The following is a 72,089-nucleotide window of genomic DNA, read 5'->3' as shown; positions in this document are numbered from 1 at the left end:
AAACCAGGGAGGCAAATTGCAGATTTCTCATATTAAAAAACAATAACAATTAAAAAAACGGCCTGCAAATATTGTCATTTAATGCACAGACTAATGTGCGAACACCGGAAACCGCACTCTTCCATAGTGAAAAAGGCTGGACTACATAGTGACAAAAGAATTGATAGAACTTAAACCCATTTATTTAATTTATACTAATAAAATAACATTAATTTATTTTGAAAATTTGTATATGAATTGAACCTCCTTAAAACAGACGACTTAGGTTGGGCATGGCCGCATGGGCGGATCTAGCACTTAAGATGCGGGTTCACGGGAACTCACTGAGTTTCGGATTTTTAATAGAACGCTTTTATAAAATATGAAAGTGAACCCACACATAAAATGCCAAGTGAACTCATACACAAATTCAATCTTGGTTTGGTGGCAAGGAATCCTCCTTCCTACAGTGGCAACCCGGGTTCAAATCTACCCTAATGCATGAAATTTTTTTAAAGTTCACACACACAACCATCACTTCACAAGAACTCCGTGTAATCTATGATTTCAATTTTCAAATGTTTTGGTTTTTATTTAAATACAATATCATGTATGCTTGAATGCATTCATTCTCTAAGCTCCAGCTACAACTTATTGTTGTTACAATATATAATCATTGGCATTTTTTAATTACACATAAGTATGTTGTTTGAGAATTGCTACAAAGGTTACATTTATGGAATACACTGGATGGGATGTTCATATAAGAACCATTAACCCTAAGCTTAATCTTCCTTTAGTTATGTTTCTTTACTTGTTCTTTTTAGATAAAAGGTTTTTAGAATTCTCGTCTTAGTCAATATGAAACTAAACAAATTTTGCATTTTGCTATAGGCCTTCAAAACGGTTGACCCAATAGTGACTAAAATGTAAGAATGATTATGTTGAAATTTTTTTTTAATGAAATTAGACAATTAGCTAATGACGACGTTTGTTTTTTATTATTATATCTTATTTTTATCATGTAATAACCTTATTTGATCCGAACCGTCGAACCGACCCGAAAATTTTTGTCTCTAAAAATATAAAATTAGAGCGTATAAAATCAGTGAACCCGCCGGAAAAAATTCCTAGATCCGCCACTGCATGGCCGTAACTTGCTGGTAAAACTTTCCTAAAGAAACGGGAAGCAGGGTAAAGATTTCACGCCCAAAGGTTGCCAAAAGATCACTTGCCACAAATCTAAGGATAGATAACCGAGGAATCATCATGACAATATCATCAATATGTTACGGGCAAACACTATGAATCTTGAATTTTTTTTTATTGTTTTAAATGCAATCACCGGGGATCTGTCGATAACTTTCTTCACAATAACTAAAGAACTTTATAAAAAATTGTTGTTGTTTCCTTTTAGTCGGTAATTATGCCAGTTAGAGCTTATTGACGGATCAACAAATGACCTTTTACATTATTCTGTCATATCTTGAACTATGCATCAGTAATATCATCTTCTATTATTTGTGAAAATACTCTAGTACTTAAGTGTACATTTACTCAAGATCTAATAATATAGTGTTACGGTGTTTATACTTTCAAAAATGAGGTGCTATGTTTAAATCTACAAATATAAGTAGTGAAAAAATTTGTTGCTAAGAATAAAAATAAAAAAATTAACTATACATTTTACTTGGTTGTTTTTATTTTCACGTCTTTCTTATCATGTTATAAGTGTGTCAAGCAAACCATATGATATTTGTAATTAAATAAAGTCGATCGAATGTAATAATCTTTTTTTAATTAAATATTTTGCTTGCATTTTCAAAGATCATTATAGTAAATATAAGAATATCTTTTATATGTTTATAAACATTATACAAACTTTGGGTGCTAAACGTGCAATCCGTACAAATGTTTGGTTTTCATTATTGAGGGCCAAACAATATGATCAAACCACAAGAGCCAATATGGCATATTGGCGTGACTGCTCATTTCATTTTGACGGTTTAACCGGTAACCAGCCAGTTCAAATTAAGACAATTGAATGATTGATGATCGATCCTACCAAAGCATTGGATTTAGACTATTTATTATCTACGGTTTACATTGAGGTTTAAAAGATTGTTATACACATGAGTCTACTTCACTTCATATTCTTTTGTAAACTCAGTTAATTATAACTTTACATTATATAAGTAATGATCATTTTAACTTTTACAATCGGTGGCAAATTATTTCCTGCTTGGTTAATACCAGATAACTGTAACTCTGGATTAATTAGATAACCCTAACTAAGCATGTTATTACATGTTTTTGCTTCCATGCTGTTTTTTTTTTATTATTTGCATTCAGATGTTTTAAACTTTAAATACATCTCTCCGAACCAAATATTATTGGAAAAATACAAAAATAAAATAAAATAAAATAAAAAGTAGAAGATAAAAATGCACACTGCTAATAAGTAATAACCTTGAGAGATTACAGTTAATTAAAAAGCCATATTATTAATTAATTAAAAAAAATTAGCTGAGCTTAACTAATTAGAATATAGTGACTCTTCTTCAATTTTGCACAACAAGCAATTTACAGCATCTGCAATCTCATCTACTGTACTCAGTTGGCATCGATCTTCAAGCTGTCAACACAAGAACATGAATTAATTAGAAAAACTAATTAACAACAAAAGTCAATATTTCCTTAAAAATTTTATTTTAATATCTTGAAACATATTTGTAAGGGAATATACAAAAGAGTATGAACTTGTAAAATTACTATCAACATTTGCTAATACGTTTTTATTCAACTTCTAACTACAGTTTTTAGTGAAATAAACGAGTAATAGAAAAAAAAAATAATTATACTTTAATCTTGTGAAAGTAAAAAATGTATAATATGTTTCTTTAACGGTTTATCATATAATGGGTGGGCATTGAAATTTATAAAGAGAAAATCAAAGATGTGTTTGTTTGCATTATGTTTTTTTTATTATTATGATAAAACCAGTTAGAGATATACATCATGAGAATCTTGATAATATCACTACAAGACGAATAACCATCGATGGACGGATCTGTGAAGGTAAATGCCGACAATAATTTGTCACAGTTTGTTCGCTTACATGTCTCTCTGTTGTAATTAAATCTGGCCTTTTGTTCAGTATATTTAAAGTTAATGTTATGAAATATGGCGCTAATTAGTGATGAAATAACCTAGTTTTTTTTCCGCCGATCTTTTGGACTAATGGTGCAGTTTGCTTGCTGTCCGCTTGTCTTCTATTTCGATGTCAAATTAATACAGTTAGCGTATATTTTTTTTGTTTCTTTTTTCTTGGATTTACTAAATTTAGTTGGTGATTATTGACGGATTTCATCCGCCAATAATAAGTTATAAGTCGTTGATAATGCAAATTTGTTTCCATGTATGGAATAAAAATATGAACACTAACCTTGACACTAATAGTGTATAGAACCATTTCCTCAATAGTGGTGACATTCAGATGAAGAACAGTGAGCCATAAACACTGTAAACCAGCCACCATGTTCAAGAGCTGATTATGCCGCTTCTTCGATAATATCTTTATGTTCGCTTGGCTTTCCACCAGTGTCACTTCGATCTCTGCCATAGCCGGAAGCCGGTTCTTGGCGGTTGGGGCTGAACCACCAGCATTGTCGCTAGTTCGACGACTAGAATATTGTGGGAATGCAAAGAAATAATCAAAGGGCTGTGTGGGTGGTGGTGGAGAGTAACCATTGATCATAGTGGCTCTTTTTTTAACCTCTAGGGTTTGTAGTTGTTGCTCCAGTTCTTTCACAAAATTTATTGCTCCTCCAACTATTGATGCTTGATCACCCTAAGAAGGTAACATATATAAAACATATTTATTTTAAGAAATTAAATGGATAAATTAAGTTATATAATTCTTTGATAAACATATTGAATAATAATTTATAGATATAAAAGAAATGGTACCTAGGTTGACAAATAATAAAAACAGGCCATTTTATTCACGGAGCACAATGTACATGATTCCCAGGACTTAATTTTATAATGTTCCTAGCGATCATACTAATAAAATTTATCAATTAGTGGTTAGCATTAAGCTTATTTTAAATCAATTTAAAGAATAAAGTAAATATGATTGATAATTTTAAAATTTAAGACTAATATACTGGTTCTGTGATTTGGAATGCAATTGATATGGAGAATTCAGTAATGAATTTTTGTATGTATGTAAATTGACAAGAACATTCTTATGGAGCAAAACAAATATGATAAAAATATATATTTGACGACTTTTATATTAGACTTAAAATGATAAATAGATATTTAACTTGCATATTATGATTCGAAAAGAAATATAAAAGATATATATATTCTTTTGAGTTTTTTATTCAATCAATGCCAATAATGTTTAAATAGTAAGTTTAAGAGAAGATGTTCACGGTGACATGACTCATTTGTCTTCTATTGAATTTAGAATATGTATAAAGTAGTATATTCATTATATTCATTTTATTTTGTTTTGTGGTAATAAAAAAAATTACTCTTTTAACATCGTTTAAAACTATCATTAATTTGAGTTCTTTTGAGACGGGATGTAAACCGTATTAGTTTAACTCTTACCCTTTGAGCATAAGAAGACGGCATGAGTGAACGGATAATGGCAAGGTATTCATTCATCTGTTTCCGGCGGTTGCGCTCCACCTTAATATGAGTCATCCGTTGATTCTCCAACTCCTCTTTGTTCTTACCACTCTTGGTCCGCCTTCTCTTTCTCCGACCACCAACTGAGACCGTGGCGGTTGCCACAGTTTCAGTTGGTGATCCCATCTTCGTGTCACCTCCTGTACAATATTCTGGCGAAGATTTAGGATCCCACGGGTCATTGACATGCATCACTGAAGAAGATGAAGAGTAATCCCCCAAATATGCATTTACACTTTCTGATACTTGATGATGATTAATAATATTATTGGTAGTCTCCAAAAGCCCACCAAAAATATGATCTTGATCATGCAACAAATAATCATATCCAAAGTTACCAATTTGGCACTGTGGATATATTATTGTCTCTAATGCCATTTGTCTAATCTCTAAACTGGCATATGCACTTAAGTAACTAGCTAGGGGCAAGATTTGTGTGTTTGTGTGTGTGTTTGTGTTGGGAGTTTCTTGGAGGGTAGGCTATTTTGGAAATAAAAAAACAAAGAAGAAGACGAAGACCAAAACAAAGGAGGCTTTTTGATCTTTCTTGAACAATGGCTTGAGAGTCGCATGTGCATTTATTTTTCCTTCTTATAAAAATGAACCCAAAATGATACAAAAGAATCTACAGTAAGTTTACACGTGACGTTGTAAGTAAACTCTAGAGAGAGAAAACAGGAAGAGAAGCAAGTAAATAAACTTTTAAGTTGATTAAAAATCATAATTAAAATAGGTTTTGTGGTATCAAGGTGTAAGGCAAAACATATTGGGCGAATTTGGGGCGAAATTATGAAGGAACCCCCCCCCCCCCCCCGGCGATATTGGGGCAAAAAGGGCTGGGTGCGGGATGTTTTTGTCGCCGGAAAGGAATAAGAAAATATTATTATTATTATATTAATATGAGTGTGTTATATATATATATATATATATATATATATATATATATATTATTGTAGCCCCTACACCATTACACCCCAAAAACAAATTCTCATCCCTTGCTGACTGGGCGCCACACGGCGCAAAACGCCCCAATTTGTAGTTCCTCCACTACGCATAGCCTAAGGATTTGAAAACTTGAACTAATTTATGAAAATATAAAATATTTGTATTGTATCTATGTTTTTTTATGAATGGCCCATTTTATTGAAAAAAGAAAACTAGACAGCAAGAAGCTAGACTAATACAACACACACTCAATTACATGCACAACCATCAATACTATTCTCAAAAAGAAAACAATAACCATTGTGAAAATGCAAGTCGAGTATTTTTTTTTAAAGAGTGTCTGAAACATCACATATTCATCAGATATATTGTAGTGATAAGTTTTAACGGATAGTGTTGAAAGAGATTTTAGAATAACTTAGGAGTTGTGTCATTACTAAAGTTTAAGGATGAGACATCATATATATAAACATGTAACCGCATCAAGATAAAATGCGGCGAGTGTGTTGAGATGAAATGCACAAGTAAAATGATACGCCATATATGTTGATTTTGTGGATAATTAGTCATATGAAACCAATATATGCTATTACAGTTGGCTGAATTAAATCTTGTGAGATTCACTACAAGTTACTTACATCAATGATGAAGGCACGTAAGGTCATTCATTTGAGCTATGTGGAGGATTTAACCTCTTACCTTCACGTTGGGAATGTATCATAAACATATAGAGCTTTAAAGAAACAAAAAGGGGAACCTCATATCACTAGAGGCAAACTAAGTGAATGTCATGCTGTTAAGTGTCGATCCAACACAACAATGATTGTACCCTAGTATTACTCATGATGTTGGTGATAGATATGTTCACTATGTGACTCAAAATAAATCTCATGATGATTGATGAAGTCCTTATGAGTCATTGGTGAAACTTTAAAGATTAATGTTAAAACACTGGAAGTTTGGAATGGTGTATAAAGTGCTTTCACTTTGTAAAAAGAAAAGATGATTGAATGTTGACAAGTGATACTAGATAAATTTTAAGGATGTGAAGAAATCATAATGATGCATATTTTTTCACATGCTAAAGTATTATAACTTATAGCATGTTAAACTAGTATTTGTTAATTATTAATACTTTATAAGAAGTATTAACTTTAAATTTTGATATATGTGAGGACGTACACCATAATGAATTTGTGTATAGAAAATAGTGCAAGTAGACCTTACTAGTCGAAGCAGAAAATTTGAGGACTTAATTTATAACTAGATCATTTTGTATGATGTTTTCTAGTTGTATAAGTTTAACGAGGAGAACTCATTTCTAGGATTTTTCTATGTCTCTACTTCAAATCTTTCTGAGCATGCAATGCTAGCAAACAAGCATATAACACCGTACACCATCGGTAGTATACAAAGCAATCCTTAAAAAAAGGTAAGCTCACAAGCAATGATGTGAGTACTGGAAATACAACATGTGTAATCAAAGTGTCACTTTTATGTACATAACACAAACATTTGTATGTCAAAAATAAAAAATCAGAACTTGACAATTTCTATTTATTCTTTTATTTTTGTCGCGGTATATAATATCTCTACACATAAATTTCGGTTATGAATTTTTTATGTGTTTTCAAATAATTTGGTGCTAAAGCACTTGTGTTCATCAGTGGAGATGTAAATGAGTTAAGATGAGGCCGAGCTTGCCTAAACTTCAACTTAACTTTTTTTGATTTCTACTTCCAAATCTTAGACTCGGCTCCAAGTAACTGAAGCCTAATTCATTTGCTTGCTTTTGAAAAAGTTCTTAGGTTTTAAATTGTGATTTTATTCTGTCACAATTATTGGTTATGACTTAAATTAACTCTACTTTTATTTTTATAACAACAGTACATAGAATTGTATAACAACTTTATTTTTGATGGCCGAATAGAAAAGGAAAATCTATTAATTAATTAATTACTAAAAGGTCTTAAGTTCAACCCGAAACAATAAAAGAAATTTGTCATAAAAAAGTTTTTTTTTTAACATATGGCATCCAAAAGGGAGATGTTACATAATAAAGAAAACAGAAAAAGAAATCCATGTCTCAGTAATTTGCGATGCGTGTATATTAGTCTTATGGTATTTTCTAAACTTGATCATTCGTTGATAAAGTATGTCACAATCTTGAGAGATTTGTCCAATCCGTTTTTTCAATACTTTAATTTCCCCAATCTCTATCAATGTACACACTAAACCAACTTGGTCACTTGGCAACTAAACATAACCCGTATTGTAATACGGATTAATGTTAACATGTCCTTAATATTCTTCATACGTGTAACTACCACCTTAATATATTATATGTAGTGTTAGTTGTCAGGAATTAAGGATATTGTTCACAAGAAATCGGGTCTATCCGTGTAGAAATCAATTTAAGAATAGGTTTATACGATGTCGCTAGTTGAAGCAAAGCCGCTCCTTGAGCCATTCAACAACATCAGGTGGGATATAGATTGATGGTTAAAAATTAGTACAAGGAGTTAATAGTGTAAATGAGCCAAGTTGTTAGTGAGTTACTATACATCACCTCGCTAAATGCTTAGAATTTCACTAAGCTTAGCTTATATGAACCTAAGCCTAAGTCTATGCTTCTCTAATCAAACTTCATTAGATTCACACGAGCTTAAACGATCCCCTTATTTATATATTTTTTATTTTACATATATATAATTATGTGTCGGGGTATGGTACTAAGAACCCTAATTTATTGTGTTTTGGACTTATTTTATTATATGGGCTAATACATTTGTTATTGGGCTGAGGGGGTTTTGTGGAGGTAACCCTAACTGGGCTAGGCCCATTAGGGTACCATGATGGTGGCCATGAGGCTCCCTATATAAGAAGGTCTCCACCTCCTTATCAAGGGTTGGCAAACAGCTCAATAAGAGCCACCACCATATTTTTGTGTCTGTGAACAAGAGATCCTCTGGATTTCTTAGCGGTCACCTCCACACCCCCAAAAGTCACAGCAGATCACAGCAGCGGTCGGAGCAGAAGCAAGCAAGTCGTGGTTCGTTCATCTCGAAGTCCGTGGAAACATCGTCATGGGTCAGGTCAGATTCATTTCACGTTTCTACATTTGGCGCCATCCGTGGGATACAGACCGAGGCTTAAAATCAAGATGTCATGAAGACAGCCAAAACCTATGCTCATGGCGCATAGCATGCTCAAACATCAAGCATGCTCAAGCATCAAGCATGCTCAAGCATCAAGCATGCTCACGCATCGATGCTCAAACATCAAGCATGCTCAAGCATCAAGCATGCTCAAGCATCAAGCATGCTCACGCATCGATGCTCAAACATCAAGCATGCTCAAACATGCGCGCAGGCACCGAGCGCGCGACAAGCATGCTCAAACATCAAGCATGCTCAAGCATCAAGCATGCTCAAGCATCAAGCATGCTCACGCATCGATGCTAAAACATCAAGCATGCTCAAGCATCAAGCATGCTCAAACATCTAAGTATGCTCACGCATCGATGCTCACGCATCAAGCATGCTCAAACATGCGCGCAGGCACCGAGCGCGCGACAAGCATGCTCAAGCATCAAGCATGCTCAAGCATCAAGCATGCTCACGCATCGATGCTCAAACATCAAGCATGCTCAAGCATCAAGCATGCTCAAACATCTAAGTATGCTCACGCATCAAGCATGCTCAAACATGCGCGCAGGCACCGAGCGCGCGACAAGCATGCTCAAACATCAAGCATGCTCAAGCATCAAGCAAGCTCACGCATCGATGCTCAAACATCAAGCATGCTCAAGCATCAAGCATGCTCACGCATCGATGCTCAAACATCAAGCATGCTCAAACATGCGCGCAGGCACCGAGCGCGCGACAAGCATGCTCACGCATCAAGCATGCTCAAGCATCAAGCATGCTCAAACATGCGCGCAGGCACCGAGCGCGCGACAAGCATGCTCAAGCATCAAGCATGCTCAAACATCAAGCATGCTCAAACATCAAGCATGCTCAAGCATCAAGCATGCTCACGCATCGATGCTCAAACATCAAGCATGCTCAAACATGCGCGCAGGCACCGAGCGCGCGACAAGCATGCTTACGCATCAAGAATGCTCAAACATCAAGCATGCTCAAGCATCAAGCATGCTCAAACATCAAGCATGCTCAAGCATCAAGCATGCTCAAACATCTAAGTATGCTCACGCATCACGCATGCTCACACATCACAGATGCTCACGCATTCAAAATCTCTAGATCATGCGCGCCACCGCGGATCAACTTCGGATTCCACATGTGCGCTCCCGGCGATCACTCTTCGCCACAGCGGTTTTGCATTCGCGCCACCGCTTACATGTTTTTGCATACATGTTTCACACTTCCTTTTATTAATTTGAGCAATATGACATTATATTGACATCAAACTAAAAATAAAACGAAGTAAAACATACATGCGCAAGCCTCAAGCTCAAACGCGTTGACGAGTCTTAACTCTAAAACGTCAGGGCCTTAGCCCAAAAATATGAGCCTTAGCTCAAACTTAAAAGTTGGGAATCCTCTTAAACCCACAGGCCTCGCGCCAAGGGTGGAATACATAGACCCACAGGCCTCGCGCCAAGGGTGGAATGCTCAGACCCACAGGCCTCGCGCCAAGGGTGGAATGCTCATAGACCCACAGGCCTAGCGCCAAGGGTGGAATGCTCATAGACCCACAGGCCTCGCGCCAAGGGTGGAATGCTCATAGACCCACAGGCCTCGCGCCAAGGGTGGAATGCTCATAGACCCACAGGCCTCTCGCCAAGGGTGGAATGCTCATAGACCCACAGGCCTCGCGCCAAGGGTGGAATGCTCATAGACCCACAGGCCTCGCGCCAAGGGTGGAATGCTCATAGACCCACAGGCCTCGCGCCAAGGGTGGAATGCTCAGACCCACAGGCCTCGCGCCAAGGGTGGAATGCTCATAGACCCACAGGCCTCGCGCCAAGGGTGGAATGCTCATAGACCCACAGGCCTCGCGCCAAGGGTGGAATGCTCAGACCCACAGGCCTCGCGCCAAGGGTGGAATGCTCATAGACCCACAGGCCTCGCGCGAAGGGTGGAATGCTCAGACCCACAGGCCTCGCGCCAAGGGTGGAATGCTCATAGACCCACAGGCCTCGCGCCAAGGGTGGAATGCTCATAGACCCACAGGCCTCGCGCCAAGGGTGGAATGCTCATAGACCCACAGGCCTCGCGCCAAGGGTTGAATGCTCATAGACCCACAGGCCTCGCGCCAAGGGTGGAATGCTCATAAACCCACAGGCCTCGCGCCAAGGGTGGAATACTCATAAACCCATTTGGCTACGCGCCATACTAAAAGGTTCGGCCACGAGCCGCGCAAGCACCTGTGACATCATTATTATTATCTGGCCGTTTGTGCCTCCATTATTATTTTGAAGACAAGCCGGGATAGTCATCCTTTGCAGAAGAGGCCCTTGGCCAGTCATTATCATCATATTACAGCTCGTAAGCCGCCTTGCGCGCTAGCTTAATTATTCTACAAGCTCGTAAGTCGCCTTGCGCGCCAGCTTCATTATTCTACAAGCTCGTAAGTCGCCTCGCGCGCCAGCTTCTTTATTATTACAACTCGTAAGTCGCAATGCGCGCATGCTCTCATTATTCTACAAGCTCGTAAGTCGCCTTGCGCGCCAGCTTCATTATTCTACAAGCTCGTAAGTCGCCTCGCGCGCCAGCTTCTTTATTATTACAGCTCGTAAGTCGCCATGCGCGCAGGCTCTCATTATTCTACAAGCTCGTAAGTCGCCTCACGCGCCAGCTTTATTATTCTACAGCTCGTAAGTCGCCGCGCGCGCCAAGCTTTATTATTCTTAGCTCGTAAGTCGCCGCACGCGACAACTTTATTACTCTCAGCTCGTAAGTCGCCTCGCACGCAGGCTTTTATTATTCTCAGCTCGTAAGTCGCTTCGCGCGCAGGCTTTTGTTATTATTATAGCTCGTAAGTCGCCTCGCGCGCAAGCTTTATTATCAGGCCCCGCGCCACTATTATTATGATGCGTGCTATATCTTATTCATACTAGTGCACCATCATCATCATAAGGATCACAACATGTCACCATCATGGAGAAAACCTCCCAAAACTCAAAGACATGGCCGAAGAAAAGGGAAGAAACCGCCTCACGATCTAGCACACCTTATAAAGTCCAGTGCTCCACCTAAACGCTTGCACGCCTAGGAGCAACACTGGACTTGGGGGGCTTGTCGGGGTATGGTACTAAGAACCCTAATTTATTGTGTTTTGGACTTATTTTATTATATGGGCTAATACATTTGTTATTGGGCTGAGGGGGTTTTGTGGAGGTAACCCTAACTGGGCTAGGCCCATTAGGGTACCATGATGGTGGCCATGAGGCTCCCTATATAAGGAGGTCTCCACCTCCTTATCAAGGGTTGGCAAACAGCTCAATAAGAGCCACCACCATATTTTTGTGTCTGTGAACAAGAGATCCTCTGGATTTCTTAGCGGTCACCTCCACACCCCCAAAAGTCACAGCAGATCACAGCAGCGGTCGGAGCAGAAGCAAGCAAGTCGTGGTTCGTTCATCTCGAAGTCCGTGGAAACATCGTCATGGGTCAGGTCAGATTCATTTCACGTTTCTACATTATGTTTGTATATAAAATTAGAGATATTTTTAAATATATAAAAACAAAATAACTAACAAATTATAAACCTAATCACAAGACAGGCTCGAGCTCTTCTTATTTATGGAGAATTTTTAACTTATTTTTTTTATTCAAACGTATAAATTGCAACAAGGATTTGAAAGTACGAAACTTTTAATACGATAATAATTGATATAGACACGAATAATATGATAATTATTGATTCTCTAGACTCTAGCTAGTTAGTTTGTCTTTTTAATAATTTTTGTTTTTAAAAGTTATAAAATAATGATTTGAAAAAAAATATGCAAAACTCGTCATCAGATTAGGGCTGTCCAAACCGCTTGCCGCTCGGCGATCGTTCATCGCTCACTCGAAAAATGCTCGTTCGATTTCCGCTCGATTTGGAAATGAGCCGATCGGATCGGTTCGATTTGAAAACAAGCCAAGCACGAGCAAAGCTTCGATCGGTTCGGTTCGGTTCGGTTTGGTTTGCTTGAATTATTTTTTTAATTTAAAATTTATATATAATATGTGTTTATATAAAAATATACAAAATTTTAAGGATCTTTAAATTTCCCACTTTTGTGTTGACTTCAAAGTTAATTTTAAACTCTAGCCACTTGCTCAATACTATCACAATTCCACTTTTCCATAAAGTTTCCTGTCATTCTGTCGTTCAGTACTTCGGTTATACATTTGAAAAACTAGCTACTAGTTCTCATCACACTTGATACATGAACTATTTTTTCTATTGTTAGGAAAAAATATAGAGCATGTATCTTCGTTGAACTTATTATGTATATTTTATTGCTAACTTTGAGTTTTAGACATTTTAGAGTTTGAACTTTATAGATTATTTTAGTTGAAAATTTTGAATTAATGACATTTTAGAGTTTTAGAATTTTAAAATTGAAAACTTTATACGAAACCAAGCATAACCTACACGTGACGGGCCTATTAAGTTTGAATTTTTAGGAATTCTTGAGAGATGAACGTGCCCCTTAAAGATTTGTATACTTTACCTATGTTGGAAGTAATTTCCAACTTAATAGGCCCGTCACGTGTAGGTGACCGGTTGGTCGACCTATAGTGTCCATGTGATTCATTATTATGTAATGGATATATATGAGGTTACAATTAGGGTTTATTATATTTCGTAATGTCTTGGTTAGCAAGTTGGGTTAGTCTATATAAACTAATGCATGGTTAGACATTAGAGATTGTGGTGTGAGGTGTAACTGTGTTAGTGTTCATCTAGAGACACACACGAGATATAACCGAGTTAGGGTTCATCTAGATGCAACCGAGTTAGGGTTCATCAAGATCAGTTAAACCGAGTTAGCGTTTGAGAGTTTGTAATCAGTTTTTTGAGTTATATTTTCTTATTAATGTAAACGAGAGTTATTCATTTAATTCGTGTTTGATTATCGATCTGAGACTTAAACATTGTTTATACAAATTACAAAAGAGCAGCATATTAAAAGCTTCAGGTGTATATAAAGTAAAAGCCGGCCAGTAGTGTAATTAAAGTATTAGACAGACATCACTGTTAGTTTTTAATTTATTTATAAAATCAAATTTTGGGTGTATAAGAAATGGAGAATGTATCATGACCCTGAATGACCGAGTGACCGGCAAACACCCCAAATATTTATAAACAACGGCTGGGAATGAAACCGGACGGTTTTATTCACATGCAAACCAGGGATCTATAATTCCACCGGTCATACCGTCCAACAGTGTGGGGTGGTTATTTTGTTTGTTATTTATAATATATGGTTCTAAGTAATCAGAACTTAATTATAGATAAGTTTTTGAATAAAAACATTAGTTATACAAAAAACTATATACAGACACTTTTACAAAACGTATTTTGTTTTCTTATATAAAACTAACATGCTTTCGTTAATAAGAATATGAATAAAATAATAAACGTAACTAATTAAATGTTACTAAGGGTGTAAATAGGTCGTGCTCGAGTTCATCAAAGCTAGAACTCGTCTCGTTTAACTTATGAGGGCTTAAGTTTGACTATTTCGAGTAAAGTTTGAGCTCGGATCATTTGCAGTTTTTCGAACTTAAGCTTAACATGGCCTAATTCTTTTATTATAAACAAAATAGTTTATATATATTTATGATTATGATATAACAATAGTATGTTTGTTTAGACTTATGAGCCTACCTGAGCTCAATAAATGAAGCTCGAGCTTAAATTAATTTATCAAACAAACTTATTTGTAGGTACACACTCATTTATTAATATTCTTAATTTTCGGTTAGAGCTCTTTTGAGCTCTGCACCATTTGAGCTTTTAGAAATCCAATGAGCACACAAGCGGTTTTGCTCCTCTACACCACAAATGCTATTATCCATTTAATTAACAATACTAGCAATTTTATAACTTGAGCATATAAACAAAAGTGGCAAAAACTAGGATTGAAAATAAGATTAAATCTCATATAAGAACACTATACTTATAATTTTTTATTAGATCATTCTCAAAAAAGTATTTTACAAACTCAACCACATCACAAGTTGTTACTATAACCAAAAAAGAAATGATAATTTTGTAAGATGAGTTGAAAAGTGTAAAAACAAACAATTGCTTCTAAAAGAGGGCAAACAAAAACTCCCAAATTTGTATCCCCACCTCCTCTCCTTTTCAGACCCGGTGATGCCCCCTTTACCCTCTTTATAACATCCTCGGCCCCATTCTTTAATTTTGATTTCTAATATGGTAATTTGTGTTTCATTTATATGGCATATCATTTTCAAACTTCGGTCGTGTGTTTTCACATGATGGTTTGCGTGTAACTCATGATGTCTTCTTGTGTAATCGACTGATAAAATGCTAGAATCCAACTCCAAGAAAGTGTTCAGAAAAATACCTGTAGCGTATGATGAACCATGCATGTGCATAACCCAAAACTAACTTTACAAAATCAAATCTTGACACAATTTACCTAGTTCCCTATATATAGTATTCACTAAGAAACAATTATGAGTTTAACTAACACATCATTATACTTATAGAGCTCAGGGAGTTGAGTTGAGAAAGACCCAAACTTACATCTGATGGTAAGATTAGACATGATTTATTAGAGTTACATCTCTCTGAGGACGTGGACCGGGATAGAACTTCGGTGTAGACGTAGGATTAGGATTGAGAAACTTTAGGGAAGGTTACATTTTTGGCGGCCTTTGATTGTCGTTGTCTACTAGTCTTTTTGTCTATATTTTGTTTTAATTATGATGTTATCGCTAGTATGTTGTTAGAGCCGATGGTTTCACTAGAAACAACATCTCTATTTCTTAGGGTGGAGATATGGTTTGCGTACATTCCACCCTCTTCGTACCCTACCAGTAGCTATTGGTAGGATTTTTACAGGGTATTATTGTAATTGTTGTTTTATCATTATGCTTATAATATAATCGGACTCGCAAATTTAAAATTTTTAAACCTTAGAATCTAAATGGCTTTCATGTACTAAACAGATAAACTGCTACCATTTATACTGGCACCTAATCACACAATACACATTTTTGGTCAAAATTGTTATGTATATACAGAGGACTTGTGTAATATTTCACACGTAGCATGTCATCTAACAAGCTAGTATGTTATGTCACCCAAAGAATTAAGAAATTGTTAAACTTGGTAACACGTGATCAAATCTGACATGTACACAAAGGATTATTTGGGTCACGTTTGATTATTTTCTAGTTGGTAATTTTAGTGTTATTAGCATATATTTTAGTGTATTGGGTTAACTTGTCGACCGAGATAATAACATCAGTGATTAATCGAGTTAGGTGACATGAGAGTGCCGCCTCGTTTAACAGTTAACACTAATGTTATTTGGGCCTTGTATTGGATATTTGTATTTGGTTTAACTGTTTAAGTGACTAGTTTACTTGAGCTTAATTATATTGCTAAGTGGGCTTCTAATTAATTCTGGGCTCATAGTGGTAATGTGTTAAGTATTTTAGATCGATGGAATATTCCAAAGTCGTCTCTCTATCTCAAAATGGTATGACACAAGAAAAAGAGCGACGATTACATATCGTCGTCGTCGTCGTCGTCATCATCATCATCGATATTCACATATTCATTAAATCTCAATTCCAAATTCAGTATTTCCGTCTAATACAATAATCATTTTATGTAACCCATAATTAGGTTGATCTTATAGTGATTCACGATTTAGATATTGATCCAGGTTTGCTTAATTTGGTGTCAAGACTGCAAATATATACAACATTATCTTGATTTCAGAATACTTATTGGGAATCTTCGAGTACTAAATACATTGCTAAAAAATGAAATAGTAAATACTTTCAGTCTTTACTTCACGCATCAAATAAATTATTTTAGAGTTGAATATTTTAATACCGCTTTGCTAGCCTGCATAAAAATTACAAAAATATAAGTATATTAGAAACAAATATGATGATTTTATAAATTTCATATAAATAGTACTAACAACTTAAAGATCGACCATTACCTCCTTCTCCCAATCGCAACGAATGGTCATGATCCCTAATATGACCGTCTGTAACGCAGTTCCACCAAAAATCATTCCACCCCATATTCCCTGTTGATCAATATTTCCACAACATTAAACTGATTTTAACATTTACATAAAAAAAATATATATAATTTTATAAAATGTTGCAAGCTGGTTTTATGATAAAACTGAATGAAATATTATAAAAAAAGATGTATAAGATCCATACCCCAACACCAAGATGTAAGACCAAGCCCAATACAACTCCAAGAGGTAGTCCGACCAAGTAGTACGAGCCCAAATTAATATATGCAACCCATGATTGCCATCCAGAACCTACTGCGACCCCTGTACAAGTAGGCACATATGTTGTTAATAAAAACGTTGAAAATTTAAAATTTGAGGGTCAAAAATAAAAAGAGGCAACATCATTAAATCCTTGTACTTCTAGGGTTGGTGACCAACCAGTGATAAAGACAAAGTCTCTTAAACACTCAAAAATCTTGGGTTCGAGTTTTATAAAAGAGAATAAAAAATATATATATTGTCTTTCAAAAAAAGAAATATATAATCCCAATTGATAGAAAGTTGGATTGCCATAGCTCAACAATCCATATTTTCTATTGTTACATCATGTTTTTGTTTTCGAATCTATGCTTATCATCTTTTTAACATACTAAAGTGTTTTAATATTAATAGGCACATATCTTAATAAAAACTTTGAAATTTGAGGGTCAAAACTGAAAAAGAAGCAACATCATTAAATATTGGAATATTGGATTTTAATAATCCCTATTGAATGGTACTGGCTGATAAAAAGATACGAGTCGATTAGTGTAAAACTTAGTTCGAAACAGTGCTTCTAAATGACGAAGCAATGCTTCAATTCGGGTGTTTGAACTTACAATTAACCAAAATCAAGTCGTTTAGATCATTGTTTGGAGCTAAGTTTTATATCATTCGGCTCGTATCTTCCTTCCGATTAATAGCCCTAAAAAGTTAGTTTGACAATTCGGAAAAAAGTATAACGTCGTTAAGTCCTTTTTAACGGGGGACCATTGGGGGCCAACTTTTTTGAATTTGGGACCGCCAGTGGCGATAAAATGAATAGGGATTATTATCGGCCAATACCATTCAATATGGATTATTAAAATCCAATATTCCTTAAATATTAAATCCCTGTTACTTCTAGGGAATAAAGTCTTTAAACACTCAAATATCCTGAATTTGAGTCATTAAAAGGGAAAAAAAGAAAAATAAATTTGTCTTTTGAAAAAGAAATATATAATCCCAACTAATAAAAAGTTGGATTGTCATAGGGTCAGCAATCCATATTTTCTAATTTCTATTGTCAAAATTGACACAAACTTCTAACTATAATGTATCATTACTTTGGTGGTGTGGTCAGGAGGTTTTCCTTAAGGTTTCTTTTTGGGGTCCCAAGTTCAAATTCTAGCTCACATGCATGATCAGAAATATGGGCAGCACCACTGTAAGATGTATTCAAACTTAGGTAATTAATGCGGCATGGCAAGTGTTTTGATCTTTTTGGAGAGACACCATTGTCACTACAGCATGCGACGTTTATAAACAAAAAGGTTGAAAAATACAATTTATTAAGGATGTTCCAATTCAACTTATGCTAAAAGTCTAAAATAGCATAAAGTTCCTTCACTTTCTTGTTAGGCTTAGAATGTTATATACTACGTTATTATAGAAAATATATTGTGTCACTCGAACATCCGATGCATATATATATATATATATATATATATATATATATATATAACACATTAAAAGCAATTAGCCAGTGTTATATATTATATACAAGGTGGTTTTTCAAGAGTTTACCAGAGAACCGGTTGAACACTGTTAAGAAGGATTGTAAAAGCTAACAGCCATGCCATGTTGTCAACCGCATCAAGAACAACTGAGCTCGACGAAAATATTAGGGCGAACTTGTCATGAAATGCAACTATTAATACACAGAATACAACCCCGATGATGGTCGAATGCAATACTGCCACAAATGTTGCATATTTCGCCCCATTACCATTACCAGCACCGAGCTCGTTGGATACTCTTACTCTGTAAAACACAAGAATAGCAAGTTCTAGTTTTGTTCATATCGTATTCTAAGTGCATACAATGTGTAGACATGAAGTAACATTGTTGCGAACAAAACCTTACCCAATGCCTGCGAAAAAGGCAAGAGGAATCATCATTTCCCAACCATTGATGTTCATACTGCATATGTTTCCAAAACAATGAAAAGGTATTTAGTCTCTTCAATTAATGGTCATATGTGACATATTTCAATTATTTGTTAATTAACTTCGTACAACTTTAACAAGACAAGGAACTAATACCAAATCGATACAGCATCCACAGCAATGGTTGCATTATTTAGAAACGCCGTCATTAGTATCAGTACTCGATAGTACCAGTTCTCCAAACTGCAAAAGGATACCGTGTTACTAAAGGAAGCATATCAATGCGTTATATATATAGATAATACGTTTAGCCTCCCCTTTTATTTATATGTTTATAACAATGAGATTAACTATTTATAACAATGGACAGAAAAAAAAAACAATCATACTTGACTGGTTTAACCCAAACTCATTTTGACTCAATCCGGCTATCTTGCCACAATGAATATGCATAATTTGAAAATTAGGAAAGAGTTATACCAAAGCATGACACCTGAAGCAGCCGAGAGTTTCACGAACTCCCACAATCCGGAAAACGCTTGCATAGAGAAGCCATTCCATGTCAAAGGACACCCTCCCAAAGCCGTATACGAAAACAAACAAACGAAATTCAACCACCACGAAATATCCAAAGCAACCACCGTCCCCACAATCCCGAACCCAAATACATTCATAAAGAGCCAAGTAAGCAAGACATGAATCCCGAGAATCACCAATGAAACCCATGCCAATATGGGAGTCTTGGTTTGGCTTTGCAAAAACCGTTGCACCGGGAACAAAAATGCAAATGAGAAGTGTTGCGGGATTAGCCAAATAGCGGCTAGTCCGGATAATTCAGCTACCTCGTCAGATTGACCTAATAACTTTAAGATCGGGGTGGCGTATATGTAGAATGGCAATGTGACTACAACATACTAATAGAACGATCCACGACCTTTGCATGTATATCCCAATCATGTTGTACCTTTTGGCCCCGAATGCTTGTCCGCACAACGTCTCCAGCGCGCTAGCCATTCCGAGCTACAAAAGCTTGCGAGGCTTTAATGTATAAACATCGTCTTAGTAGCAAACTATCACATGTGTTTTTTACCTTTTTATCAATAAAAAATAAGATACATAAAAGGGAAACTTCACCAGTCACCAGTAATCATGTTTAAATGTTTAGCTATAATTATTTGAAGTATTTTTTATACTTTAGAGTCACTAAAACTCACATGAGGTATTCGCATTATATTTAATTATTTTATAAATGTTAAAGTGGGACAAATGAAATATGTACAAATCTTGGTTATTAACAATTAAGTGATTATTGTTTTTTTTTTCAATTAACTTGAAGTAGAAGATAATAGTATATTAAAAATCAATAAACGATATCCTAAGTTTTATAATTGTTAAACTTTAATTAAACTAAAAAATCAATAAATAGTAAAACAATCCATATATATTTCATGTGTTTACTTAATTAATTTTAAATTAGTTTAATATTTTTAAAGAAGATCATATTGATTTGGGCTTCTAACAAAAGTTGATTGACTTTAGTTAAAGAAAAACTAAAAATATAAATAATGTAAACACCACATGTGAAGGCATTAAGTTCATAAATCCGTATTCGATTTGAATCAATAAGCAATCAAAGAAGGGCCAGCTAGTACCTACTCAATGCAATTAATTTGTAATAGATTATTAAAATCTAAAATAGTTAAAAAAATGTTATTGGAATTGATTGATTGATTGATATGCTCAGATTTAATGTTCAACGGCTTTGATCATGTCATGACCTACTTTAATCAAACACGTGAATGACATGAACAATTTTAAACATAATTTTCGCCCCGTAAATGAATCGTACTATACATAAACTGTCCGTATACCGTTTGATTGAAAGTTTGTTTATGTTCATCCGTTTAATAAATGAACGAACATGAACAAGGAATTTTGTTTGGTAAGCTTAACGGACGAACATGAACAAATGTCATGTTCTTCAATTGTGTTTGTGAGCGTTCGATAATGTGTTCCTATAGGTTCGTTCGTTAATGTTTGTTTATGTTCCTCCGGTTACGTTCGTTTATGTCTAGGATTGTCATAACATGTCAGATACGACACGATAAGACACCAGTGGCGAAGGTTCTCAAGGGCCCGGGGTGGCCCCGGCCTCCCTGTTTTTTTACGCAGCAGTGTAAATTTACCCGTTTTCGTCCTAAAATTTTTATACGTTGTGTAAATTTAGTCGTTTCGGCCGAAATTTTTATACGTAGTGTAAAATTTAGCCGTTTTCGGTCGAAATTTTTATATGTAGTGTAAAATTTATCTGTTTTCGGTCGAAAATTTTAATACGCAGTGTAAATTTTAGCCGTTTTCGGGCGAAATTTTTTATACGTAGTGTAAATTTAGCCGTTTTCGGTCGAAATTTTTATACGTAGTGTAAATTTTAGCCGTTTTCGGGCGAAATGTTTTATACGTAGAGTAAATTTAGCCATTTTTGGCCGAAAATTTGAGCCCGTCCGCCTTCATTTGTGAAATTTTTTATACATTTTGAGTCCGGCCCCCTCGGTGTCTTAGTCCAAGCTTCGCCACTGTAAGACACGATGATCTGTAACACTAAACACAAACACGACATGATAACTAATCGTGTCATTTTTCTAAACACGAACCTTTTTAGTAACAGGTTAAAATGTAAAGACTTTTTAAATGACCTGTTTAAAGACACAATAAATAATATATGTGTAATGAAATTAAAAGTTTCAAAGGGAAAACAAAAATGTTAATTAATACATAATACATAACATATTTGAACTAACAAACCACAAATCCATAACATATTTAAAACAAAAATCCATAGAAGAAATCATAAATTCATAACATCCATTAAAAAGATATCGGGTTTTGACGAATAGTAATGAAACGTCGTCTGTAAGTGTGACTTTTGGTTTAGGAATTTAGGAGTGTATATTACACTTTAAAAAAAAATAAAATTCTAAACAGGTTATTAATTATAGGTTAACGAAGATAAACATGTCTTAAATAGATTGACCTGTTTAAGACACAAAACTGTTAAGCATAAACTCAAACATATTAAAACTCATGCTCTGTAGTGTTAACAAGTCCATGTCTTAAAACAAGCATATTCTTAATCATTTATGTTTGTTTGGTAAGAGTATAAATAATCAGTCCAAAAACCTAAATGAATGAATATAATTAATGATGTAAACTTAAGTCATCTTGATTATGTAAATTCCACTATCAGTTCTGAAAGTAGTTATAACTAATCAAATTAAAAATACGTTCAAAAGAATTTAGTTGGTGAAAAACAGTTGAAACCGAAGTAATTATTTAAAATCAAAATTTTGAACAATTCTTATTATCATGAATATATGAGTATTATTATGGATAAGTTTTTAGTGGTGTAAAAACAATTAACCTCATATTAAGGAAACGAATAAAACATACAAGGAGTCCGAAGTTGAAGCCAACGATGACGCCGGTGGAGATGGTGATGGCGGCAAGCTCCACGTCACCGAGGTGGCCGGCGAAGGCTTGAGTAACAACGTTCATGGAGAAAGAGGCTACACGGCTGAAGATGGAGGGACCAACTATGTACCAAAGCTTCTTTGATTCAACCCAGAATCTTGATTTAGTGTTTCCGGCAGCCGGTGCATGTAATAATAATCCATGGTTCACTTCTTCGATGGTGTCCATCCTCACCAATATAATTAATAAAGTTTTACCAATATAAAATGAAGTTTAGTGGAATAGATGTTACGTATGAAAGGCTAAAGTTGCCCATTTTGTACACTGGTGGTTAACACCGATCTCATCTTCCAGCTTCTAGAAATGTTTTTTTGAGGTAAATATACAACCAGCAAATTAATTAATACACGTACCAACTGTTATTTCTTTTTCTTTTTTTTCTGATTTGTAGTATATTTTTGTTTTTCTATCTATATTTTTTTCCTTTTAAACTAACCCGTTATTTTCCTTTTTAATCAACTCAATATAATCGGTCAAGGGTGACGGCATGATAAAACTTTTTGCTGTTTTCTCTTTTCCTTTTTTTTTATATTGTAAGGGAAATATTTTTTTAATCTACATATTTGATGAATAAGTTTGCCAAAGAACTTGGCTACAAGACACCTCCGACGGCGTTAGTGATCCGACGGTGTTCGTGAAATGCATCGCTCAATGAATAAAAGTTGTTATAAAGGTAACTGATTGATCTTCTTCGAAAGCTCACATCTATGAGAAGGTTTGGTACCTTGATGCCAACTTTCGCCACCCGGGGTTGTGGAATGTTCCATTAGTTAGACTATTCGATATCCTTACCCATGATGCTTTAGTTCATAAGTTTAAGACATGGTGTTTTACTTGTGAATTATAGTTGAATAACGTGATGCAAGTGAAAGACGATTTTGTAAGGAAAGGAAATTTTGATTTAAAGATGACCAATGCAACGCTAAAATTAAATATACATAGTTTAGAGCATCTTCAAGGGTGGAGGTGTTTTTATTTTCAAACACCTCCACATCACCACCATCTCACCACCATCTCTCCTCTTTTCTTTTATTGCTCTCTCTTCTTTCTTAGTTTTATCTCACAAACACTATTTTAAAATTACTCTACTCCACACTCCACATAGATTACAAACACATTACAAACTTACAATTGGAGATGTTGTGTTTTTATCTAATATTAATTATATAGGGGAGGGTTATATGAGAAATTAAAAAAAAATAGAGAACTAGAGAACTATGCCTATATTAAAAAATAATATAATTCTTGAGTTTACATGTAAATAAATAGTTTTAGCATAAACTTTTTTTTGGAGTGTTTGCTTATAAATACATGTAGATGACTTCTAATAACAAATTTTAATTTTATAAAAAATATATTTTGTTTAATAGTTTTTAGCCGATTACTGAAAAAATGAAGTTATAAAACAGCTTTCACATGTAAAAATGATTTTTTTTATATGTAAAGACATGATCATCCAATTACACACTTATTTGTGGTTCCCTTTAAAACATGCCACTAAATATATAAACAATAAGGCCAAAGGGTGTGGTTTAGTGAAGAACCTTTACTGATCCCATGTGACGACACCTTTTCTCTAATGACCTTATTTTAACACCAATCCCCTCTTCCTAACTTTAATATAGAAATGAGAGGAATGACCATTGTCAAGCGTCTCATTTCAAAAGGGGAGGGGGTAAGAGCCAATCATAAGGTTTTTTCCTGTTTTTTTTCTTTTTTAATTATTTATATTATTAATTAATGGACAGATAGAGAATGAGTGGAATGGTCAATAACCGTGAGAAAGAATGAGGGAGGCAAAATTGACGTGGCGCATACGTGATGAATAAAAGGGAATGATTCAAATGAACAATAATTTGAACCATGCATACCCACCAGCCTAAATGTGTTTTAATTCATACTTGTATTGTATCACATGCTATATCTCATATGAAATAATAGTTATCTTGTTTTAATCTTCTAACTTATGTTTGTTCGGTTGTTACAAAATTTGTGATTTTTCTTTTCGTTTTTACTTTTTTTGTATTTTGACTATTTCAAATTGATAGTTTTAATTTTGAAGGAGATTCTTTTTTGAAAGTTTAAATTACACAATTACCCTTGATTAAGAAAATCCTTTATCTTATTAATATAGTTTTTTTTTAAAGAAAAAGAATAACCCTTGAATTAGATTAACAAGTTGTTAAAATGAAACTAATGTGACATTTAAAGGAAAAAAAAGCCATTAGTTTCATTTCAATGACAAAAGACTTCTTAGGTTATCTATAAACACTTAACGTTTTAGCCTACCTTCATCTTATATGTATTATTTATAAGTGATGAAAAAACTTATTTTCTAATAAAGCTTTGTTAGTAACTCGTTTTATGTGGTAACATGTTATAATGTCATGCAATGTTATATTCTAACCTTAACTTTAACAAAATAGCTCTATAAGAATTGTTTATAACATACTAGCTTTTATCCCCAGTATTAACAGGTTGTTTTACATTATTCGTTTATGATATTTATATATTTTTTAAATTTTAATTTTATTTATCAATAAGTTAATAATATACTTATGATTTAATAATTAAAGTGTTTCACAAATAAATGGAATGTTATAACCCGGTTTAAAAGCTATCTGGGTTTGGTGATACCCATGACCCATTTATTTTTTTTACAATAAAATAGTTTCTTTATTATAAATAATATTTTTTTAAAAAAATAAAAAGTTGGATATTAATTTTTAATATATCCCTATGTTATAAGATTCTCATATCAAGTATTCATGAGATTAATTTTTAATTGGGATTACTCTATAAAATAGTAACCAAGTTTTAAAAGTATTCCAATCAGATTACTCATAAAATATTTTGTTCCAATCAGGTCACTAAAGTTCCATTTTTGTTATAATCCTAGATATTGTATCTAAATAGAAGGTTATATATGTTTTTTTTTTCTAAATAGTTTGACATTGAAAAATAGTTTTTTAAAAATTGAAAAAAAAAATAATTTTTAAATTGCAAAAAAAAAGAACTGAAAACGTGCAAAAAAAAATTATGACTTTTTTTTTTCAATTTTACAATTCTATTTTTTCTCTCAATTTTTACTAATTTTGTCAATTTTTAAAAAACTATTTTGCAATATCAAACTATTTGTTTTTATTAAAAAACTACATATTCTGCTATCCAGATAAAATATCTAGGATTAGAACACTTTTACACACTTTAGTGACCTGATTGGAACAAAAAATTTTATAATTGACCTGATTTGAACAATTTCAAGACTTTGTTATTATTCTATAGAGTTATCTCTTTTTAATTTAATGAGATGTTATAAACCGTTTGAGGACTATCTGGGTTTGATGAGACCCATAGTCATACCCGTGAATTCGATCGGATCAAAAGCATGCAACATTCATTTGCAAATAAATAAATTTTGTGGCTTGGGATAATGTATAAAGCATCCAAAGAGCTTTTAAATGTTTTGTTTATATATATTTAAGATTATTGTTAGGAAAATTTCCAAAATGTCCCATTTTAGAGAGAGATTTTAAATATGTCACTCCAAAATTTAAATTTTTTTTTTTTGTCCCTTTATTAACTCGCCTTTGGCTCTACGTTAGGAAATCGAGACGATATGTTTCTTAACTTGCCGCCTCCCCTCCATGTTAGCTCATAACTCGTCGTCCCCCCGCCATGTTAGCTCAAAACTTGTCGTATCCACCCTATGTTAGCAAACAAAAAAAATCTACATTATCTTTACTAAAAGACAGAATTACAGAAATTGTCTTTTATGTTTACACCAAATTTCGCTGCTTGCCCTTTATCTTCAAAATTGATGTGTTTTATCCTTTATGTTTCTAAATCTAACACCATTCGTCCTTTAGCGCTAACCCAGTTAGTTTTTCTCATTAAGTCAGCTCACATGCTTTGCGCATGAGGGCAAATTGGACATTTCATATTGTTATTAAAAAAACTAATAAATAAAAACATTAATTAATACATATATATATATATATACACCCACACACACATCTATCCTCTCTTTCTCTCTCACCCCTCTCCCACTTACCACCATCTGCCGCCACCAGTGCCACCACCATACCACCATCTACCACCACCTCTGCCGCTGGTATTGCCACCTGCAACCACCCACCCCCTGCCAACAACATCACGCTAACCATCAACCCTACCCTAAATCCCCTAACTGCAGTTGAACATCAACATCGACCTCCACTATTAGATCAAACATCCAACAAACCTTAATTATCAAAAATCTCACAAATCAAACTCTAAATCTCTAATCTGATTCCTACCGGCAATGATACCACAGCAAATCAAAATTATAATTAATAAAAACTCAACATAATAATTAAACAACACAAATGAATACACAATCATTAGACATATGCAAGTGAAGACGAAGTGTGATCCGCGATAAGGAACTAGCGACTGTGACGGAGACGGAATTGATTTCTAACTCGACCGATTACTGAGGCAATGAACTAGCGGCTGCGATCAAACTGATTATTGAACTGGACTGATTATTGAGACGGAATTGATAAGTAACTAGCGGCTGCGCCATCTCGATCGGACACCGCCACTGCCTTTCAACACCACAGATCTGAAACAAACAGTGGGTGGTAGCTTTAGCCGGACACCATATAATTATGATTTGTGGGATTTTTTAGAGAGAGGGACTCATGAGAGAGAAAGGGGAGTCGCGACCGTGTCACCGGGGAAAAAGAGGCGTCGTTGTGGTGGTTTCGATGACAGCGGTGGAGGATGGTGACAAGTCATGGTGGCCAGCAAGTGGTGGCGTCGGTGGCTGGTTGTGCCCGTGGCTAGTTTGGCCAGCAGGTGGATGGGACGTGTTGTAGAGATAGAGAGAGGGGAAACGAATGGATGAGATGAGTTTGGAGCAGGTTTTAAAAAAGGAGAAGGGAAAAGACCTTTATGCTCTCACATGATGGTCACATGACCAAATATAACGAGAAAAATTAACTGGGTTAAAGCTAAAGGACGAACGATGTTAGATTTAGAAACATAAAGGATAAAACACATCAATTTTGAAGATAAAGGGCAAGCAGTGAAATTTGGTGTAAACATAAAGGACAATTTCTGTAATTATGTCTTACTAAAAACATAGAACCAAAACTTAATTAAAAAATATTTGAATATTTTAAAGTTTATTGGTTTTTAAGTTCTTGTATATTAAATTTTGGATAATAATATGATTTAGAAAAGTCATATATACCATCAAATTATTTTATGTGTACATTTCTTATATATGTTTTTCAAATAACAAGATATATTAGATTTAATTTTTTAGCTAACATAGGGTGAAGGTGATGAGTTTTGAGCTATCATGGAACGGAGGTGTCACAGCCCCCGACCCCTATATCTTGAGAGGGAAGTCGTGAACATTGATTGGTGGTATCGGTGTTTATTAAATTGTTTTGCAGCGAAATATTTTATCAGAACCGTAGTTAAAAAAAATGATCAAAGTTATAAAAACACCATGTTTATTATTATTATAAACTGGGAATTTAACCCATTTTGATACAAACATATACTTCATAGGGATAAACTCTGATTTACAAAACATGTTTCTTTATTCTGGTGACAAGCCACTTATTTAAACTGGAAGCCCGCAGGCATCATTCCTTTGTCTCTAACAAGTCACCTGAAACATGTTTAATAAATTTGATCAGCAAGAAATACTGGTGAGTACATTCATTTGTAAATGACATATTTTACAGTTACAGTATTAAAATGTTTTTATATCTTCCTTCTTACAAATTACCGAAAGGTACTTGTCACTCGACTGTATCTATGACTGTGGTCATATTACTTATTGGCTAACACTTGTCCAATAAGTAACGTGTAATAGCCCAGTAGGCAAGCCTTGTATACAAAACCCCACAATACCAGTAGTAATCATCCCGTAAGTCTAGAGAGACTTAATCACTGTAATGTATTTAAAATACTTTAAAAATATATTTGAAACCATTTAGACCATCTTCCATGAGTTTTATAGGTTTTGAAGTCATCATGATAGTGTCGTAAAAATAGTTGTCTCACATAAATGTGAGGTGCAAAAACTCGAATGTCTCACCTTACAAGTTTACAATTAAAGAACGCCTCTTGGTATTAAGCACTTAAGTTAAATACAATGTAGTATATCTAGATTAGTATAAAAGCAATAATCATAACGATAATCACGAGATTAGAAACTTTACACGATGGCACAATGTCTTACCTTAATAGGCAGAGCTTTTGGATTCGCGTATATAAGTTTCTTTCGATCGTATAGGATATCGCTACGATACTCGGGTATTATACCAAATACTTAGTATATATGTGTATGAAAATTCAGAGAGAAAGAAAAGTTTTGGATGAGAAATGAATGTCTCAATTCCAACCTATTTATAGGAATTTCTGGAGCCCATTGCGATACGCGATGGACATACACTTCGCGATACACGATGTGTTACCTTAATAGGTCATCGCGTATTGCTACGCCACAATATTTCTGGATAATATTTACACGTCGTTGCGTTACGCGATGAGGCTAATCTAAACCCGTCGTGTATCGCGATGGAAGGATTATTAAAAATCTTAATTTTCCCAGAAGTGCAAAGTGCGCCATCAAAGCGCCACATTGCACCCATCACACTTCGTCCGAGCCCGCATGTAAGGCCCCGTTACCGGTGCCTCACTTTTGACATTGGATTTACTCATAAACGTTGTTCTATATATCTAAGTTAATTAAAACCTTTTCGGAATAATATAAAACATCAACCATTCGTTACAAATATCCATAATTTTGTCTTTTATAACATAACATAAAATTTAACATTCAAAACATCATGACAATCTTCAGATGCCAGCATCTTCAATCCCGCCACGTGTCCATCTCAAACCAGCTGTCTCAATCTGTTAACCTGTGTTCATACTAAAAGTCAGCTACGCTGAGTGAGTTCTAGTTAATCACATAACTTACTTTACATACACATATACGTGCCCGAATGTATGCATACATACATATCATGTTCATCATTCGTCCATACACATTCATAGTTAAACAAACATTATAAAGGGCATTTCACCCTACTTACCTCGGATATTCGTAGGGTCCGGTACCCTCCATCCTCGGATATTATTAGGTTCTGGTCTCCCTTAATTCTCGGATATTATTAGGGTTCGGTCACCCTTTCTTCCATATCTCTATACCATACTTTTCTATATACATAATTGTAAGTTTCATATGTACATACATCAAACTATTACCTATCAGTATATGCAATATCCGAAGATCGTTCACGTACCGACAAGAATCACTCATACATTTCACATAATAAACATAAGGCATACACTTATCACTTAGGATAGGTGTATTAAATAATCACATAGAGTATGCACACAACCCCGAAAACATAACAAGGAATGAGGCTAGAAACTCACCTGAACTCGGTTACGTTCACCGTTAATAGTTATTCCCTTTTTGAGTTGTGCACGACTAACTGTATAACAATTACACGTATCAATTATCTATCGCTACCCATATCGTATTTCTAGTTTAATTATAACACTCAACGAACAGGGGTCCGGGGGCAGCGCCTCTGGCAGCGCCAAGGGGCAGAGCCCCTGGCTGGGGTTAAAGCTTGGAAAAAATTTATTTTCATTAACTGTCTTAACACATTTTTCATTATGATTTCATAATAATATTTCATGGTTAACCTCTTAATCATTTAAGGTATGTTCTATAAATTAATAAAGTTCAAAGGATATTTTATAATTAAATCATTCATTTTAAGTCCAGGGACTGTTCTGTCATTTTATCAAACATCTAGTTCGTTACTTGGTTCATAACGAATTGGGTTATCATAACGAACTGGTCCTTGTAACGAACTGGACCCTTATAACGAACTGGTCATTTGACGAATCAGTCCATATAACGAATCAGTCCAAGTGGCGAACTGGACCTTCTAATTCGTTATTGAATGATCATAGCGAATCGGGGGTAATTCGTTATTCTTTACCATAGCGAACTGGGACACGAACTAAGGCTAGTTCGTTAAGATTTCATTAACGAATCACATGACGAATCACCCCTAGTTCGTTAACTCCCCGTTAACGAATTAGGGTTAGGTCAGAGAATGTCAGAACATTCCCTGACATCTCTTAACCCCGTACCACTTTCCGGCGTCGTCGCTGGAAAAACGAGTTTTGACACGTTTTTCACCATGTTTTGGCCCGTTCGATCCAGATCTAAGCTAGGGTGATCCCTAAGCTCATCTTAGGTTTGGTTTATACCCGATTCTACCCAGATCTCGTCACTCAAACGGTTTAATGGTGTCGGTTCATCGTTTCGTGACCATATCTAACGGGTTTAAGCTCATAGAACGTCATACTATCATTACCTTGGGTCGGGATCGGTTCTTCTTATTTGTTTCGGCTAGAGAGAGAGAGAGAGAGTGAGTGAGCTTAAGTATGTGTTTTGGTGGTGTATGGAATATGTGTGAAATGAATGATTAAATGGGAAATAAATGCTTATATAATTATGGATTATGGGCTTAAGCCCACAGTCTTTCCTTCTTTCCTTCAGAACCCAAGTCCATAACCTATATCCATTTAACCCAACACTAACCCGACTCATAATAACTCGTATTTTCATTTATTAACCGAAACTATAAAACAGGATGTTACACCGCACCTGCGCGCGCGCGTTCGGGTGCCTCGCACCCTCCGCCAGGACCACTGGGTGTGATTTGTCTAATAAAAATATTAACATATGAGTTTTATTTCTTATAAAGAACTAATCAGTTTTATAATCTAGCGATGTGAGAAAAGGACTTACACTACTATTTATACCATGGTGGAAGCTTCTCTTTTTCTTTCCTCCATTAATGTGGGATGGAATTTTCTCCTTTCATTTCCTTACTTTATCCTTTATTTTTTTTTATGGTTTGTTATAGGAGGCGATAGTTTAGAGCTAACATGGCGAGGAGACAACGTGTTATGAGCTAATATGGAGGGGAGACAACGAGTTAAGAAACATATCGTCTCGATTTTCTAACGTAGAGCTGAAGATGAGTTAATAAAGGAACAGGAAGTTAGAGGGATATATTTGAAATCTTTCTTTAAAAGTGGGACATTTTAGATTGTTTCCTTATTATTAAAATCTAAACACTAAAAAATCAGATTTAATGTTCAACTGCCTTTGATCCTAACTTTAACTTTAATCGAACACATTCTTATACTAATATTTAAATATAAGCTCATGTAAATTACTTTAATCGAACACATATTAATAATATAAGCTCATGTGAATTATTGGAAAAGTAGTCTTCACAACAAATAATTAATAATATTAAGGTTACCATCTAACTATCTATATAATTGCCTACCATGAAATTTTACGTGTCACTCTCAGGTTGTTCCTCCCATTCTCTAGAGCCACCAGATTGCTTGATTTTTAATTGGAGGCTTCTCATGCATTTGACCCATATTTGCGGGTATGGGTCTCACCAACCCCGGATAGTCTTTAAATAGGTTATAACATCTCATTTATTTGTGAAACTCTTTCATATTCAAATAATAATTTTGCTGGTCATGGGTCTCACCAAACCCAGATAACTCTTAAAAGAGGTATATCATCTCATTTATTTGTGAAATAACACATTAATCATCAAATAATAATTTTCACGGGTTATGGGTCTTACCAAACCATAATAGCCCTCAAATGGGTTATAAGATTTCATTTATTGGTAAACACTTTCATCATTAAACCCTAATTTAATTTCTCCTTTACATGTTATCTGTTGTTGGGTTATCATCTCCATCGCCGGTTAACTTTCGATACTACCCACCATTGCCAACTACATCAACGCCCCCTTTTTCTTTAGACTAATATTTGTGTTCATGTTTGCTCATTTAAAAAAATCAACATGCTCGTGTTAGTTAATGTTTATTCGTTAAAAAAATACAAAAAACCTCCACATCTCAATTGAAAAACCAAAACGCCAAAAAATATAATAACAAACTAATATATATGTATTAAATTAAAACAAAACTACGTTAAATAATAAAATAAATCATCATAAAATAGCAGAACGATTAAAAACAAAAAATTTGAATAAACCCTCGTAACACGGGAGGATCAAACTAGTATGCTTATATAGTACTAACTAGGTTTTATCCCTCCGTATTACGGAGGGTTGGTTTACTTTTTTTTTTCTAATATTTATATATATTTTTGTATTTTAATTTTATTTATTATTAGAAAGTTAATAATATAATTATGATTTGATGATAAAAGAGTTTCGCAAATACATAAATGTTATAACCCGTTTAAAAGTTATCTGTGTTTAGCGAGACCCATGACCCGCTAATTTTTTACTATAAAATTGTTTTTTAATTATAAATAATATCTTTTTTTTAAACGAATATTAATTTCGAGTATATCCCTATTTTATAGGATTTTCATACCAAATATTTTGTAAGATTTATTTTTAATTTAGTGAATATTATAACTCTTTTAATGGCCATCTAGGTTTGGTGAGACCCATACTCATGAATTTGGGTCAAGTGCATGAGAAACCTCTATTTACAAATAAAACAATCTGACGGCTTGAGTGAAAGTAGAAAGCAACCAGAGAATTTTTAAATATTTTGTTTATATATATTTAATATATATATATCTTACATATGGTTGTTATTATTTTTGGTTGCATGGATGTTATTTTAACCATTGAAAAAATTTCTTCTTCTATTTTCTAATTACCTAGTTATATGGCTATGTTGGTAAATAGTTCAGGTTTTCTTTAACTAATACTAATTAATATAGTATCTACAAATGATTATATTTTTATAGGTTATGTTAAAATACAAAGTAAACAAATATTGAGAAATGCGAGAAGTAATAAAGTCCATTGATTTTAAATTTATATGGTTGTGATTAATTTGAAAAGAAAAAAGTGATGGAAATGACACATATAGAATTGTCCTCAGCGGGAAAAAAGGCGTACATGCCTTGTCGTGCTTGCACGACAAACGTATCGCTGGTTGCGAGCTATTGCCGCTCGCTTGATGAGTCCAAGGCAAGACGAAACCAACAGACCCTGATCATGAGCGGACCGATTAGTTGGCCTTCGGGCGCCACACAGAGTCAAAAGGATAGCTCCGTGACACTTAGCTCAAAACTTGGGTCTCCACTGAGAAGTACCCAAGCCTTCCTAACCATATACACATCTTGATTATGTAAAATTAATATTTATGTTTAATAAAAAATTTTCGAATAGCGTTTGGATTCACCATCAACACTCGAAAGAGCCTTTCTGAGACGGGATTCCAACGCTCTAAAATAACTCTCTCTCTCTCTCATATATATATATATATATATGTATGTATATATATATATATATCCGCATAGATTACAAACTTATCATTGTAGATGCCCTTTGAAGTATATATGTGTTTTTATCTAATATTAAATATATATGGGAGGTTTCAGTGGGAAAGTTAAAAAAAAATACAGAACAATGAATTATTTCTTATACATGTAAAAAATTAATATAAAACTCGATTTCATATGTAAATAATTAGTTTTAGCATAAACTTTTTTAAAACGTTTGCTATAAATACATGTAAAAAACATTTCAATAAAAAAATTAGTTTTGTAAAAAATATATATATTTTTTACTTTTTTTAGCCAATGTTTTTAAAATTTTTTAATATAAACGACTTCTATATGTGTTTATATGTAAAGCTCTAAAAACTTTTTTTTTTGTAAAAATGTGTTTTTTATATGTAAAAATAACTTTTTAAATTATTTTTTTACATGTAAAAAACATGACTCTCTAGTTCCTTATTTCTTTGTTGTTCACTTTTAAACCTTAAACTAAATATATAAACTATAAGCCAAAGGGTATGGTTGAGTGAAGAAACTTTACTGGTCCCTGAGGGCATCTCCAATGGTATGAAGAGGTTTGAAAGACAAACTCTTTATCTCTCTCTCTTAGAGAAATACCCTCTCACGGGTGCAACGTGAGAAGGGTTTTGGCGCCATGAGCCGTGAAACACCACCCCCTTCCTCCGTGAAGGGGGCGCGAGCCTCTCTCCGCCATATCTTTCACGGCCAAATTGAAGGGGGGCCACTTGATTTCAAACGGCTATATAGCCGATGGAGGCTATATAATTAAAAAAATAAAATTTACCTATAAATACTCCACTATTTTATACAAAAAAAACATACCAAATTCACACCTTTCTCTCTATTTTTTATAAACTTTCTCAACTTTTATAAAAAAAATATCATGGATCCCAACATACGTCGTCTAACTCCGGAGCAATACGCGTTGTGGCTCTCCAACTATTTCGGTCATATTCCCGCACCAAACGTCAACACACAACAACGAGGTGTTCCTCAACCACCTCTATTCCAAAACTTTCCAACCCAAACTCAAATCCCGCCGGTCAATTTGGGGGACCCGGATTCGGTTCTGGAAACCCAACCACATGCGGCGGATGATGAAATACCAGAAACCGCCCAACACAAGAAATCCGAATGCCGGAAAAGTCACAATAAGCAAACACCGATGACCGAGGCGGCTCGATCGATTCAAAAGTGGTCGGTGCAGGAAGAGCTTGCTTTGGGGCAGGCGTGGGTTGACGTCTCTGAGCATCCGATCATTGGTATTTATTTTAAATAGTTTTAAAATGTTTATATGTGTATTTTTTTTAAAATGTTTATTTTTGTTATTTACTTTCTTATTTATAGGTAACGAACAAACTATCGAGGATTTGTGGGATCGGGTCGACGTGAAGTTTTTTGAAGCTATGGGAAAGGGTCCCGACTACCGAAGGAGGGATCAAATCACGGGGAAATGGACTCACATCAACAAGAAGGTGAACAAGTACATCGGCGTGTACGAGGAGTGTGCCAGAAACACAAAAAGTGGCACGAACGATGTCGATCTTCATAAGGAAGTGGCTGCTCGCTACCAAGACGATGGCCACACCGGAAATATCCCTGTGGAGTTATGGGAGGTTTTGACCGCCTCTCCGAAGTGGCAGCAACTACGATTAGACGAGAGGACGTCGGGGTCAAACAAACGATCCTCGGCCGACGCCGACATTGACGCCAGTCCCGGCGCATCCGACGGAAGGTCTAGGACTCATGTAAACCTAGACGACTTGGCCGACGAGGACCCCATTCAGCGCCCGATTGGAAGGAAGAAAGCAAAATCCATTGCTTCGGGGTCTGCGTCGGGGTCCGCTTCAGGAGCCGAGGAAGTCGGTAAACTAATAGTTGAACAGATGCGACTGTTCAACCTTAGGGAGGAAGAGAGGGAGAGGCGGAGGATCGAGAAGGAGGAGATGGAGATCATGGCTGTCGACCTTGACACGTTAACGGGCTTCAAAAGGAGGTGGTACGAGAAAAAACAAAAGGAGATAGCCGAGAAAAACGAGTGGGTTTAGGAGTTTTTTTTAATAAGTAATGTAGGTTTTTTTTTTAATTTAATGTAGCTCTTTTATTTAATTTAATGTGTTATTTCAAAAAATTTAAATTTATTAAAATATTAAAAAAATTTAATATAATAATGGTTTCACCCCCCTGTTTCACACAACCCATTTCCAGTGAAAATGTGGATGTGAAATGAGTATGTGAAAGCTGATGTGGCGTAGGCGTGACAGAGATAAGGTTTCACTAACTTGTTTCACCCCACCCATTTCCATTGCTCTTACTCATCCACTATCCCACTCAAACTATTAATCTCTTTCCTCTCTCTTTACTTTTTCTTCACAAAATTTACTCAAATCGTATTGAATTTCCAACACATTTCTCCCTCTCTCTCTTTCACTTGGCCATTATCTCCTCCATCTAGACTTTCTCTCTCCTCCAACTAAGACATAATATGGTTAAGTACTCTCCCATTGGAGATGCTCTGATTTGAACATCAACTCCTCTTCACTATTAAAATTAGGGGAATGACTAATCAAACGTCTCATATATTTTTTTGTTTTCTTTTTACTTTTTTTTTAATTCTCTGGATTATTATATATAATAGAATGATGGAAAATAAGAAGAATGATTCATACCTCTAATTGAAAGATGAGAAAGAACGAGAAGACAAAACTAATGTGGTGCAAACGTGATTAATGAGAGGGAATGGTTCAAATGAACCATACTCCCCGCATAAATATGTTCTAAACTTCTAATTCATACTTGTATCACTTAGTTTATATCTCGTATGAAATAATATTTATCTTGTTTTAATTCTCTTAACTTATATTTGTTCAGTTGTGACAAAATTTGTGATTTTTCTTTCTTTCTTACTTTCTTTTTCTTTTCTTTTTTTTTATACTTTTTTGTATTTTGACTATTTTCCAAACATGACATATTTTAAATTGAGTGTTTTAGAAAGGAGATTCGTTTTTAAAAGTTTAAATTACACAACTACCCTTGATTAAACAAAATGTTTTAACTTTAAATTTAGTTTTAAAAAAAAGAAAAAGAAAAACCCTAGAATTAGATTAACAAGTCGTTATAATGAAACTAACGTGACATTTACAAAGAAAAGCCATTAGTTTCATTTAATGACAAAAGATTTCTTAGGTTATCTATAAACACTCATCGTTTTAGCCTACCTTCATTTTATATGTATTGTTTATAAGTGATGAAAAGAAGTTCTTTTATTGTAAAGTTTTGTTGTAACTTGTTTTATGTGGTAACATGTTATAATGTCATGCAATGTATATTTATGCATTGTATAATCTAACCTTAATTTTAACTAAAGAGCTCTATAAATCTTCAGTACAGATTTTTTTTTATTACACATGACTTTGATTCACTACTAGAAAAATATATGTTTTTCTATAACTGAATTCGTAGGAAATTTGTTGGAAAATCAAGTTTCTAACATTTTTCCAACAAAAAGGTTAAAAAAGTTACGTTGGAAAAACACATGCTTGAAAATCGTTTTCAACCATTTTCCAACAACGTTTTTTACAAAATTGCTACAAAAACATGTTGTTGTAAACTTCCTACAACTTTCATACAAAAACTATTTTGACTTAACGTAATGCTTATTAGATAATACTGTAGCAAAATTGGAGTTTAATTTTTTGTTGGAAATCTGTTGGAACTACTTGTCGTAGGAAATTTGTAGGAAATTTTTGTGAGAAAATGACTTGTTTTCTAGTAGTGATTTATAGAACTCGTAAATAAACAACTACACTTAGAGCATGGTTGGGATGAGTTTAAAAACAACTTATTATCTTTTTAAACTTTTGAAAAGCAAGGATTTAAGGCTATTAAAAAACTGTTTTTTAACTATTTAAAAAAGTTAAAATAAAAATGATTTTTGTAATAACCAAACAATATTTACTTAATAGGCTTTTTGAAAAAGCCATTGGCTCAAAAAGCTAATAGGTTAGTAATATGTTTTAAACTTAATCCCAAACATGCTCTTACTTACTCATTTAAAAGATATTTTTAAATTTTAAATGATATTTAATTCTTTTTGTATGTTGGCTTATTATATTTAGTCAATATAAATCGTAGATCTTTTTCTTACAATAATATACCTTTGTGTAATGATTCACATGTATGTATTGTTTTGAACGGCTTTTTATTTATTTATTTTTGTTACTCAGGCTGAGGGGTGTGGGGCTTCAACGGGGGCGCTAGAGCCCCTCCGCTCGCGCCCCAGGCGCTAACACCACACCACCGGGGCGCTAGCGGGGGCGCTAACGGGGCGCTAGCGCGAAAAAACATGCAGGCGTGATGGGGTTAGCGGCAGAAGAGAGAGTAAAGTGGCATAGGGGAGTGTGCAAAGAGCCGTTGGTTTATATAAAGAGCCGTTGGGCTCTTATTTAATTAAAAAAAACGTTTTTTTTTCCTATATAATACCCCATTTTACCTATATCAATCACCACAACTTCAAACATTCACCCAAAATCAACTCATTTTCCTAACTTTTTTTTAAAAAAATGGCTGGAAATTGGTACCCAAACCTTGATTCAGATTATATTGACGACGATTTATGGTCGTCACCGCACCAACCGATGTTTTATTCGGAGCCGCAAGAATCATCCGGCTTTCAACCATCCAACACACAACCGTCTCCTAACTTTGTTGTTCCGGAGAAACAAGAATCACACGGTGAAGCTACGGGACCAAAAAGACGCGTCCACCGGAAAAAACAACTTGCAACGGACGGGTCGGGACCGGCTACGACTCCGAGGACGAAACGGAAAGCCACTCCGTGGTCATCGGATGAGAAGGAAGCCTTGTGTCGGGCTTGGATAGTCATTTCTGAGAATCGGCGTTGCGGTAATTGTTTTAACGTTTTTAAAAATGATTTTTAATAAAAAAGTTAAATAAAAAAGTTAAATGGAAATCTAATTTATTTATTCATTTTGCAGCCGACTACCAAAAGAGCAAGATTTTTTGGACAAAGGTTAGGGAGACGTTCTATACGCTCGTTGGGAGTACAGAGCGGAACGCCGATATGATTTCAGGTCGGTGGTCCGAAATCAGAAAATTTGTCGGCTTGTTTATTAATCTTTTCAACAGAAACAGCGGTCGTATGAGACCAAGTGGCAGTGATGATTTGGCGGTTTACAATTTCACGGTCGAAGAGTGGAAGCACGAGTGTTTGCGAAGGTATGGGATGGTGAAGACGTGGGACGATTTAAAGTTGTGGGAGAGGTTGAAAAGGTGTTCCAAGTGGGTTGAGCTGGTGGCGCCTGACGTTGATGCGGAAGTAGGGCCGAAACGGACTAAAACTAGTTCGTCTGGAGCGTATAGCACTTCAACCGGGTCGGATTGCCGCGCTGGATTCGACCTAAACATTGTGGGGGAGGAAACGTCTTCACCGCCGAGGAGGCGGCCATTGGGAAGGGACGTCAAGGGGAAAAAACCGGCTGAGGGGGAAGCCGTAAACATCGCCAATCTTGTTGAATCCCTCAATAAATTTAACAAAACCATGGAGGTGGTCTCTAATGACAAAAAGGAAAAAAGTCGAATGAGAGATTTGGACTTTCTTACTAGAGACTTCAGTAACCTAAATCCGGTCGATCAAATGCTAATGGAAAAGCAAAAGGAACGTATCCGAAAGAGGTTGATCGAAGAAAACCAAGCCGAAGAATAAGAATAATGTTTTTTTTAGTACTTTAATTAATATTTTATTTTTAGATATTAATGTGTTTTTTTTATTAATGTGTGTTTTTTTAATTATTTATGAGTTTTTTTAATAATACGTTGTTTGAATATATTTATAAAAAAATAAAAAAAAAATTCGCTGGAGCCCCTGCTAGAGCCCCTCCACACCAGGGCCAGGGGCTCCAACGGGGGCTCCAACACCCCCCTTATCCAGTTTCTCTCTCTGTCACAAGTCATAATATTATTGGTTGGAGCCCCCATTAAAGCCCCCCACACCCCTCAGCTTCATGATAAACCCTTTTAGAGACATCATAATGGCATTTACTATTAAGAGTCAACGCTCTATTTTCACTTCCATGGGACCACCTCCGGCACAATGAGACAACACACTAAATTCTTCAAGGTTTTCATCGGCCGATGTCTGCCGTCTCGCGATTCTTGCGTTTATGGACCGAAGGAAAATCACTCCAATCCTTCTGCAGGACAACATGCTATATTATATCATATATCTTGGGAGTTGAAGGTCGCAGTCCCTTTCCCTCAGGCGAGTTCCTCACTTAACTTAAAAGAGCACTTAACTTAAAAGAGGAAGGAGTCTTTGCGAATTCAGTAGCTATGCTATTTAATACACACCTAACCCACCTACCCACTCATAGTTGTGGCCATGGCCTGAAGGAACCTTAAGCACTTGTACAATGCTTCAAGTCATGGCTCCTGTTGCCCAGAGATTTTACTTTCCATGTTTTTAGTCAAATGCGCGCTAGCGCGCTACGCCTAGCGTCTCCTGTAAGACTCTATCACCTTCATTCTTTTGTTGAGGTTCTGGCACTTCTTCCTCCGGCCCTCTATTTACATAGCGAAGAAAGGCAAAGGCTCTTGCTCGAATGCGTGACTTATGTCTCTTTTTCCATTTATAAAAAGTAAAATGAATCTACGCTCCTCTTTCAGGTAAGATGGTTGAATAGTAGATTAAATAAAGGCTCTTGCTACTTCCCACGAGGGGAGGAAAGTAAATAGCGTAGAAAAGGAAGTGGCTATTCTTGTTTGTTCATGGCTCCGCTGCGCTCAATTAACTCTATAGATGGGAATTTGACATTATATGATTAATTACAACAGTACTTCGAGGGCTCTATCGTCCTAAACACAGCGCAAGAGCTATATTGATGATGTGAGCGGTGGGTGGGGTATTGTTACAATCTTCACAATTTGTGGGCCCAAATTTAAAGAGATGGCTTTAAACTATAATAATAATAAGACTTCACAATAATGTGACATATTAACATAAGCTTTAAAGCACATTTATAACATATAGAAATACAATAATGCAGTGGACCAATTAGGTCACCCGTTAAAATAAAATGTTAAATCAAAAAGTAAATATATAATAACACGCCTCATGGGCGTTTAAGAGTTTCATATGATACATCTAATTTTTTTTATGGTGTAATAAAATATGATATGCTGATAGGATAACGTGAAAATAAATGATTGGATTATATATTATTTAATATCTATTTTTTTAAACCATTGCTTCAAGCTTGCTAGACCACCTGCGCCCCACCCTCCACATGCTTATTGACAGGTGGTGTTCGAGCCCTTAACTGTTACTTTGTTAGATCCCCCGCTATGGGGCGCGGAGGGGTGAACTCTTTGGGCGCCAAACACCGCCGTGGGGCGCGGTCCAACCCCGGGTGCGGTGGGTTCGGGCGTTCCAACGGCAGGCGCGGTGGGTGAGAATTGTGGGCCCCCCTCCCCTTCATACGGCTCTTTTGACCGTTGATATATATATATATATATATATATATATATATATGATTATATAGGATCATGATCATGAGAGAACCTTTTTGAAATTGAGAACTTTGAGAACCATTTTAGACCACAAAAAACACAAAAATAAAAAAAATCATAAAATAAAAAAAACACAAAAATGAAAAAAGTAAAAAAACTAAAATTCTTATTTTAACATCCCGGTTTCATTAAAAAAATCGGTTTAGCAAATTATATACACATATGTATAATATATACATATATGTACATTTACATGATTTTTTTATACACATGTGTATAATTTAAGATAAATGATACTGTACATATGTGTATATTACGTAACTAAAGATTAAATAAAATTATATATATGTGTATAATACAACGCTTTTTTTTATTTTTTTTAATGAAACCGGACAAAAATATAAGAATTTTGGTTTTTTTACTTTTTTAAAATTTTTGTTTTTTTTTGTTTTATGATTTTTTAAATATTTTTTTAAATGTATTTTTAATGGTCCAAAATGGTTCTCAAAGTTCTCAATTTGCAAAGGGTTCTCTTAGGATCCTTACCCTATATATATATATATATATATATATATATCACCCAAACTAAACCATTTTCAATCCTTTTTACATAATTCTCCCAAAAAAATGTTTTCCGATTCATTTTCGACACCCGACTTCTACCCTGACCCCGAAGTTATTTCAGACTCGGATTCTAGGGATGAGGTAATATGTAGTGCTATTCTAGATGTTGCCCGAGTCTTAGTCGAGCATAGCGAAAGCTCACAACCGCAAACAAGACGTCCTCATCGACAACGGGATCGTGTCGGTGCTCATGAACGGTTAATGCAAGATTATTTTTCGTCGGACGCGACTTTTGATTCGGAACAATTCCGGCGGCGTTTTCGGATGAGTCGCCAACTTTTGTTACGAATTGTTGGTGATTTAGAACGCGATTATGCTTTTCTCCAATAACGTGATGACGCGAGAGGTAAGTCGGGTTATTCTCCATTGCAAAAATGCACGGCGGCGATTCGTCAACTCGCGTATGGGACCGCGAGCGACGCCATAGAAGAGTATTTACAAATGTCGGAAACAGTGGCTCGTGAAGCCCTTCACACGTTCTGCGAATGTAAGTATTATCATTTTTAATATGTATTTATAAATCTTCTCATTTTAAATGCAATATCAATAAAATGACCTTAAAAAATTAATATTAGGTATTCCTCAACGATATCATAAAAAATATTTGAGGAAGTCGACTCAAACCGACATACAAAAAATATACGAGGTGCATGAACAGAGGCATGGTTTCCTTGGGATGTTTGGTAGTCTTGATTGCACACACTGGGCTTGGGAAGGTCAATATCATCGGGGTGATCATGATGGACCAACAATTATACTTGAGGCTGTTGCATCATTTGATCTTTGGATATGGCATGCGTTCTTTGGGATTCCAACGCAAACAATGATATAGCTGTGATAAATGCGTCTCCTCTTTTTGACCGTCTCGTGAACGGGGTTGGACCCGACACCTCATTTTCCACGAATGGTGTCAACTACGAATACGGATATTATTTAGTCGACGACATTTATCCGGATTGGGCCACGTTGGTTCATAGCTTTACGTACCCGACTGATGATAAACGAAAACATTACAAGAAAAAACACGAGTCGGCCAGAAAGGACATCGAAAGGGCATTCGGGGTATTAAAGAGACGTTGGTCTATAGTTAGACATCCGGCTCGTATTCAGCACATGGATAAGTTAAGAAATGTAATGTACACTTGAATTATCTTGCATAATATGATACCGGAGGACTCGGGTAGAGCAGTATGTCAAGGCGAGTACGACGATGCGCCGGATCCGATGACAACACTAAACGAAGATGAGAGATTTGCTATTTTATTAAGAACATGAAAAAAGGAAACGAACTTCAATCTTCGAGCGGATTTGGTTGAACATATTTGGAGAAACAAACAAGAAAACGGCGGCGGCGACGACGACGACGACTAAAATAGTTGACTTTTTTATGTTTATGTTTTTACTTTTTAATTTAGTTTGTATTTGATAATTATTTTATTTAATAAATTTGTTGGTTTATTAAATTAAAAAAAATTAAGGGGCTTCGAAGCCCCCCACACCATAAAGGGGCATATTTGGTGTGGGGCATTGAAGCCCCCAGTACCCACGTGACGCTGACGTAGCACTGGGGAGGGGCTTCGAAACCCCTCACCATAGAGGATGGCCTTAGGGCGTTGTGCCCTCTCGCATAAACCACAACTCAGAGCATTCTCATTCCATTCTTCATCTCTATCTCTACAATTACACTAATAACATCATTTTTTTCTCTTTCATTTTCAATAAAATTATACTTTTTTATACTTTTATCATTACCTTTTATCTCTCCCTCACTCACAACCACTTTTAAAAACATTAAAAAAATATAGAAGGGAACAGTGTGTTTCTCCAAATTTAACCATGAATAGTAACATTTTCTCTCTCCTTACCTCACAACAACTTTTAATCATCTCTAAAAATGGAGACTCCCCTCACATTATTTGAAGAATTGAATGGGAATGCTCTCACGATCTTATATTTGTTTTCCAACTCAAGCAATCGTATATTTGTGTTCCAAAATTTGTATGTCATATATCTAGGGGTGGAAAAAAAAACCAAATGGGTTATTTCGGGTCAATATGAATACTTTTAATTTGAAATGGGTAGGATGGATCAAAAGATTTTGCAAGAAGGTCAAGATGGGTTGAGAAAATGCTAGTGACGTTTGGTTATAGGTTATAATGGGTTTGTTTATGGGTTAGAATGAACTAAAACAAGTTCCATCCAATTTTATTCAAACAAAACCTACGAAACCGAATACAAACCGAGAAATCGAAACCAAAATCATTGAAACCAAACAGATACCGAAACCGACCGAAATGAAAAAATAAACGAAACAAACCGAAAAAATCGAACATGATATGATGAAGGAAACATTTTAGTTATTTTCCATTTTGCATATTTTATCTATATTTTGAGTTATTAATTTTTTTGAATTTTTATAGGGGTATTTAAAACCCTTTGTATTTTAACCTTTATTTTAATTAAGATGGGTTAACTTTACCCATTTTGACACATATTCATCATAACCTTCTATTTTAAAAATTCATCATGATCCAAACTCATTCTAACCCATCACCCAAATCCAACCCAGCCCAATCATATTGCCACCTCTATATATAACATATAAATATTTGGTGTATAATAAAAACAAGGGTAAAGTTAAAATACAAAGTACAATAAAAATTAGAATTGTGAGAAAGAATCTAATCCATTGATCTTAAATTTGGATGGTGGAGATTAATTTAGAAATAAAAATTGATGAGAATGACATGGAGGTAATAACCCACTTATAATGATTTTTTCTCTCAACATGCAAGACACATGTCAATTCCTCCATCATTTTAAAACATCTATAATTTTTTCATACGACATTTTTTTTGGAATTTTTTAACCATAATAACAAGCGTTTATTAATCTTTAATATGAATATCATATTGTTATATAAAAATAAAAAAAAATTTAGAGGTTTTTTTTATATTGTGTTATTTGGTTGTTCATTGTGTTTTTAAATTGAGTTTTTCTATGCATTGTGCTATAGATTTTGGTGATTGTGTTTTTTAATTGATACTCATATTAAAGATTAAAATTAAAACAAAAATTACGTCATTGTGTCTTTTTTGTTCGTCATCGTCTATTTGTGTTCAACATTTGTCTTTATACTTATCATTGTGTTTTAGTCATTCTGCTCAACATTCACTTAAGCTGAGAACAATAGTATGCTCATTGTGTATTACGTTCAAGTCATTGTGTAATATGTAGATTTCATTGTGTTTTACGTTTCAGGTCATTGTGTTATATGTATTTACCATTGTGTCTTACGTTTCAAACCATTGTATTATATGTATTTATTATTGTGTTTTACGTTTCAGGTTATTGTGTAATATGCAGTGTTGAAAAAATCCCGACTAGTCACTGATTAATCCCCGATTAATCGCTAGTCCCCACTTCACTGATTAATTTCGGGCTAGTCGGCAAATTAATTGGTCAATGGTAAAATCGGGCCAAAATCGGTAGTTTCCGGTCAAATCAGGCCAAAATTGGCAGCTTCCGGCAAGATTCTGACCAAAAACAACGGTTTCCGGTTTCCGGTCAAAATCGGCTGTTTTCCGTGGGTGATTTTAGCAATAACCCCGGTTTCAAGCGAGATTTCAACTAAAATATGTTTTTGTATGTATAAAACTGAAAACTACATATAAAAATGTGTGCATGTATATATAAAACTAAAAATTAAACATTAAAGTCCGATCCGATTAATCTCGACTAATCCTGATTAATCGCTTGTTCCCACCCCGCCGCCCGACTAGCGACTATTGATTTTTACAACACTGGTAATATGTATTCATCATTGTGGGTTATGTATTAAATAATTTGTTGTTATTTGTCATTATATTTACAAATTATTATACAACGGTGTTATTAGTATCTATAAAAACACAATGATAAGTTGAAAGACACAATGACGAAAAAAACACATTGACAAAAAGAAAGACACAATGACGAAAAAATACACAATGGTAAGCAAAAAAGACACAATGACGTAATTTTTTTTTTATTTTTATATAACAAAATCATACTCATATTAAAGATAAAAAAACGTTTATTATTATGGTGAATTTTATTTTTAAAAATAATATCACATGAAAAAGTTATAAACGTTTAAAACCGTGAAGGAATTAACATATGCCTTACATGTGGAGAGAGAAAATGTGAGTTATACCATTTTTAGTCCCAAACTGACACATGTCAATTAATTGTGATTTCTCAAACTCCTTATTTATATTGACATTTATAAAATAATTCAATCCTAAAAACAAAGTTAATACATAGACCATAATGGATTTGTTAACTTGATTTTATTTTAACTAAAGTCGGGTATAAATCTCATTTGGATGAGTCACAACAATATGGTTTGAACAATCAACTATGTACTTTGATAATTAGGAGCATTAGAAAAAAAGAATAAAAAAAAGCAAAAAGACCACAACCAATAACTAGGAGCATTCATAGCATTCCCAGCCTATCCTAATTCTTATCTCTATAATTATAATACAAAACATTACATTTTTTTTCTATGTTTAATTAAATAATATTTTTTATATTTTTATCATTACAGTTTTCTCTATCATCTATATTCACAATCAATTCAACAAATATTAAAAAATAATTAGTGGCAAACAAAATTTTCCTAAATTTACAAAAAAATCAATACTTTATTTCTCCACCCTATAATATACACTTACAATCACTCACCACCTCACCCTACAATTCTCCTCACATAATTTTAAAGGATAAAATGAAAATGCTCTCATATTTCATTAACTATCCTCATCTCTATATCTAAAATTTAAATTATTTAATTTATTTTTCCTCTCTATCCCAACCTTAGTGTCCATCGATCTCTAACTTCAAAATTTGAAGATTGAGGAAATAGAGATTCACTTGAATATACATGTTGGTTAGTAGCGAAGCATTATTAAAAAAATGGTTTTAAATAATTGCAACTATTCCTTATTAGCATATAATAGTCCTAATTTTACTTTTGGCTGGTAACGGTCCTAATTAAAGGTGTATTTTTTGTCAACGGTCCGCTACTAACGAGTTAACTATTTATTAGTCTGATGCTTACGCGGCACTCCTAATTGTCAATAAACATCTGTGTGGCAGCATTGCGTGCTAATAATTATCTGCTTAATTCATTTTAAGAAAAATTGTTTTGAATAATATCAATTATGCCCTATAAGCAAATAACAGTCTCAATTGAAGGTGTATTTTTACCAACGGTGCGCTAGGCATGCCACGTAAGTAACAAACTAACAGAGTTAACTATCCATTAGTCACAGACAGTTGAAGAAAAATACACCTTTAGTTGAGACTGCCACCAACTAAGTGTGAATTTGAGACAGTTATCTGTCAACATGACATAATTAAAACTATTTAAAGTCAATTTTTTTAAAAAAATAGTTAAAGAGAGATAAAGATGAAAGAATAAAATGTGAAATAAAGGTTTTTATAAAATGACGGACGTAAATGCTCTAAGATCCACATATGACAAAATGACAAACATAATAAGTTAATAAGATATAACATGCAGATAGAGGAGCAAATATATAGCAATTCATTGTTGCTAGAATGAAGAATGATACTACTGTGGAAAATCTGTCGCAAGCACAATGATACTGACTGACTTTTTTTATTTTTAATAATGAACCAGAAGCTTGTTCGTGTTTATTGTTTCACACTTTTACATAAATGAAAAAAGCGTGCTTTCTCATGGAATGATTTGCTAAATATCTGGTTTGATATGATACTAAAATCCAAATATATGAGGTGGCCTATTCTTGTAACTTTCGAATCCGATACAATATACACATGTGACATTTTGATAATATAAATATAATTTTACTATTGTTTAACAATATTTTATTTTATTATTTTTTGTTTAAAATATGTTTTTTAATTATGTTTATTTTTAGGAATTTAGATTTTATTAGATTTTGCCAACTTAACGAATCTACCAAATATCAACCGAATTCACATCGACTAGCCGTCGTAATGTATGGGTCTACCATTTTTCTCTGTGTGAGTGTATTTTAGATTTGTTCAATTTACGAAGTTACCCTTAGGGTTTAGTTCCGGTACCGAAATAAACATAATCGATACCGACTGAACTTGTGTCGACTAGCCGCTGCAATGCCCGGGTTTCACCGATTTTGTTTTAAACACGTTCATTTTTAGATTTATTTTTGGGTTTAGTTCCGATACCGAAACGAAGCTAATCGATACTAACTGGATTTGCGTCAACTAACCGCCACACTTGCCGAGTTTTACCAACTTTTGGGTATTATCATGTCGGGTTCTACCTAGTTATTATTATTAATTTAAGGAAATTAATAAAACGTACAAGCAGGGCCGGCCCATAGGGAGGGCGGGGAGGGCGACGGCCCAAGGCCCCGTCTCCCATGAGGCCCGAGATGTTTTAAAAAAAATGATACATTACTTATATATACATTGGCCACTGGCTCTTAAGCAAAACGTAGCCACAATATAAGAAGAAAGTGAAAAAGAAAAAGATTTCATCGGAAACAATATTTTTGGAGTTGTGTTAAATTTGTAGGTATGGAAATGATTGTGTGAGGAAGATGATGGGAAATAATGAGATGAATTCTTTTAAGTAAACCTATAGCCTATGTACAGGAGTCTACTACTGTAGTCAAATTAATAATATAAGGCTGAGGGGTGTGGGGGGCGCGAGAGGGGGCGTGAGTGGGGGCGCCAGCCAATAATATTGTGACGTGTGGCAGAGAGAGAAACTTGATAAGATGGGTGTTGGTAGTGGTGATAGCGGCCCGGGCCATGGTGTGGAGGGGCGCGAGAGGGGGCGCGAGCGGTTTATTTTTTTATTTTTTTATAAATGTATTAAAAAAACGTATTATTAAAAAAACAAGAAATTATTTAAAAAAACACACATTTTTTTGAAAATTCATATAATAAAAAAAACATACTAAAAATTAAACAAACAATAATATTTAATAATAAAACTAATCTAATACAAGATCCTCTGGTCGCGTCGCCCACAAATGTTCAACCAACTCATGTCGAAGATCCCCGTGTATCTCACGGCTCTTGATATTTGCTATGTTATGAAGTTTTTGTTGATCACTGATTGTGGACGGTTGTGGCGGAATGTCACCTTGGTAGTTTTGGCATATAGCTTTGCCCTCGTCTTCTAACGTCATGTTGTGTAGGATAAGACACGTGTAGACGACGTCCATTATCCTCTCCCGAGTCCAATAACGTATCGGGTTCGCCAGAACATAATATTGTTTTTTTATAGCTCCAAAAGCTCTTTCAATATCTTTTCTAGCAGACTCTTGCTTCTTCGTAAAATACTTCCGTTTGTCGGCGACTGGATCTGTAAAAGCTTGAACTAACACAGCCCATTCGTTGTAAATACCATCGACCAGATAGTACCCGTACTTGAAGAGTTCTTCATTTGCAACAAAAGATTGAGGTGGTTCAACCCCGTCGATAAGGTCGTTGATCAAATGTGACTGATCGATAACATTAAGGTCGTTATTTGACCCAGCAACACCAAAAAAAGCATGCCAAAACCAAAGATCATGTGACACCGCCGCCTCAAGTATGAGGGTCGGCCCTTCATGATCACCACGGTGGAACTGACCTCGCCAGGCCGTTGGACACATAGCCCATCCAACATGCGTACAATCGATGCTACCTAGCATCCCAGGAAAACCATGTTTTTCCTCGTGCACCTCATATATGCGTTGGATGTCATACGTTGTAGGTTTACGCAGATATCTCCGAGCGTAAGTCGATATGACTCCTACGTACAATATATATTAAAAAATTTAATAAATATTTAATAAAAAGTAAAATTAATGTTTTTTACCTTGGCAGAAAAAATGAAGGGATTCACGTGCAACCCTTTTCGACATCTGTAAATACTCGTCCAAAGCGTCCGACGAGATGCCGTACGCTAGTTGACGGATAGCAGCCGTGCATTTTTGAAGAGGGGTAAAATCGGGAAGACCCCTAGCATCCTCCCTTTGTTGGAAAAAGGGATACCGTGCCTCTAAATCACTCGCTATACGCGTGAACAATTGCCTGCTCATTCGAAAACGAGTTCGAAAATCCGACTCCGCGTATACCGGTTGAGGGCTAAAATAATGCCTCATCAAAGTATCGTTAGCACCCGATCGATCACGATCACGAGGTGGTGCTCTAACCCTCGGGAGTCGGGGTTGATGGGCTTGATTTTGCAAGAGATTTACCACGGCTGCGGTCAAAACTCCCCCTACATGAAGAAGCAAATCATCCTCTTCGGAGGAGTCGGAATCAGACGAGTACGACGACATTATTTTTAAAAAAAAAAATGGGACGATGGGTTGTTTGGAGATTGAAGTTGTGTTTGATATGGTAAAAATGGGTTGATTTAGGGGTATTATATAGGATTTTGTAAAGGTTTTTTTAAAAAAGTTTGAAAGAAATGGGTAATATATAGGAAGTGTTGTATAAAGAAATGGGTAAGTTTGGTGTTTTTTGAAGTTGTGTTAAAGTGTTGTATAAAATGGGTAATATATAGTAGTAGAAAATTTTTTTTTTTTTTAAAAATTAAGAGCCAACGGCTCATTTTATCTTTCAAACGGCTATTTTCACCACTCCCCATGCCCCTCACGCTCAACCTGTCCCGCGAACCCCCTGGCGCCTGCCTCTTTTTCCGCGCTCGCGCCCCTCTCGCGCCCCTCTCGCGCCCCGGGGCGCGAGTGGTTGTCCTCTTGCGCCCTTTCTCACGCTCCACACCCCTCAGCCTAATATTGAACTCTTTTATTTTACCAAAACCATTTTACTTTGGTCAAACTAATAATGGCTTTGGTTATTCATACACCCTTGGAACACATACGATCGTATGGGTCTTATACGATCGTATAGGACTTCAGCTTTTGTCAGATTCTAGCAGGCTTTGTCTGCTTTTCAGGAACATTCCATACGATAGTATGGATACTATACGATCGTATAATTTATTTTTTTATTAACAATTTGCAACTTTTTAAAAAGTTTTATATAAAGTTTCTAAAAACATATATATTGTATTTGTAACAAAGAATATTCGTTTATATATTGGGTATAACTTTTTTAAGAAATTATAAGTTTAAAAGGCTTACACTTTTATAATGTATAACTAGTTGTTTGTCATGTTCGTTCGGCGCGAGACACCGAGACCCGTATATTTAGAGGAAAAAACATGTAGCATTAACCCAATTTGCTAGATTAATAATTTAATTCTATACCAATTCATACACAACATTCTTGGTATAGCTTTCTTGATATGATAAATAAGTAGAATAATAAGATACAAAGAAGCAAAAGAAAATACTAAATAACATCATAACTAAACTTCAAACAAACATCCCTAATACATTACAAAGAAATATCCCAAAAGATAATACAAGTCTTAACACCATAATATTAAAAACATAGGTCTAAAATACATTACCAAAATATGACCAACCTATAGAAACGTCAAAACCCTAACCAAGTGGAGGCGGGTGGGGCTGACCCGAATCCTGTTGTGGCTGTGTCAACTCAGGAACAACAAAACCGTGTGACCGCGCCAACTCAGCCTGCCATCCATGATACCGCTCTTGCATGTCACCATAAGTTCGATGCGGTGTTTCAAGTGCTCAAAATCCTGAGTAAGTTGGCGGGGCACCCTTTCAACTCTAACAACATGCCTATGTTGACGCTGCTGAGGCTGCGGAGGCTGTTGAGCATGCTCATCCAAATGCTCTTCCTGCAAGGGTGATAAGTATATATTTTTTAGCTTCTATGAATATAACTAAAACAACCTTCACAATTATTTTATGAGGCATAATTAAATTAAAGTTAGCATATATAAAAAATAGTATCACGGTTTGACAAATATTCAAACTAGGGGTGTTCATGGTTCGGTTTCAAATATCAAACCGAACCAAACCGAACCGAACCGTTATTAACGGTTTGGTTCCGGTTTGGTTTCACGGTTTGAGCTTTTTTTAAGCCTCTATAAAATTAAAAAAAAAAAAAAAATACAAACAATATGCAGGATACTAATTAAAGCTAAAATTCATAAAAACTTAACAATTAATATAAAACTAAACATAACACAGTAGCTTATAAAACCAACAATCTTTGAAATATGAACATAACCAATAGTAATATATATTATGAACATAACAGTAGCTTATAAAACCAATGCCATCTTATGTGCAGTTTTTTTTATCAAACTTAATGTAATAAAAAACCAACCGAAAGTTAGAGAAAAAAACCAACCGTGAACCCAAATCGTGAAACCGAACTGAAACCAAACCGTTACTAACGGTTTGGTTCAGTTTCAAAATTTTACGGTTTGGGGTTATTCAACAATTTCTTTTTTTCTTATAACTATTCTTATATTTTTTTTTTCTTTTTTGAACACACGTACCTGTAAAGGGGGCGGATTATGAGGATCCCAAATGACCCCATCCTGAACAGAAAATCGAAGACCCTCCGGAAAAGTTCTAGTAATTCCCATATTTTTAACCGTTGCCTCACCTAACTTCCTTGCCGTATAAATCTTCATACGACGGGTAACATGTTTGGTCAAACCTCCTAAACGCTGTGCAATGATTGTAACAAAAGCCCCACAAACAATCTTACCCTTGATTTTTTTACTCAACAAGGTAGAAAAGTAGTTAGCCAAGCACCACGCAAGGTTACAGTTAACATGTCTCAACAGACTATGCATGTGAAACAAATCCGCCTGGGTGCACCACTCCTTACTAGCGTGACGTGCGGAAATAGAAGTAGCAATGATCTTGTGTAAGTAATGATGAAGGGGGTCTACAATACTAGAAGTCCTCACCTTCACATCAAACTCCCCTGAGCCGATCTGTCTCCAAAATTCCTTCAGCGTAACCTCATCCATGTTTATTCCACCCTGCAAAAACATATCAGTCTGAACCTCAGACTCGGTGTATAAACCACACAACACTGCAAATTGGGGTAATGTTGGTCAAGTAAACGAAACTGCACAGAATCAGCTTCATGAATATCCTCGATCGGAGAAGTAAAATGAAAGGTTGATAGAAACTCTAGAGTTAGCTCCCGATAACAAGGTCGGGACGCCTGATCTATAAGACGTCTCCAAGGAGTACCAACACCAATAATCCCCTCTGCCCTATCATACTCTCCAACTAACCGTAGCATATTCCAATCAATAGCACACGGTCTTTCCATATCCTTACTTGAAAAGCGAGACAGTCTTTTGCGTGCCTTGGTTGAATGTGGGAACTTGAGAAAAGCATGAGCCTCATTAATAAATTCACCGTCGTCAGATGATTCACTGTCCGACATAGTGATCTACACAAATTTATAATAACATAAGATAAAAGAACAAAAATTATTATTGACCCATTGGGCTCGAGATAACCGACCCATCGGGCTCGAGATTGGGGTCGGGCTCAGGCTCATGCCCGTTTATGCTCAAGATTAGGCCCAAACCCAACCAGCCAGCTAGTCCTGTCTCGTTTTAACCCGATAATCATATTGTGCAAGAACAATTATGCTCAAGATTAGGCCCAAACTTTCATTATTTTCATGTACAGTTCAAGAAGAAAAAGCTTATAGAACTAAAGTTTTAATGAAACCCCAAAATCAAAACGGAGGTTGAAGATGATAAAGAACTCGATTTAGATCTAAAGTTTGCAAACTAACAAATAGATTCACTTACCTGATGATGACAGCGAAGATGATGAAGAAACCCTAGAAAACCTTATACGATGGTTGGGTGTGTGAAAGGAAAGACTAAAAACTAATTTAGTATAAATTCATTAAACCCTTGGGTGTGTGAAAAGAAACCCTAGAAAACCTTATATGACGGTTGTTGATAGTTTGATGAACCTGGCTTTATGAATGATAGCGGCTTCGACAACAAACTTTTTTTCCACCTTTTGACTCCTTATTAAACTTTTCTTTGAATACTTCTACTGCTTCGTATACCCTTGACTCAATGTCTTCATCTGACTCAACATATAACGGATCGAAATCTAGCTTCTTCCAAAAGATATCTATCGACTCCACTGGAATGGCTTGCCCCGAATTCAGATACTTTGAAAGTATGCATACGCATGGCAAACCACAACTTGTGTGAATACGACACCCGCATTCTGATCCGTACTGTTGTAGCCTGTCTATCCGCACAAGCTCTTCGCACAATAATTCTAGAGCGTCATGTGAAACATGACGGCGTAATTCATTAAACAGGGGTACGTTGTGATGGTTTATTGTCTTCTTAGAGCTTTGTTCAAAGGTTTCTTTTATGGCGCCTTGCTGGCGTGTTACGATCCGAACGACAACATCTACGAATTTATCAATTGGAGAATTGTGTGTCAGCAAGTGTTTCTTCAGGAGTGCATGTGCGCCCTCGACTCTGTTGGTTGTAGTATTACCAAAATGAAGATTTTGATCTATCCATACAGACACAAACTTTTCTTTGTAGTTGTCAAGCCAGTTTCTGTGCAAGTATTGTAAAACTCCTGAAAAAGGTAAAATATATAGTAAATTTGAAATAAAATTTCAGAACTTGATCAAACGTAACAATATATAAGATACTAGAATAATTACTTTGATGACTGTGAACTAAAGTATCATAAAGTTTTGTGTATCTCTTCTTATATTTAGTGGGTGTGGCAGAGTGAATTAACGAATTCCATAGTTGTTCAAACAATTCCCATTCTTCAATCAAAGCGAAGCTTTGCCTGCAGTTCTTCAAAATGTTTCGAGATATGTGAAATCTACACAGTAATTTGGTTGCGTCTGGGAATACAATTTGGCACGTTTTCATCAATGCAAGATCCCTATCTATTACTATCACACGTGGCAACATGCACGTGTCTAACGTCGTCTTAAGCATGGTTAACAACCATGTGAAGTTATCCTCCTTCTCATGGGATATAAAGGCTAACGCTATCGTAAACGTCTTTCCAGTTGAGGTTACACCAACAATTTGTACAAGCGGCAACTTGTATACATTTGTATTGTATTTGGTGTCTATGATCAACACGTGCGGAAATGCACGATATATCATATACGACGTAGGATGAATGAAGAATAAATCCTCCAAGGCATTAGTGGCTGGATTTGTGCGATCGTGGTGTATAAATTTTTTCCCGATCAACTGATTGAAAAGGACGTTCATTGGGCTTTCTCCTCCGCACTCCTTCTCAAGCAGCTTCTTCCTTTCATTGTACACGGTTCTTAGCGACGATGAATTTTTATTGTCCTTCGCCTTTAAATTACTAAGAGTGTCACGTGATGTCGATCTATTTTGATACATATCTGCCACCACAACATTTTCATCAGAGGTAAATCTCATTGCATATGGGTGGCCCTCCATGTGTGCAGCGAGTTCATGGTTGTGTGTATCACGTGACACGACTAATGACCAACGATTATAATTTTTGAGATACTTTCCTATTAATTGAAAACGACAACCGGTTTTATTTGTACCAGTAGAGTACACTTGTACTCCCCACCGTGATCACACCTTAGGTATATTTTGACCACCTCGTCAGCAACGTTACTTTTTGATTGTTCTGTGACTATGAAGACACCATTCTCACAACCAGTAGTTTGCGCCCATGTCTTCAGTTCATCGACGGACCCAAACAACTGAAACAAAATAAATATTTAGTGATGCTCGTGCTTAAATAATACAAACATAATTTTTAAAAAATAGACCTGATCAGTTGTAAACACTAATATGTTGTTATAGAATTCGCTATCGTTATCGTCATCGCCAGAAATCGACATCACGCACGTTGCTTTGGTAGTGAATGAATGAGAAAGAAACAAGTCTCCTTCGTGTTTATATATTAAAACCATTAGAATATTATATCACGTCCGGAATATTGTGTCGTATCAAATAATAAACTGAATATTATATCACGTCGGAATATTGTATCGTGTCGTTGCGTAAAACGAGGGTAAATACGTACGAAATATTTTATATATATATATATCATGCATTATTCTCATCCATGTATATCACGTTCGGTTTTAACATGCACGGTTAAGTCATTCAACTTTTGTTTTTGTTTTTTTTTGTTTCCATACGATCGTATGGGAGTCATACTCGTATGACTCCCAGTTATGACTCCCAGTCAAACTCCGTACACTGCGCTAGCAGGTGTACTTTTTTTGTTTTTTATTCCATACGATCGTATAAGAGCTATACGATCGTATAACGGGTGTGTGAGTTTCTAGAAGGGGTGTACCAATAACATGTCTCTTAATAATTGATATAATATTTGAAGTATTTTAATTTACCAAAACTATTTCACAGTGGTTAAAAAGCTTTATTTACTTTAGTACAAAAATTATTTTATTATATTATAGCATCAAATATTGTTTCTTATATTTAATTATTCTCTTTTAATTACGTGGTATAAACCGCGCACAACTTAGTTTGTATGTGTTTCACACTCTTTTTTATCAAAATTTATTCAAATTGATAAAGTAGGTAAATAAATTTCATCTCTTAAATTTTTTTAGTAATTTATTATTATTATTATTTAAGTCTTTATTGTTACTTTTTTTAAAGATACGTTATTGATACTGAATAATTTATGCGGAGTTGAAGCTGTTTTGAGATTATTAACCTAGTGGTTTAATAAACTTTAGATACTTTAAACAATCTTAAACACATTCAAATGCATTATTGTTTATTGTTACCATAATTATCTAAATTACATGAGTTATTAGGGTTATATTTTAGGGTCCTTTTTTCTACATGCCCCAGGCCCCAGGTTTTTTTTTGTATTTTCAGGACGGCCCTGCATACAAGTAGGCTGAAATTGAAGCCAACGATGACGCCGGTGGAGAGGGTGATGGCAACGAGTTCGACGTCGCCCAGGTGACCCGCGAAGGCTTGAGTGACGACGTTCAAGCTGAAGGAGGCTACACGGCTGAAGATAGAACGACCAACTATGTACCAAAGCTTCTTTGATTCAATCCATGCAGGCAGCCCGTGCAACCGCACAGGGCCAAAAAAATTTTTGGGCCCAAAATTAAAGAATTCAGGATATGTAATAGATAAATTAGATACAAACAAAAATTCACTAAAAATGTTTTGTAGCTCACATGGTATGCTCCATTGTTTACATGATGATGTTGGGCTCAGGTTCAATACCCGGTAACTGCACTCTTTTTTTCAATTTTTTCAAAACTTGTATTGCATAGTTTATGGGCTACATCATTATTTTCTTATCTTTTTATTGCTTGGGTCAATTTTTTTGTTTGTATTAAGATCTTTTATCTTATATGTATATCTAATATATTAAAATATATAGTTTTTTAAAGCAAAGCCCATAACTAAAGTTATAAAATTCCAATTTCGTGTAATTCAAAGAACAAAAAGTGTTAGTCTTTTTGTCCAATAGACTAATCCGAACATTTTTTGGTTTCTCTTCAAAAATAATTTCAATATACAGGGGGCAATATTTTTTCCTTGCACGGGGCCCTTGAGGTGCCCCTCATCCTCAGAGACGGCCCTGAATCCATGCATGCAAAAATAATCCATGCTTCACTTTTTCGTCGGCGTTCATCACGAAATATAATAAAGTTTCACGAATATGATAATAGTTTTAGAGGAAAAGATGTTATCTATGAAACTATATATGAATAGCAAAAAATGCACATTTTATACATATATTGGTGACGAATACCGATCGATCTCATATTCCGGCTTCTGGAAATGTTTATTTGAGGTAAACTACAACCGAAGTTCATAGCTCTCACCAACTCTTGAAATTGAAATCGTATCTAACTAGTGTTCTATCTGGATCGTTGCATAATATGAAAACGCAAAAACTGTTCATGTGAGATTGACAATTAAGCCAATGAGCAAATAATGAGTGTCGGTAAAACTGTTGCCTTGCGAAGTGGGCATTGGCTACTATGACGGTCGTATGATCATACTATTACTATGATTATGATGGACCTCTCGAAATACGGACAATTAAGCAAATAAACAAATAGTAAGTCAGGAAAATAATTGATATGCAAACAAGGTTAACAGTTTGCCAACATGAATAGTAAGTATATAATAGATTAATATAATACGATATGCATATGTCCCCAAAAATATTAAAAATAAGTAAAATGAGAGTGAATGCTCACCTTATCAATAAGCGGAGATTTGAATATGATAAGTAAATGAATGCTATGAGTCATGCTCGCTGAGAATAAGCAAGAACAAATCCTAAGTAAGAGTGATAGTCGGAGAAATACTACGAGTTAATAGATAGATTAAAATAGAATTGAAATATGAACGGGTATTGGAGAGTTAAATTATTTTATTTAAAGTTTGTTTTATAACGATTATTAAAATTATATTAGTGTTAATATATAAATACTTTTACTTAATAAGTATTAAAGTTGTAATAAATAATATATATAAATAATGATTTGAGATCGATCGGTATTTGTGAAACAATAAATTATTACATTTTATTATTGTTAATAAATATATATTTTTAATTAATATTATAAATAATAATTAGTAATATTAATATAAAATACAATCTTTTATAAAATACTTGAACTTATAACTATATTTTGTTAATTAGCGTGATAAATTTTGAATATATATTTTAAATTAATACTTTTTTTAAATATTAAAACCTTTATCAATTATATATATATACATATATACCTATATAGAAGTTTTTTTACAACGAGAAGTACGAGAAGTGAATGTGTAATTCCATTAATCCCTAATTTCACTCCATTTCTTATGTGTAGGTGTGTTGTGTAGGTGCGTATGTACGTGTGTAGGTACGTATGGTTGTATATGTTTATGTATGTTTGTATGTGTGTAGGTACGTAGGTTTCAATGTGGCTCGGTACATTTGTATGTGTATAGGTAGGTTTGAATGTGTATTAAGACATAAATACAGCCAACCTACATACATGTAGGTAACATCATAAGCAATGGAGTGAAAAATTAGAGATTAATGGAGTTACACATTCACTTCTCGTACTTCTCGTTGTAATATCACTTCTCGCAAGATCTATCCCCTATATATATATATATATATATATATATATATAGAGGAGGGTTCAAATGAAAACCATGGTTTTTTTTGAAAACCAATTAATTCAATCCTAGTCATTGATCATAACTAATCAATAGTTAGTATTAAACTGGGCAATTTTGTAATTAGTGTGAAATGAAAGGATAATTTTTAAAGCATAAAGGGTATTCTCGATAGACAATATATTTTAATCTTGGAAACGGATATTGATTATTAATCAAATATCGTGACTGTCACAATTTTTAATTCATCTATCCCTCACTTCGTCTCCTTTCTTCGTAGCAGATCATAAGACGACTTAAACCCTAAATTCGCATAAATAGGAAGAAGTGAAGAGGAATAGCAAAATCGAGTGTCAACAATTCGGTTTATTTAGTATTCTATATATTTCACGTTAGCAATCATTGTTTACTACATCATTCTCGATATTCTTGAAGATATACATATATATATCACTGACTGCATCTGATAGTAATTAGTATTGTTATGTAAAAGCTTGATTGATTGTATTTTTTTTTATGTTTACCTAATTCGTTTTATTGTTGGGGTAGGTTAGTGTGTTGATCAGCATATATGGTGTCAATTGATGTTTGTTTGGTACATGTCTTTTTTCGTTGTTTGATTCCATGAAACTGTGTTAGTGAGTAGTACATATATGAACCGATAAGGTTTGTATTGATATAGGATTGTCAAGCATTGTTTTTTAATTGATAAGCAATAATGTTGTTAGTTGCGTACATATATGTATTTGGTGTTTGAAACAATTAAACTTTGTATTACACATGTGCACATGTTCAAGTTTGTTTTGGTACATGTTTGCTATTAAAAGTATATTCAACAAAAAAGAAGTTAGTTTTGTTTTTTTATATTAAGAATAATATTTACACATGTGTATTTAATATTCGGTTGTGTTTATTGGATATTATCAATATTATTAAGTGTCTGTAATATTTCGCTTATTACATTTATGGAATTTTAGATAGCTTTGCAAGATATATGGAATTATTTTGATAAGTACATATATGTACTTTGGAGGTGGATTATATTGAACATTTGGATGATTTGATACATATTTGCTAGTGATATGTTGACTGAATATTACATGGAGGTGTCTTACATGTGTGTATGTGTGCTTATGGAGTTGTTGGGTTACACTAGTAATTTGCTTTCATGTATGTATTGGTAACTTGTATATACTAATTTACAGTTTGATTTTTATCTTATTGATTATGGGCTTTTAGGGGAGAAGAAGATTACAACTGGTAAGCCTTTTATGTTCATCGAACCGGTTTTTTTCATTTTATTTTTATAAGTGTGATGAATTTAAACTTTCATGTTACAGATACTAAGAAAGATGATGAAGAAGAATATGTGAATGTAGGTAAAGAAATCAGGGAAAAGGAAGACACTTACAAATTAAAATTTATGGCGTGTGCCCGCTTTAACGTTATTTGGTGATTTCCAAATTCAGTAAGATGGCGTCAACGTACACTAATGTCTGATACATATGTATGCTACGTATGTGTTAGCTTGTTAATTTTACATAAATGTAAATTATAGGCTTAACAATAAAATTATGTTAGTCACGATGCCCTATTATTTTGATGTTGTATATATGTTACCTGTTTAGTTACATATGTGTAAGTTATCTAAAAAATGGATGTCATGTACCTTATCACATATACTTATGTTTAATGTTATGTGTGATGTAAGTTGATTCTACATATGTTTTAACGTCATGTGTGATGTAAGTTTATTCTACATATGTTTTACACATATGCAGCTTATTTATTAGTGATAGTTATACACACATACAGTTTACATCTAAATTTCTAATATAAAACATGGAAAATTCATAGGCAATAAAGACTACAATTAGCCTAAATAGTGCAAATGAGCTATTTATTATAACCAAACTAGTTCATGGTGTTGAGGAAATAAGTTAAAAATAAAAATAAAAAATCAAACTAGTATACTTGTACGTTCCAGCTACACCAAAAAAAATTGTTATAAGCAAAAATTTCAAATCGTCATATTTGTTTAAAGTGGAAATTTATGGTAATGGTGATTTAGTTGTAAAATTGTAATCGGTTGCTTTAGTATAGAGATACAATTTTTTTATGCCCATTTTTTCAGGGAAAGAGTGAGAACCAAAATTGACTACCAAATAAATTCCATAAATAGTGAAATACACAATTATCAAAACACCCTTATAAGAAAAATAAAAATAAAAATAAAAAATTAGAAAAACTTAGTGATTGACCAAGATGAGTTTTCATAGTTTTCACAAAATTAAGTGGTTTTCATTTAACCCTCCCATATACATATGGGGGAGAGATATTTTGAGAACCTTGATGAGTTGTAAGAATTTTAAGAACTCAATATTGACCACATATTTAATTAAATGAGTATGAAATATGTGGCTGAGAATAAATCTGATTAAAAAATGAATCAGGAGAGAAAATAAAGATTTTTAATGATTACACAAATTTAAATATTAGTTACACATGTGTAATAAGTCGATTCGGTGTGTAAAAAATACTGTAATTTTTTTTACGTTACTTACACTTACTTATTACATACGTGTAAAAACAAATTGTTACGGTGAGTTCTAAAAACTCAAAGTGGTTCTCAAAAGAAATCAAACATATATCTATACTATATTAAAATACATATATGAAGGGCAAGAAAGTAATTTCACAAAAAAACTCTTAAAATTAAGAGTTTACATGATGTTCGTAAGCACAAAGTCCATCTCTTTAAAGCAAAAACAGAATTCAAATTTCAAACCCGTCTCACTTTCCTCTCTACAGGCGATCTGCATTGAAACCCTAAAATCTTCCAGGTCTTCTCTCATTCACTCGATGCAATCAAAACTTCAAACCCATTGCTCTCTCTGAACAACACCATCGACGACCACCTCTCCCCTCCATTCTGTAAAGTGCCACTTGCTTGGACCACCACCACCGATATGAAGAAACCGCCGACGAAGGAGGTCAAGGATTATAACAAACCATAAAGTCCTGCGAGTGTGTTCTTCCTCTTCACGTACGTCGCGTTTAACCTACATTTTTGTTATAATGTCTAAATCGATTAATATATCGTGTTACAAATTCTTCAGTGTGAGTTTTTATTTGTTTCATTGTTTAATTTCACAATTTTATTTGATTTTTTGTTAACTTTAAAGAACATTAAATTGAAGATTTAAAACTTGAAGTTGTGAAATGACAAAATATTTTTTTTATGTTTGTTATTTTGCTATTAGGTTTGATTTAGGGGTTTAAATTGACTGTTAAATACATCAAGAAACATCTATTGACAGACATAAGCCAACTATTGCTGAATTACCCTCCAAAACTATGGTTGGGTGAGTAGTTTACTAACCAGAGACTACATGTGATGCTGCAAGGGCTGTTCTAATATACGATAAATTGTTTTATTTATATTAAATTTGATCTTTATTGTGTGTATTGATTATGATTGTATGCGATGCTGCACGGATATGTGAATTTGAAAAAAGAAAGACGAGTTAAACAAAACATTTCACGTGATGACGGTCGATTCTGAGGTATCAGACATATTATTAGGTTTTTGGTCTCAAAACACAATTTGCTAATGTTCGTAACTTTTTTTTTTTATTTTATTTAGCAGCTGACAGAGCAGAAATTATCAAAGAGGGAGGAAAGTATTCATGAAATTCTTCTAATTATTTTTGTCATTGAAATTATTTTAGACTATTGATTACACAGATATTTATATATCACAGAAATGCTATGCTTATTATATGTGTTTATTTGGACAATAAGGGAATTAGGAGAGCCAATGCTTTGGCAAAAGCTGGTATGGGATGTTTAAGGTCTGAATTGAGCTTTTGCTAGAAAATAATTAGAGTCTTACTATGATTTCAAAGAATGTTAATACAAAATAATAATTGTCTATAATAATCTCATTTATTGAAAATAGCAGTAGGGGTGTGCATGGTTCAGTTATTAGCATTAACCGAACCAAACCGATCGGTTATCGGTTCGGTTTGATTAATTTCGATTAATAACCAATATCAAACTTGAGTTAAAATTTTGTAACATCTCGAAATTTCTAAGAATAAATAATTAATATATTATTTATTTAAGGTGGAAAAGTTTACTTGAGTTAACAGAGAAATAATAAAAATAATAAAGATGGAAAAATAAGTAGGCTAATTAGATGTGATTAATTATGAACCAAAAAAGAAATATGGGCCTAAGGTCCATGGGCTTAAGGGAGTATAAATACCCCTTAAAACCCTAATCATTTCCATTTTCATACATCTCTACACTATAGCCTACACCATCAAAAACACACACTTCTGCAATTCCCGTTTTTGAGAAAACCACCTACAAAGACACAAAGATTCCCGGAGATCTAACCGTCGGATCGGTCTCAAATTTTAACTTAGTGTTCACAGAATATAAATGAAGATTCCCACCGATTAGATCTTCGATCAGAGGTCTGGAAGTCCGGTTTTTATCAGAAAAACCATAGCAGCTCAAAAGTGAAGATTCCGGCGACTATTCGGCTATTACGGCGATTGTAGCAGCGGTATACGGCGAATGCGAGCTGATGGGTTTGTAGATCAGGACAAGATGATTCCTTGGCCGCTTGAATCACTCAAATCGGAGTTTGTTTGATATAGTTTTGGGCCTCTCAAGTGATTTCAGACAAAAACCTCAAAGGTACGTTTTTGTTAAAAATGCTTACTTTTCATGAACGGATTTACATGAAACTTGGTAGGATGATATATCGGGGCATGATTATTGATAGATTAATGAACTTGATAGTAAACGGATTAGTTGATTCATTTCGGGTAAAACGAGTAGTGTTCGGTTTGTGAAAAAACGAGTAAACGAAGTCGGTTTTGCATGAAACTTAGTAGGATAGTAGATCGGACCTTATTATGTGATAAAGTTGCAAATTTGATGTTTGAAATGGACTTAACAAACTTATGGACATATAAGGCTCGTATAAAGAAACCCTAGATCTAGCCTTGGACGTCTTGGACCATAAAGGTCCAAGCTTTATGGTCTCTTGGGTCAAGTTTTCGCCGAACATGGTTAAGGAAATGTTTATTGGTTAATACCAAACCTTAATAAAGTATTAAAGTCAAGAAATGTAGTAATAAAGGTGATAAACGGACCAAGTGGCTATAGCTCGTTCGATTACATGCCTTATGGTCGATTACATTTGGATGGTTCGATTACACTATCTATACTCGATTACAATGTGGGATTCGGTTACATTATGTCACTCGATTACATGGTCAGAACTCGATTACATGGCCATTACTCGATTATATATGCTTAACTCGAATACAATATACCATTCGATCACATGCTTGAAACTCGCAAACATTACATATACTCGATTACATGAAGGCTTGATTTCATTGAGGGACCCGAATACCTCCTTTAGGATCGGATACATGAATATACACTTGAATACACCAATGTATTCAAGTGTAGAGTATGTTGAGTGCAATGAATGGAATACGGATTCTAAGTACAATGTAATCTAATACAAACCATGCTTGTAAATGCAAAAGGAAAGAAAGAAAGGATACTAAGGTAATTGAATACCTTGTATTCAAATACATTCGGGTTAAGGATGAAAATATTCTAAGTAGATTGTAATCTAAAACAAGACAATTTGAATAGAACAGACTTAGCCATTTTGGCTGAAATATGAATAATATGAATATGACACGTATTGATACATGTAATTATTATACAGTCGGCAGAGCTCAATTAAAGAAAGGGATAACAATTAACAGAGAGCGAAACAGGATCCAGGTGAGTTTCTAGCCCCACTTCCTTGTTATGTTTTCGGGGCTGTGTGCATACTCGATGTGATAGTTAATACATTTACCTTAAGTGATAAGTGTATGCCTTTTATGATTTATGTATGATGATTGCTTGACGGTGCGTGAACGATCTTCGGATATTGCATGTACCTCCAGGTGGTAGTTAAAGATATGATTGATATATATGATGTATGAATGATGTATGTATGTTATGTGGATAGTACGTGAACGATCTTCGGATATTGCAAGTATTGTTAAGGGAAGTATGCAAAGACAGGTATGGTACAGTTGCACGAAACAAAGGGACCAGACCCTACTTATATCTGTGAGGTTAGAGACCAGACCCTAATAATATCTGTGAGGATAGGACTAGACCCTAAAAATATATGTGAGGATAGGGACCAGACCCTAATAATATCTGTGAGGGTAGGGACCAGACCCTAATAATATCTGTAAGGATAGGGACCAGACTCTAATAATATCTGTGAGGGTAGGGACCAGACCCTAATAATATCTGTGAGGATAGGACAAGACCCTAATAATATATATGAGGGTAGGGGACCAGACTCTTATAATATCTGTGATGTCGGGGACCAGACCCTTATAATATCTGTGAGGTTATAGGGCGGAAGGCTCTTTAAGTAGTATGGATAGTTATGCATGTAAAGTATGAATGATGTACACACCTTCGGGCATGTGAGCAAGTATGTGAACTGATTGTATGTTGTATGATTAACTATAACTTACTCAGCGTAGCTGACTTTTATTATGCACGCAGGTGAGTAGAATGAGGCAGCTCGCTTGAGGGGAAACACATGGCATGGAATTGAAGATACTGGCATCTCAAGGAAATGTTATGTTTTTTAAAATACAATGTTTTATGTTTAAACTATTTGAATGCTCATTAAGACAAGAATTGATGGTTATGTAATACATTGGTTTGAAGTTTTTATATTCCGCGTAAAGTATTTATTAACTCTGATATTTAGAACTATGTTAATGAGTAAATCCAACGTCCAACGTAGGGCACCAATAACGGGGCATTACAAATTTTGCTTAATATTACATTAAATGAATGCTTAAATACATGAAATGAAGATATAACTACATTAAAAAGAATTTATAAATATATAAAATTGGGATATTAGTACATGAAATAAAGATATAAATACATGAAAATGATTATTAAATATTAATACATATAATACATGAAATAGAGGAAAAAAAAGGCTTGAAAATATGAAAAAAAAGTGATGAGTTTGGTGCGGTTCAGTTAATTTTGGTTAATTCAGTTTTCTGTTATTTCGGTTCGATTCGTCGGTTTTTGGTTCGGTTCGATAGCAGTATTACTTGGTAATATATCAAGCTGCAGTTCAAAGCCAAAATTAGTGGATTGTCATTTTTATCATTTCAAACTACTGCTGGTATTGCTCAATGAAGGGTGTTTTAGACATTTAAATATTATCGTATAGCACTTTGGTATTTATCCAAGCATATTGTTTTTTGTGAATGCAAACATGTTAATATTAAGTTCATGATTAGGTTTTGAAACCCAGTCCCTTTGTCTTACTACAAAAAATAAGCCTTGCAAGCTAGGCGGGCCGGGAAAGATTGGGTATCGGGTCTGAATGGGTTTGGATGAAAAAATGATTCTGCCAAGAATTTGTTCGGGTATAAATGTTGATTTTAAAAAGTGTCAGCTTCGTTCCTTTGTAACATTTTGGTTTAAAATGGGCCGTCTTTTAAAAAGTGTCAACTTGTTTCGGGTCAAAACGTGTTCCGACAAAACGGAGGCGGGTCAAAACAAGTCCCTTTGTACTTTTCTGATTTTTTATAATATTTTACATGAGTTAAATTTATGTTGCCTTCATTTAACAGATTAAAGAAATTTATGGTTCTTGGGGTTAAAGATTTTCATTTTGTCTACAAATAATTTGGCAGGTTAACTTAGCTGGGATCATGTTTCCTCTCCTACTTGGAACTCTGGTTCTTTATTATCCTATTGATCAGTACCGGTAAGTTTCTTGTGCATAATTCATCATAACTAGGTAGCATATGAGGTAACCGAGTTCTTTTACTCTACATGTGTTTATTATAAACATGAAGCTATTTTTTTTCATCATATATTTGTGTGTTGCAGAACGCAGAAGAATATGGTGGCTTTTATTTTGTGCGGTGGTTTAAGGTGGTGCCTGATGAGGCGCATACCATCAAATGTTCTAAAAACCAGGTAGCAGCCAACTTTGTTTCTGACTAGCGATGGTGTCTTTCCGGTAACACTATTCAAATATGAAACTTTTTGTTGTTTTTGATAATATCAATTTTGATGTTCATGTCTTTAAATGTGGCAAAATGGGCTGGTCGAGTTGGTTGTGTAATCGGCCAAAATGAGTCCTTTAGGACAAGTCAAAGAGGGTTGGGTCAGGTTGAGTCTCATAAATATTTTTTATTGGCAAAAAAAGTATTATTGTCTTTTCAAAAGAACGTAAGGGTATTTTGGTCATTTGGCATGTTTTGAATGGTTTTGGAAAAAATGATAGTATATGTGTTTCTGACACACGTTTCCCTTTAAAATTATATATTTAACTTTACATATATAGTCCTTAGAGATATAACATAACCAATTTACTTGTTTTTGTAGTAGTTTATATAACTATCATAATTTGTTGAATCGTGTGTTGTTATAATTTGTATATAAACCTTAAATTATTTTTTTGTTTTTAAAATACGTTTTTCTAGAATAGTATATACTATGCGTAGCTTCTGTGAAAAAAAAAACACTCTAAAAATACATTGCCTTATTTTAAGAATAACAGGTAAGTAAACGGGTCAAAAGTGACTTTTTTATGGTTTTTTCTTTTAAGTTGGCAAGTGACGTAAATGATTGAAACATGTTTATGTTAAACAGTTGTGACACGTTACTATGTAAGCCATATTTATCACTAACAGACGATACGGACTTTGTTTACAGTAATAAAAACTTCACAGACTTGCATGGACGAGAGACCAATGCTCTTCCTTTTGTAAGTAATGGTATTTTATATTCAATATACAATGGTGTAATTTAAAGCTGACAAACTACACAATTTTGCAACTGAATATATGAATTTGTTTGAATCAACTGAAATAAAACCTTTAACTGAAATCGAACCGAAACTAAAAAAACCTAATTAACTGAAACCAAACCAAAACAACAAAAAATGAAACCAACAACAAAAGGAACATGTACCATTGTATCGAAACGAAACAAAAAAAATGAACAAAAAACAGAAAAAATTGATACCGAAATGGAAAACTAAAGCAAAAATATCAAACCGAATCGAAACAAAAATATAAAAGACTGAAATCAGAAAGAAACCAAAAACCGTAAAACTAAAAACAAACACAAACCAAAAACTATAAAATTGCATCCCGATACAAAGAAAAACAAATCCGAAACGAAACCAAAAATCGAAAAAACCTAAACCAAATCGGAGTTGAAAACAAACTGAGTTGTTTCTAAAAGCCAAAAAGCAGCCATTTCGATTATTGTTTCGGTTTGAGCTCAAAACCAATCCAAATAACTAATGTCCAAATTCTTCGTTTAATAATTACTACCAGAATCCGCTAGCTTCTGTCTGTTCATGTCCTAATCAAATCAAGCATATGTACAAGTGGCGGTGGACTAGCGAGTTGCATTATGCTAACACTCTTGATTTCAGGTGTAAATATGATTACTGTAGTTAGTTATACCTTTCCCACAATTTTTGTTCTGCAACCCTGATTCCCTTAATAAAGCAGATCAATATTGTTACTAATTTATTATAATAATCATGTTACAGGGGACTATAATCTGGAGTCAACGATTGATGTATTATTGCCTACTACAACCATTTCAACTACATAGAGCAAGTTGTTACTAAATATAATGTCACAAATTCAGTTGTGAAGTGTAAGTATCAATTGTCATTAGTTTATCTTTATTACATTCATACATAAGAAACCATCTCTTTTAAAGTGCCTTATTGAAAAATATTACTTTCACTTAATTCATGTGTATTCCAACTCTAAATGTCAAATGTTTATGAATTTACTATGTACCCAATCAATCACAACAGTTAGTCTCTTAGTTCACATATAAACCAATTATAGCGCAGTCGAGAAAAACCGAATTATTACTCGGTAATCTGTTTATTCGGTTTGGGTTTCGTTTATTTGGTTCAGTTAATTTAATTCATAATTTGAACCAAAATAAAAATGAATAAGCCTGTTGAATAAATCGAATAAAATGATAAGTTGATTAAACCGAAACCGGAAAATTGGAAACCATAAAAACATAACTGAAATTTTATTCGGTTATTCGATTCGGGTTTTGTAACAGTAACCAAGTTTTATTTGGTTATTCGATTCGGTTGTTGGTTATACAGTTTGATTAATTTGATTTAAACAATTTTTTTCTCGGTTTGGGTTTCGGTTATGACAAAAAAAATTTGACCTAATTTTGTATATGAATATAATAAAATCAATATTTTATTATTATAAATCCAGTGCTTACCATGTTGCTAATGCATATTTGGTTCTTTTGATGGCAAGGCCCACGCCCAACAATACGTATGGATGAGCTAAAGTTGGATATCCGAAAAGAGAGCGCGTGACCCATTTGCTCTCTGATCAATGCGCGCTTCGTTGGTTGATGTCATCGCATTGACAAAAAAGTGAAATGTAAGGACTAAGCCGTTCAGTAGATTATTTAGTAGAAATTTGGCTTTCATGGTCATATAAATGACTTTTAAATGTTGATTTGATACTGAATGCAAATAATTAATTTTAAGCATATGCAAAGTTATATAATCTCATTTATGTACATGCCCAACCTCTTCCCTTCCATGTTGGCTATATGTTAAGATTGGCGATTATGTAAATTGTAGTAGATAATTACATGTTGGATGGCGATTATGAACAATGCCATAATTTTTTCCCACTAATGCAACACAGTTAACCATGCACTAAACAAAATAACATTGTTGACTGTAGTAAGTAGTGGTTAAACTCAAAACTGAAGTTCAAAATCGAGAAACCCGAAACAAGATTATCCGGTTCAGTCTTAATTATGTACCATTAAGCTACAAAAACAACCTTACCTGTAGCCGCTACGTGTGGGTTGTTTTCTCTTTTTTATAACTCTACATATTCAAAATAACCCAATCGATATTGTAACAAACAAAACCGTTATCAACCAATAGAAAATAAGTACCGTGTTGTAAATTGACGTCTCCGCCGCATCGCACAGGCACCTACTAGTATATATATATATGTGTGTGTGTGTGTGTGGGATCTAAAGAGAACTCCTCTTAAAGAGAGAACTAGAGAACTAATAAAGAATTATTTTTAACTATTTAAAAAAAATATTTTGTGATTTTTTTATTCTTTCCTCCTTCTAATATGATGATATTGTAACTAAAAAAAACTTGTCGATGTAGTGCATATGTGCAGTAATGCGTATTGCATATATATGATGTTTGGGTAAAAGTATGATCATTAAGCGTCCAAATTCGTGTGTTGTAATTAGTTATATATTGTGAACAAAAGTACTTTGATTGCGTTCATTGTTATAGGTGTTCAGAGCTTAACGGAGCTTAAAGAAGCGAATTTGGAGCATTTATTATGGAGTGGAAATGAAAGTAATGATATATGATATGATAGATAATTGAAATACGAAGACGTGGCCGCTAACGAGGAGGAAAACTGTCACACCCCCATCTATGGCCTAGGAGTGCGACCAACAAGTTGGTATCGTGTTTGTAAATAATTCAGAGTTGCGTTATTTTGCGGAAGACTTATAAAACTTTAAGGATCGAAAGTGTAATTTATATATACATTCAAAAGACGGGAATTATAAAATACCCGTTTAAAGTTGTTAACAAAAGATTACTTGTTTATGTTTTACAAACCACCATATTAAACTTATACAAAAGAAATCCGAGCCATCGGATATTAGTACTTCGTCATTTCCAAGCTCTAACTTTGTTCACCTGCAAAATGTAAGAAAATACGTCAGCAACGAATGCTGGTGAACACGCTGACGCAAAAATATTTCTTTTACTGTATTAGCCCTCGAGACTACGCCTGCCTCGGCCCAACGTGGCTTAGGAATAACAAAGTCAAATAACACATTATAGATATGAGCCTCTACTCTAGGTCACCTCAGCAAACACCGCAGCGTTCGACTTAGTTAAGTACCCGTAAATATACACATAAGGTCGTACTCCCTGCAGGAGAGCGTCCTACGACCAAGGGTGGTGCGATCATGCCCATTCATCGCATAGTACCACCTATGTAAGGATCCAGACATACGTATACCACAGCCTGAGGGCTAGGTTTATACCCTTATTCATAACGATTTTAGGAACACATAGTTCCTTGTAAACAATTTCAAATAACAAGTTTGACTCATTTTAAATAAGTAAAAGTTTGGGGGCGTATTCACCTTGTCTCTTTAGGATCGGCTTCACTCACCGTCCAAGGGTCTTTCCCTTTCTTTATACCTATAGTACGAGTATAAATATTTGTTAGTCGGATACACGATCCAGCTTAAGACCTTTAGTCTTATATCTCAATCCTCGATTGAACCTTTAGTTCAGTTCTTATTTACTTGAAAACCTTTAGTTTAAAAGTAAGTTATAAACCTTTAGTTTATATAGAAACCCGACGTTTCTTCTTCTCCAAGAAACGTATTCTTTTTCTTTTATTATTTAAGAATACTCTTTATTCAATAAATAATATTTCATAACAAAGAATATTTACATATATACTTACACACATATATATGTTATCACAATATTCAATATCTATTCTTTCATTCATTTCTTTGTTATGTTTTCTTTTCTTTTCTTTTATCGAGGTATCGAGTACATCATCGACTTAAGGCTTAAGCCTTTAATATAATATTCGAATTATATTGAATTCATTATTACGCCTAACCTTAAATGGCGTATAGAAACTCTAGAGAATTGAGCAGCACTCCGATGCCGCTTTACTTTTCTCG

At 34.5% G+C, this 72,089-nt stretch overlaps 3 protein-coding genes and 1 pseudogene across 4 annotated transcripts; 1 reads left to right on the top strand and 3 right to left on the bottom strand.

The window, feature by feature from the left end:
* Positions 1 to 2,458: 2,458 nt before the first annotated feature.
* On the bottom strand, positions 2,459 to 5,061 carry LOC143576836 (transcription factor bHLH96-like). The gene is made up of 3 exons (XM_077060848.1): positions 4,603 to 5,061; positions 3,425 to 3,829; positions 2,459 to 2,614 (listed from the first exon to the last, which is right to left on the bottom strand). The coding sequence occupies exons 1-3, from the start codon at positions 5,059 to 5,061 to the stop codon at positions 2,516 to 2,518; spliced, it is 963 nt and encodes a 320-aa protein (XP_076916963.1). The 3' UTR covers positions 2,459 to 2,515.
* An 11,299-nt stretch (positions 5,062 to 16,360) lies between these two features.
* LOC143576833 (protein DETOXIFICATION 27-like) lies at positions 16,361 to 22,823 on the bottom strand (annotated as a pseudogene). The gene is made up of 8 exons (XR_013143004.1): positions 22,468 to 22,823; positions 19,501 to 20,040; positions 19,177 to 19,263; positions 18,998 to 19,054; positions 18,660 to 18,895; positions 17,037 to 17,158; positions 16,805 to 16,894; positions 16,361 to 16,704 (listed from the first exon to the last, which is right to left on the bottom strand). The product of XR_013143004.1 is annotated as a protein DETOXIFICATION 27-like (transcript).
* Positions 22,824 to 42,907: 20,084 nt separating this feature from the next.
* On the top strand, positions 42,908 to 43,264 carry LOC143576830 (uncharacterized). Its single transcript, XM_077060841.1, has one exon. The coding sequence runs from the start codon at positions 42,908 to 42,910 to the stop codon at positions 43,262 to 43,264; it is 357 nt and encodes a 118-aa protein (XP_076916956.1).
* A 10,776-nt stretch (positions 43,265 to 54,040) lies between these two features.
* Positions 54,041 to 55,529, bottom strand: LOC143576828 (PKS-NRPS hybrid synthetase cheA-like). Its single transcript, XM_077060840.1, has 2 exons — positions 54,758 to 55,529; positions 54,041 to 54,669 (listed from the first exon to the last, which is right to left on the bottom strand). The coding sequence occupies exons 1-2, from the start codon at positions 55,527 to 55,529 to the stop codon at positions 54,041 to 54,043; spliced, it is 1,401 nt and encodes a 466-aa protein (XP_076916955.1).
* Between the last annotated feature and the right edge of the window lie 16,560 nt (positions 55,530 to 72,089).

The sequence above is a fragment of the Bidens hawaiensis genome, unplaced genomic scaffold, assembly GCF_021521415.1.
Source record: "Bidens hawaiensis isolate Kalapana, Puna unplaced genomic scaffold, B.hawaiensis_p1.1 tig00028313_1, whole genome shotgun sequence".
Taxonomy (NCBI): Eukaryota; Viridiplantae; Streptophyta; class Magnoliopsida; order Asterales; family Asteraceae; genus Bidens; species Bidens hawaiensis.
Note: the sequence above shows the minus strand (reverse complement) of the source record. Positions and strands in the feature narration are given on the sequence as shown.

What these genes read in the sequence shown, in the direction of transcription:
- LOC143576836 (XM_077060848.1), bottom strand. Translation starts at nt 5,061, where the DNA reads ATGGCATTAGAGACAATAATATATCCACAGTGCCAAATTGGTAACTTT. An exon ending in CGTCTTCTTATGCTCAAAGG is followed by an intron (nt 3,830 to 4,602) that starts GTAAGAGTTAAA and finishes TTACCTTCTTAG; the next exon opens with GGTGATCAAGCATCAATAGT. An exon ending in TATACACTATTAGTGTCAAG is followed by an intron (nt 2,615 to 3,424) that starts GTTAGTGTTCAT and finishes TTGTGTTGACAG; the next exon opens with CTTGAAGATCGATGCCAACT.
- LOC143576830 (XM_077060841.1), top strand. Translation starts at nt 42,908, where the DNA reads ATGGCATGCGTTCTTTGGGATTCCAACGCAAACAATGATATAGCTGTG.
- LOC143576828 (XM_077060840.1), bottom strand. Translation starts at nt 55,529, where the DNA reads ATGGAGGGCCACCCATATGCAATGAGATTTACCTCTGATGAAAATGTT. An exon ending in TTTAGTTCACAGTCATCAAA is followed by an intron (nt 54,670 to 54,757) that starts GTAATTATTCTA and finishes TACCTTTTTCAG; the next exon opens with GAGTTTTACAATACTTGCAC.